Source organism: Lactuca serriola, chromosome 5 (genome assembly GCF_051521515.1).
Source record: "Lactuca serriola cultivar US96UC23 chromosome 5, Lser_US96UC23_V15, whole genome shotgun sequence".
NCBI lineage: Eukaryota > Viridiplantae > Streptophyta > Magnoliopsida > Asterales > Asteraceae > Lactuca > Lactuca serriola.
In genome coordinates, this window is record NC_136412.1 from 1,003,792 (window position 1) to 1,075,880 (window position 72,089).

Genomic DNA, 72,089 nt, shown 5'->3' on the forward strand with positions numbered 1-72,089 from the left:
ATTTGTCAAGTCTATAAATTTCCTAAGTTCAACTCTCCCTAGTCAAGTCCATTTAAAAAAATTTCGTGCCTACCGACGTATCAAACCAGAGCATAGACCCTTTAACTTCGGGTACGTTACACAGACTCAGGTTGCCTGTTATCACTTTATCATATCACTTCCCAAAACATCTCCCTCAAGCAGCACATTTCATAACCAACATTTTATTTTAATATCTGATTTTCTAATGTTTTTGGATTTTTAAAATTTTCTAATTTTTGTTTTGTTTTTATTTCTCCCCCTAAATTTGTGCATAAGAGAGAAACGAAAGTAAATGCGCAAATTTAAACTATCCTAAAATAAAAATTAGTCTTTAAAGCGAATCAGGTTAAGAAAAACTCAGGAGTATAGAGAAGAAAACGCAAACTGTAAGTCACCGATTGAATTTGCATCCAGAAGGTCTGAGAACAGCATGCGTAAACTCAGAACAGATCCGAAAATTCTTCATGTCGTTAAGCACAAACCCCATTTGTGATCTCTTCCTTTCTTCCTTTCCCGCCAAGGACACATACTCTCAAATAATGTTCTGAGTACTATACAGTTGAGAGCTGTCTCCTATCATGTGCCTGGAACAGCTACTACCAACAAACCGAAGTCTGATGATATGCCTCCATAGCTGCTCCAACACAGAGCAGGATTAGTTGGTCTTTGGAACCCAGTCCATTTTGAAACTGGGTCGACCTTTGTCATCGACACACGATACTTTCTCCCATGACATGTCCATTTTATCACAAACAGAAGACATAGAAATATTAGAATCGTTAGTTGATTTGGGAGATTGAGCCTTTGGAACCCATTTGTAGTTAGGTTTAACCCATTTCTTTTTCGATCCGATGGGTGGCTCAGTACTTGCGTTTGAACTTGATGTCGGCCATTGAGATGATTTTGATTTTGGCTTCACGGGAGCATCTCTTGGATTGGGCTTCTTAGCCGACATTCCCTTCTTGCCCTTGGGATTTGAATTCTTGGCCTTCTTGGCATTCCAGTCGCCATTGTTTGAACGTGACTTGGAGGGGTTTCTTTTTAAGTATCTCCCTCTTGGCGTGTTCTGCCACCCTTGTGCATAGTAGGGAATGTATGCGCGGTTAGGAAAATTTCTGGCAATGTGTCCAGGTGTTCCACAGTGAAAAAATGTCTTTTTCTTCACTGTGAAGTTGTTTCTTCCTGCCCCTGGTGGCATATCCTTGCCTCGTTTTTGATTGTTCCCACAAGCACACTTGCAGCAAGTCGACTGTTTCACTTGATTTGGTGGCATGTACTTCTCAATAGCAGGATGATCAGAAGCAACTGAGTTCGAAGAAACAGATTCAGAGTTCAAGGAGTCATTGGTTTGTTCAATAGTTTTCTCCTTGTTCTCATCCTCTACTACTTTACTTGCACAAGAAGTATAATCATTATTATTGTTCAGCTCAACACCCTCAGTTGGCCCTGATTGTTCAGTCTTAACTGAATCTGGAGCAGGGGTTTGGCCATACTGAGCAGGCATTTCTTCCTCATTAGTCTCAAAGGGTGCGTTATAATTGTGATTAAAAGGAGGTGGCACACTATGATACCCTAGACCCTTAGTTTGATTATCTTTAAAACTCAATTGATTTTCTACTAAGGACTCGACTGTCTTACTTGATGCAGTATAATTTTTGAAACTAACATCTGTTTTTCCACACTTTATTTTCAAAGCATCAAGTTCTTCAGTTACAACAGCAAGTTTGCATTTAATGTGATCATAATTTTTACACTTGTTACTGTAATCTTCTTGTAATTTCCTAAAGTCCTTAGTCTTGGCCTCTAATTGTGCTTTTAAAGGTTTCTGACCTTTCCTTAGAGTATAGCCTTTAAGGTCCTCATTTTCCCTTTTTAGCAAATCAATTTGTTCACGAAGAAATTTAATCGTAGCTTTACAAGATGGAGTACATGAAACTTCATTTACCAGAATTGATGTGGAACTCATTTTCTTTTTTTTTTTTTATTTTTTTTAATTTTTTTAATTTCCCTTTGACTTAAAAAACAGGGAAAGTCAACCTTAAAAGTCAAATTAAAAAAATCAAACCCAAAAGTCAAACTTGAAAATCCAAACCTAAAAAGTCAAACCGAAAAGCTAAATTTGAAAAATTAAAAGTCAAACGAGAAAGTCAAAGTTGAAAGTCAAAGGTCAAACTTGACAGTCAAAGTCAAAATTTGAAAGTCAAAAGTCAAAAATAAACGTTAAAATTTAAAAACTAAAATTTTAGGTTGAAAAAAGAATTTAAAATTAAAGGAAAATCAATTTTGGGCTGAAAATGACAAAAATGCGAAAGTTGGAATCGAAGACCAGCTTATGTTTTAAAAGACCGAAGGATTGTCACAAAAGAATGGTTGGATGAGTTGGCAAGGCGCAGAGACTTGAATCTAGATGTTTCGGGTTCGATCCCCGGCACCTTCAAACTCGTTACCCTTTTTTTTATACGAAGGCTGCTTAGCGAGGACGAGAGCTGCGAAGCGAGGAGAGGCAAATGCGAGCCGAACATGCTGTTGAGCTGTGAACCAGAGGCGAAACCGAGCCATTTACCGAGGCCGCACACCGAGACCGCACACGTCTTAGTCGCACACACTGAGCCGCACACCGAGGCTGCTGAGCCGCACACACCGAGCCGCACTCCTTCAACCAGCAGCACACCTTCAACCGGGCCGCACACCTTCAACAGATTCGCGAAAAAAAAACGATGTTTTTCAGCCCTTTTTGCTCCAAAACTCGATCAAAAACTCGTTTTTATGAAAAATGCAAAGAAGTAACCCCCCTTATTTTTGCGAGATCTATCCAAAAAACGCTATTCTCTTTTCAAAATAAGATCAAATAAGCTCCAGATCTGAAAAAATTGATTGATACAACCAAGCTCTGATACCAATTGTAAGTCCCCAAAATTGCTTGTGTATCAATCAGATCTAATTGATGGTGCGGAATCCCAATCAACATTACATAAAAATATATTTTCCTAGAAAAGCAAAGTATAAACCATATTTTTTACCCAACAGGTATCCCTTTTCTAATATGTAAATAATGTTGTTGGGTCCTAGCCCTAAATTTCCATTTTGGGTGTTAATTAGGGACTTAACTCTAATCAAACTTTGTTCCCTTCTATTTGTAGATGTCTAATGCAAACAATACTGCTACTAGCTCATTCACGCTAATGAGCCTTTGTCAAAAAGTGACTTTCGATGGATCGAACTTTGCGGATGGATAAGATACATTTGCACGATTGCTCGTTACAAGGACAAGGAGTATGTTCTCGATGAGAAGCTCAAAAAGATCAATCTAGAAACTGCTACTCCTGAAGAAATGGTTGTGTTTGAAACACATGAGTGTGATGCAACGAAAGTCCATTGCATCATGATAGCCACTATGAACTCCGAATTCCAAAAGTCCTATGAGGACATGTATCCTTATGAGATGCATCTAGACTTGATGGAGCGATACCACCAATGCGCGAGGCAAGAGTGCTATGAGATCATAACGAATATGATCACTGCTAAAATGGGAGGTGGAGAATCTCTTACCGTGCACTTGCAAAAGATGCAAAGGTATGTCGATCGTCTTCGCAAGTTGAATGTCAACTTTGGGGTTGATTTGGATATCGACATTGTTCTTCACTCCTTGCCCTCATGCTACAATCAATTTAGGATGACCTACCACATGAACAAGGAAGAGGTCACCCTAAGCAAACTCCAAGGTCTCCTAAGGACTGCTGAGAGCAACCTAAAGGACAAGTCTGTTGCACCAACTCCCAATCCATCTGCTGCTCCTGTTTTGGCTATTGGGCAGGGAAGGGGCAAGAAGAGGAAGGCTTCTTCGAAGAACCACCGCAAGGGAAAGTCCCAAGATGGTTCCTCTTCTAGTGGGACCAAGGTTGATCCTGCTAAGCCCAACCCTAACCCAAAAGACGCAGAGTGCCATCATTGCCACAAAATAGGGCATTGGAAGAGAAGTTGCCCGGAGTATCTGCAAGCCATCAAGGATGGAAAGATCAAGCCATCTTTTGCAGGTATATACACAATTAAATCTAATGATTCATCCCATGCTATTTCTTGGGTTCTTGATACAGGGTGTGGTTACCACATTTGTTCTGATTTGCAGGGACTAGGAAGAAATAGGGATGTGGAGCTTGGAAGAATAAATCTAATTATGGGTAACAGAAGATCGTCGCCTGTTACCAAGATTGGAGTGTATTCTTTAGTGCTTAGTAATGGATTGAATTTAGATTTAAATAATTGTTGCTACTCGCCAGATATGGCAAGAAACATCATTTCTATTCATGGTTTGTTTAAACAAGGATTTAGATATTCATTTAATAATGAGAATGGTTCGATTTATGCTTATCTAAATGGTGTTTTATATTTCGAAGCAATGCCTTGTAATGGAATTTATGAAACTGTTATGATTGTAGATAACCTAGGAAATGATGTGTTGTGTATGGAGTCTTCCAATAGTATGGATAGAGCATCCTTGTGGCATTATCGTCTTGGACATGTCAACAAGAAGCGCATAGCCAAACTCCAAAAGGATGGAGTGTTGGAGTCATTCGACCTTGGGGAAGATGACACGTGCAAATCTTGTTTACTTGGAAAGATGACCAAATCACCCTTCACTGGCCCTTGTGAGAGGGGTGAGGGTTTATTAGATCTCATACACACCGACGTGTGTGGACCCTTTAGATCTACCACAAAGGATGGGAACCGCTTCTATGTGACTTCACCGATGATTATAGTAGATATGGGTATATCTACTTAATCAAACACAAGTCAGAAACGTTTGAAAAGTTCAAAGAATTCAAACATGAAGTGGAGAATCAATTGGGTAGTAAAATCAAGATGCTTCGATCCGATCAAGGAGGAGAGTACCTAAGTCTTGAATTCCACGACTATCTCAAGGAATGCGGAATAGTTTCGCAATTGACGCCACCTAGGACACCGCAGTTGAATGGTGTGGCAGAAAGGTGTAATCAAACCCTATTAGACATGGTTCGTTCTATGATGAGTCGTGCTTCACTACCTATCTCATTCGGGGGGTATGCCTTAGAGACTGCCGCCCATATCCTTAACCGAGTCCCTACAAAGAAGGTTGGCAAAACTCCTCACGAGACGTGGACATGGAAAGCTCCCTCGTTGGCACATATCAAGGTTTGGGGTTGTGAGGTTTTCGTAAGACGAGAGACTCACGACAAGCTCGAACCTTGAAGTGAGCGATGTATTTTCATCGGCTACCCGTAGAAATCCTTTGGATATCTCTTTTATAGACCGAGTGACAATGTTGTCTTCGTTACGAGGAGAGGGGTTTTCCGAGAGCGAGAACTCATAAGCCAAGGAGACAGTGCGAAGCAAATCGATCTTGAAGATATTCAAGAGTCTAGAAATGAAGGAACCTCTAACGCTGGTGCTCAACCCGAGGAGGAAACTCCGGTTGAACCAATTGACGAGTCCTTACCTCTTAGACATTCCGAAAGAGTTAGAGTTCAACCCCAGTTTTATGGTTTTCATATTACTACCGAAGGGGATACGTATATTAGTGATGGTACACTAATAAATCTAGATGAACCTAATAGCTATAAGGAAGCCATGGCAGGCCCAGAGTCTGTAAAATGGAAAGAGGCAATGGACAGCGAGATTCAGTCCATGTATGACAACCAAGTTTGGAATTTGGTTGACAATGTCCCCGAACGTAAGACGGTTCGGTGCAAATGGATCTTCAAAAAGAAGACCGACATGGATGGGAAAGTGCACGTGTATAAGGCACGACTAGTGGCGAAGGGCTTTACTCAAACTCCCATAGTTGACTATGATGAGACCTTCTCACCAGTTGCTAAAATAAAATCTATTAGGGTGATGCTAGCCATTCCTGCATTTCATGATTATGAGATATGGCAGATGGATGTCAAGAACGCTTTCCTTAATGGGAAGTTGGCTGAGGATGTTTACATGGTTCAGCCAGAGGGTTTCGTCGATCCGAAGCATCCTAATAGAGTGTGCAAGCTTGAGAAGTCCATTTATGGACTTAAGCAAGCGTCTCGCAGATGGAATCTTTGCTTCGATGAGAAAGTCAAAGAGTTTGGATTTGTACGAAGTGAAGATGAATCATGTGTATATGTCAAGGCCAGTGGGAGTATAGTTAGCATCCTCATTTTGTATGTTGATGACATACTGCTCATAGGAAACGACGTCCCGACTTTGCAGGAGGTAAGTCCTGGCTCGGGAAGTGCTTCGCTATGAAGGACCTTGGAGAGGCTTCCTCTATTTTGGGAATAAGGATAGTGAGAGAAAGAAGTAAGAGACTAATAGGACTTAGTCAGAATACTTACTTAGATAAGGTACTAAAACGTTTTAGTATGGAAAACTCAAAGAAGGGAGAACTACCGATACCAAGTAATGTCAAATTGAGTAAGAATCAAAGTCTGAGTACCGAAGCTGAGATAGCTGAGACGAGTCGAGTACCCTATGCTTCTGCAGTTGGCTCAATCATGTACGCTATGACTTGTACTCGCCCTAATGTGGCCTTTGCTTTGAGCATGGTCAGTAGATATCAAGGGAACCCTGACAAAGCTCATTGGATCGCGGTCAAGAATATACTTAAGTACCTTCGAAGGACCAACGAATGGTTCTTAGTCCTTGGAGGGAGTGATGACTTAAAGGTGCGAGGGTATAGTGATGCCAGCTTCCAGACCGACAGGGACAACTATCTTTCGCAGTCGGGCTGGGTCTTTACCCTTAATGGAGGAGCAGTGACTTGGAAAAGTTCCAAACAAGAAATCATAGCTAATTCAACGTGCGAATCAGAGTACATTGCAGCGAGCGAAGCGTCAAAGGAGGCGATGTGGTTGAAGAACTTCATTGATGATCTTGGAGTTGTGCCTGCCATAAAGGAGCCTATGGAAATTTTCTGTGATAATGAAAGAGTGGTTGCCTTGACCAAGGAACCAAGGGATCATGGTAGATCTCGGCATATCGACAAAAAATATCACTTTATTAGACATCGAGTATAAGAAGGACACCTCGTAGTGAAGAGGGTATCGTCAGAGGATAACCCAGCAGATCCGCTTACAAAGGGACTGAGTAGGGTTAAGCATTTGCACCACGCTAGGAGCATTGGGCTGAAAGACGATATTAGTTTAGATTAGATAATTTGGAAACATGTAATAGATAAATGTAATTGACATTTGATGATTAAATAAAAGAGTATTATTTTTTAGTAATGCTACCGTCTTATGTTAATAGTTTAACTATTGTTTCACTTTGCATGTTTTGACTTCCTGAATAATTAAGTTATTAAGAATAGTTGAATTATTCGAATGGTCCACAATCATTCATATGTTCGAAGTAGGTATGAATGAATATTGTCATGAATTGGTGTGTAGATTGTCTAAAAGAGTACTAGACATAACAAAGGATTGCTACAACGTTCATGAGTGCTTATGAACAAGTTTTGAGCATTGGAATAAACCCGCACTTGCTGGAATCACTTTATGGAATGTGACACAAGTGATCGCAAGACGATAATATCATATGGTCTTAAAACCAAGATATATGGTTTGTTGTTTATTAATTGGCTGTGCATTGATAATGCGAAACCACATCAGTAAATTGATGTTATAAAACACATTGTTGTGTATAGCTGATTAGTAGATAGTAAATGCATATAAGTCGAAGTTTATATGTTACTTTTATCCTAAGAGAATAAAAGCGATATCACGGTCGCTCGATGATTTGATTTGACTTATATGTCGGGCCCGGTCAGGACTGAATTGATGTGTTCAATTAAGTTCTATGTCAAATGAATCTGATATCGAGAAACCAAAATGCTGGACAATAAGTTCCATAAGATCATTCACATAATATCTAAACAGAGGACTGTACAATCCCTTATCTAAAGGACAGGAGATTGATAAGATCAGAGTTCACAGCGTCTTTGAGAGCTACGATTGCTAATCGGATTGTGTTTGCATATATAGTTACTACACTTATCCAAGTGGGAGATTGTTGGATTAGTGTCTAAGGCTGTAACTATATTTGGTAAGTACTTGACCCGGTTGTGCATGGTCCTTTTGGGTTGCCTTCACCATAGCAACTTGACAGGATGATTTGTTAAGAGAGAAGAGATATTATTGTTTATATATTATGAGAATAATATATTAAAGGAATAATATTGTTATTTGATTAATATAAGTCATATATTAATTAATAATTAATTTGGTGACTTAAAGAGGTTAATTGAATAAAGAGGCATAAACTGTCAAATGTGTGATAGTTGTGTTTTTGGCTATGTATCCTTATGGATATGAGGGTGGACGAAATTTAGGGTTTGGGAACCTTAAATTCGTCCAAGCCTAGTATCTAGGAGGATCTTGGATTGCTTAGGGCCTAAGTTATTCAATTAGGGTTAAAGGAGAAACCCTAGTACCTCATAGTATAAATAGGACCCTAGGGTGAGGGAAATCGGGACTCATGCAAGGCAAGGAACCCTAGGGCCGATTTCTCACCCTCCTCTCTCTCTCTCAAGATCATCTTCTTGCTAGTTAGTGTTTGTAAGCCATTAGAAGAGTGACAATTGTGACTCTAAGCTCCAAGAAGAAGAAGTATCAAGCAAGTTATCCAAGGTATTGTTCCAGATCCAATTTCATATGATTAGAATCACTTGTTTACATTAGATATAGTATTGTAAGTCTTGGATTCAATGCATGTTCAATTAGAGAAACCTAGATCCAAGCAATAAGGGTTTGCATGTGCACATAGGAAAGTTCTTGTTGCTCAAACCCATCAATCATAACCTTGGAAATCAACTTTGCATGAGAATTAGACAAACATAGATCGAAGGTTATTAGGGTTGCATGTACACTTAGGAAGTGTTAGAATGCTCAAAACACATCAAGGACATCACATAATCAAAGGGGAAAACCCAAACCCCAATTCCTTCCATGAAGGCCCAAATATCCTTTCTATGTTAATGGGCCCAAAATCCATGTCCAAAAATCATTAATGGGCCTCTTGGCTCAATAAAGCCCTACCATATCATCAATGGCCCAAATGGATAAAATGGCCCGCTATTACCAAAATGTAACAAGGTCCAATAACCAAATGAGGCCCAACAGCTTAATGCTCAAAACAGATTCAAGCCCATTTTCGACACACTGGTACGCGCAGCGTACTCGAGCTTAAGGGCTTACACGCAGCACACACTGGGTTACGCCCAGCGTGCTAACAGATTAAGCACTTATTCCATTAAGTGCTTAATACTTGATTCTTTTACGTCCAAAAATTCATATCTACACTTATTAAGACGACCCAAGGCATAAAGTTGGAATCTTTATGACTTTACATGCCTCGTATGCTACCAACACCCTCATTAAGACCGTTCTGAGGCTCTTAACCCATGCATGAGGTTAAAATACCCACCAAGACTCCATTTTTATGTTGCAAAAGGACCAAAGGGCCTCAGATCTGTCATTTCCATCCTCTGGAGTTGCTTAACTCACAAGAGGAGGTCCAAAATCAACCAAAGGGACAAAACTAGAAAACCCTAGCTAGATCTAGTGATTTAAGTGGAAAGGTGCAAGCTTTATACCTCTAGAAGCTCCTCAAGGTCGACAATATGCAAATTCTTGAAGCCAAATGACACTCCAAGATTCCTTGACAACTTTTTCTTCTTGGATAAACACTGAAAGGACCACAAATGCACTCTTAAAGCTCAAAGTGCACTCACAAATGATATTAGGTTTTTCAGAGGTGTTTAGAGATGACGAAGGTTGTTAAGGGTGAGGCTCATAAGAGTTAAGGGTGTTTATATATGTCTCAAGTCCGGATTTTAGGGTTTGAACATTCGGCATGTACGCCCAACTTACGTGTTGCCCTCTGCGATCCTCCATTCCAAGTACGCTAAGCGCACTCATAAGTACGCCCAGCGTACTTAAGGGTCTCATATGATATATTGAAATACTTCAAGGGCTACATGGTCATACATGTTTTGGAGTGTTACAACTCTCCCCCACTTGAACTAGACTTCGTCCTCGAAGTCCATAGCTGCGAATAGATCAGAATAATGCTCTCGCATCTCCTCCTTCGGCTCCCAAGCCCATTCGGAGCCCCTACGGTGTTGCCATTGCACCTTCACCAGCTTCACTTCCTTATTCCAAAGATTCTTCGTCTTACTATCTAAGATGGCAACCGGACTCTCAATGTAGTTCAGTCTCCATCCACCTGAATATCTTCCAACGAAAGGATTATAGACTCGTCAGTGACACACTTCTGAAGTTGAGACACGTGGAAGGTATTGTGAATCAGGCTAAGCTCCTCTGGCAGATCCAAGCGATATGCAACCTTGCCCACCCGGGCCGTGATCCTGAACATGCCTATATACCTAGGCACCAACTTGACCCTCTTCCAAAATTTGATAATCCCCTTCCAGGGTGACACTTTCAGCAACACAAAATCCCCCACCTGAAACTCGAGATCTGATCGTCGTCAGTTAGCATAAATTTTCTGACGGCTCTGCGCGACCCGCAGCTGGTCGCAAATTTGCTTAATTAGTCTGGTAGTCTTGAGCACTACCTCGGTGCTCCCCATGACCTGGTGCCCTACCTCGTCCCAACACACTGTGGTCTTGCACCTCCGACCATACAACATCTCGAATGGAGCTTGTTCGATGCTGGCATGATAACTGTTATTGTATGAAAACTCTGCCAGTGGAAGGTACGTGTCCCAACTACCTCCAAAATCCAGCATGCATGCTCGGAGCATGTCCTCCAGAGTCTGGATCGTCCTCTCACTCTGGCCATCGGTCTGGGGGTTATACGCCATACTAAAATGCAGTTGAGTACCCAGTTCCTCGTGGAACTTCTTCTAGAACCTGGATGTAAACCGAACGTCCCTGTCAGAGACTACCGACACTGGCACCCCATGTCTAGCCAGCACCTCTCGTACATAGATGTCCGCCAACTTCTTCGTGGATATACTCTCAGAAATCGGTATATAGTGGGCACTCTTCGTCAGTCTGTCCACGATCACACATATAGCTTCTACACCCATTGTCGTCCTTGGCAAATTCGTGATGAAGTCCATAGTGATCTCTTCCCATTTCCACATGGGAATGGATGGCGGCTGAACCTTGTCATGAGGCCGTTGATGCTCGGCCTTGACCTTCGTATAGGTCATGCACCGCTCCACAAACCAGACGATCTCCTGCTTCATGCAGAGCCACCAATAACTCAGTCTCGAGTCTCTATACATTTTTGTATCCCATGGATGAATAGAGAACTTGGACTTGTGTGCTTCCTCTAATATCCTCTATCTCACTCCTCTAGTCATCGGTACCCACACCCGGCCACACTATGTCAAAAGGCCACAGCTATCCTTAACAAACAAAGGATATTGACATCAGATTCTCTCGATCTTCTAATTCTCTTTCTTCACTCCCTCGACCCGGGCCTCCTTGATTAAATACAACAAAGGAGAAATCACCGTCATCCTCATACAAATATTCCCAATTAGGGACCTCGCCGTCTTGCGACTCAACGCATCGGCCACCACGTTGGCCTTCTGTGGATGGTATAGGATCTCGCAATCATAATCCTTTAGCACATCCAGCCACCTCCTCTGTCATGGGCTCCCCACATAGTCTTACACCTAAGTGTCATGGTCTCTCCCATGGTCTTTGATAAGAAAGCCATAGGCTCTCCTCATGGTCTTACATCCAAGTGTCATGGGCTCTCCCATGGTATTCCATACAAACATACCACACATACTATTATCATACTTCCTAGCTCATACCAACTATCATGCCAAATAATACAATTTCATCTAGGACACTACATATCAAGAAATGGGTCGGCCTTGGTGCCTTAGACCCATTGGTATGGTGAGGAGACTCACCTCTATCCGAAGAATTCGAAACTGCTCTCCTAACTGTCTATAACCACCCGTGCTGATTAATAATATTAACCCATTTCAGGACATCACATAACCAAAGGGGAAAACCCAAACCCTAAGTCCTTCCATGAAGGCCCAAATATCCTTTATTTGTTAATGGGCCCCAAGTCCATGTCCAAAAACTATTAATGGGCCTCTTGGCCCAATAAGGCCCTACCATGTCATCCATGGCCCAAACAGATAAAATGGATCACTATTCCTAAAATGCAACAAGGTCCAATAACCAATGAGGCCCAACAGCTCAAGTCCCAAAACAGATCTGTGATGCGTATGCTTAGCATACCACCTTAGTACGCGTAGCGTATAGGGGCTCAGGGACTTACACGCAGCGTACACTGGGTTACGCCCAGCGTACTAACAGATTAAGCACGTTTTCCATTAAGTTTTTAATACTCGATTCTTTGACGTCCAAAAGTCAGATCCACGCTTATTAAGACGACCTAGGACATAAAGTTGGCAACTTTATGCCTTTGCATGCCTCATATGCTCCCAACACCCTAATTAAGACCTTTCTAAGGTTCTTAACCAATGCATGAGGTCAAAATACCCACCATGACTCCATTTTTATGTTGCAAAAGGACCAAAGGGCCACAGATCTGTCATTTCCATCCTCTGGAGTTGCTTAACTCACAAAAGGAGGTCCAAAATCAACCAAAGGGACAAAACTAGAAAACCCAAGCTAGATCTAGTGATTTAAGTGGAAAGGTCAAAGCTTTATACCTCCGGAAGCTCCTTAAGTTCGACAATATGCAAATTCTTGAAGCCAAATGACACTCCAAGATTCGTTGACAACTTCTTCTTCTTGGATGAGCACTAAAAGGACCACAAATGCACTCTTAAAGCTCAAAATGCACTCACAAATGCTATTAGGGTTTTTCAGAGGCGTCTAGAGGTGAAGGAGGTTGTTAAGGGTGAGGCTCATAAGAGTTAAGGGTGTTTATATAGGTCTCAGGTCCGGATTTTAGGGTTTGAACATCCGGCACGTATGCCCAACATACTCCTCGTACGCCCAGCATACGTGTTGCCCCTCCGCGATCATCTTTTCCATGTACGCTAAGCGTACTCATAAGTACGCCCAACATACTTAAGGGTCTCATATGATATATTAAAATACTTCAAGGGCTACAAGGTCATACCTGATTTGTAGTGTTACATCATATCTCATGCATGGGATGGTTTTGACATCCAAGAATCCATTTTTATGAATCTACTCCATTAAAAACACTCAAAGGGACATATATTAGGCTCTGAAGTTTAACACCTCATATAGCTTCAAGCTTTGGGACCAAAAACCTAAAATGGACCATATTATCCACAAATCAAAAAGGATAGGAAAGCTTCGAGCTTTATACCTTCAACTGATGCTCCAACCATAGAAAAGCTCATATCCAAAGCATGTACTCCAAATATATTCTCTTCAATTCTCCTTCTTCACTCCAAGGATACCACAAGAACACTAAGAAGCTTACAAATGGACACTCAAGCTCAAGGGACGAAAATTAGGGTTTTGAGAGGGTTGAGGGCTGGAAATGGTGGCCAGAAATGAGGCTATCATGTTCCTTAAATAAGGACACACCCCTCAATTAAGGTTTTCACTCTGAGCCTAGTACGCCCAGCGTACTAGGTGGCTTCCGCGTCCAAATAAAGCACATGAGTACGTTAAGCATACACACGCATACGCCTCGCGTACTCAGCTACCACATTTTCTCAAATGAAGGGCCAAACTTGTCAATTACAATAAAACAAGGGCTTATAAGATATACCTGGTCTTAGGATGTTACACTTCAGCAAATGGTAGAGTCAATGATGTTTTTGATTGTGAGACTGATTATGATGAAATTGATTCTGATTATGATACCGAAAAAGACACTGAAGGATATAAGGAATATTCTTATCAGAATAGTTTAAATAGAAATGTTTATTCCAATGTAATGTGTATTTGTAATAGAAATTGTATTTATATATCTTATAATTTTTTCAGGAAATGATGTCGATATGGCTTTTGTTTGTGTACACGGTGGCTGCTGTTATGGGTCGTCGACATGGGGGTAATGGAGCTGAGGACCCACCTTTCTCAGTTGGTAGAGGTGATGGTCATCATGAGGAGGACCATAAGTATTATTATGAATATTTATTTACTATTTTTATTCAGTTATTATAAATTAAATACCATTTCTAATACTTCTTAATTATATTTGTAGTTGAGCAACGTAGGAAAGCCTGAGGAAAAGCCAAAAATATTAAGCTTGAAAGAGCGCTCTTACAGAATAAGGGCAACCCGATTTACATGGATTATGATAGGGATATGACATATGATCCCGTAGGAGAGCTGAAAGATACATTTTCATGAGAAATTGGGAAAATAATTTGGCGGATGGTCCCTTTTGATAAATGGATTGGAAAAAAGTTTCCCATGCAATAAAGGATACAATATAACAACATTTAGGGGTAAATTATTTATATAAAAATATTTTATAGGGTCAATTATGATTGGTTTTTAATTAGTTAGCTTTTTTTGTAGACAAAGTTTGATTTGGATCAGATGTATTGGGATCCAGACGTTGCTATATTGTTAGAGAGTTTTGAAGCAGCTTTGTCAAAAGGTTATCAAGAGTGTAAAGCTAATGCAAAAGAATTTTGTTTTGGAAGTCAAAGGGTGTGAGGATATCCCAAGAGCATTAGCCACCGCCCATATGATATGGATGTTGATAACTGGAAGAAAACAATTGAGTATTTCCAAACGGACGAACATAAAGTTGCTTCAAAAAGGAACAAAAAGGTCCGTCAAATGCAAACAACCATGAATTGTGGGTGGTTGAGCATGTATAGCAGTACTTGGTATAAAAAGGTAACATACAATACATGTAATTACTTATTAAAAATATAATCTAGTTTTAAATGTTAAACAGAACCTTAAGAGACTATAAACATTTCGCAACGCTCATACCAACAGGGATGGTGTATTTGTTAGTGTCAAGGCGGAACAACAATAAATAAGTATTTAATTATAGTTTTATCATATAATTAAGTGTTTATTTATACTTAATTGTTAATCACTTTTGGGAAATACATAATCAGTTAGTGGAAGAGCTCTTAGAACAAACGTAGGGGCCAGAAGGTAAAAGAGAGTTAACACCCGCTTAAGAAAGAGCTACTTTCGAGAAAGTATTAGGAGAACGACGTAGCCATATTAGAGGCATCGGCCGGAAACCTTCTGTTATCCCTCCGATTTCACAGCCATCATAGGTAAAACAAGATTATTTAATTTCAATAAATACATATTGATTTGGTAATTTTTGTTTGTGGTGATTATTTTCTAAAAGCTTTAGTAATTGGTTTTTTGTCCCAAGTGCAACAAATAACAATGTACTTTGGTTTTTTGTCTTAGTTTGAAAGTAGCGATGTACTTTGGCATCAATAAATACGTGCTAATTTGGTAATTGCGCTTTTGTCCCAAGTGCAAGATATAACAATGTATTTTTGGTATTTTTTTTATTTTAAGTGAAAGAAATAGCAATGTAATTTGGTATTTCTTGTATTTAAGGTTCTTTAGCACAAATAGAGTAAACTTGCATATTTTCAAGTGTTTATATTTAAAGTGCAACAAATAGAAATGTACTTTGGTTTTTTGTCTGTAGTTTAAAAATGGCAATGTACTTTGGTATCATAAAATGCGTGTTGATTTGGCAATTTTGGTTTGTGGTGATTATTTGCCAAAAGCTTTGGTAACTGGGTTTTGTCCCAAGTGAGAGAAATAGCAATGTACTTTGGTTTTTTGTCTTAGTTAAAAAATAGCAATGTACTTTGGCATCGATAAATGCATGTTGATTTGGCAATTGTGTTTTTATCCTAGGTGCAAGAAATAGCAATGTACTTTTGGTATATCTTGTATTTAAGTGCAAGAAATAGTAATGTACTTTGGTAGTTTTGTTTAGGTTTGATAATGTAACTTATAAGTTTATATATGTTGTTATTTATTATGTAGTTGGAAAATCTTCGGGCAATGCTCAACGACCCGACATGTTGGGAGGAGTTTTATGTGTTTTTTTCAATTGGAAAAAGATCAAGGAGGAAATGATGGAAACAAAGATGATGGTTCGTCGGATAATTAATTTGTGTTTTGTATGTTACACTTGTCGTTACACAAAGCAACTTGTTAGAATTGTAAAACTTTGGTTGTTTATTTTGGTATGAAATAAATTACAAAGTATTTGGTATCAAATCGGATGTTGTTATGTAATTTTTTTATGCATTTAGTGTCGTTATGTATCGGTTTTTATATACCCAAAATAGTTGAATAAAAAAATGAAAAAATGTTATTATCGGAAACACTATTATCGGCGACATGAAGTATTACCGTCGACATAAACATTAGCGGCGACTTTTTACCAGCGACGTCATTACAAGAATAAACATCTATAGGGACGAAACTTATAGGGACGAAAAAAGTCATCGCTATAGATGAACCTATAGGGACGATATATTGTCGCTATAGGGTTGACCAAATATTTTTGATTTTATAAGCTAAAGTGATGACAAATCACCTCCACTATTAAAGCGGGAATGAAAAAAATATTGGCGGGATTCCAAAAACCTATAGGGATGAAAAATTATCCCAAAAGGAAATTAAATTATATACATATACATATATATATATATATATATATATATATATATATATATATATATTTTAAATTTGTTTAATCAGAAATTAGGGGCAACGTTGTTTTGCTTGAGGATATAGGGAAGAAAAGTCGTCCCTATAGGGTTGTATGCTCTCTGAAATTGGAAGAAGTATCCCTTTCTCATTAATTGATCGTTGCTCTTCTTTTGGCCCTCACTCTCTCAAGCGGTGATTTGCTTTTCGCCGGCCACCACAGTGGCAACCATGTAACCGTCAACCTCCACTGTGACCACCATCTTCGTTATGACGTTGGTCAGACGATTCCTTCTCTCCTTTAACCTTTCTTTCTCTTTCGATCACAGGTTATCTTCTTGCCAAATACCTTAGAGAAGACCAGTTTCACCGTCGGCCTCTTCTCCTTTGTTTCCGGCGACCTCCTGATTCCTTCTACTGCTTTCGGCGGCCTCATTCTCCTGAGATTGGAGTTCTCTCTCCAACTCCAATTTTCTTCAACAGGTTTTGTCTCCTGATTTTGTGATATATAATTGTGTGATTTTGTTAATATTTTGTCTGGATATGTTTGAAACTTTATGGAACAGTATGAATCTGTTTAGGGTTATGTTTAAGATTACTGATTTGTGATGTGAACGCTTGGTTTTGTAAGATTTTGTTAAAAAATAATGCTTTTAGATTTTTGGAACAAATGAATACTATGAAAGACTCATCAGGTTATCATTAGTACATATATATGTCAATGAAGATTTTGTTGGTATGGCTTTGTGTTTGATATATATATATATATATATATATATATATATATATATATATATATATATATATATATATTAAAAAATTTAAAAGTATTGAAATGATGCTTGATTATATGTATTTGCAGGTACTGCTCATGGAACACATAAAGTTACAAACTTCACATTGGAAATGATATCAGATTACACAGAGGTATATTTTTCATCAAACATTGTTAATTTTTAATATTAAATTATTTATTTACAGTTATTGTTATGTATATCTCTAAATGAGGTTAAATTAATTGACCAAGTTTGGATTGCTTTGGGAGAAGCAGAGGTCAAGTCATGTAACATTGAGCTAGTACTCATATCTTCGTACTCTAACCTTAATGGGTTACCCTTAATCCTATTTCCGTGAAATAAAAAATTTGCTATGCGTTCTTTTACTAATTTTGTTGTTGATTTGTATTTCATGTATGATATTTGACTCGCCTAGTAGAACCAAGTAGATTGCACTAAACCTTGTTTCAATGGGGAAAGGTGAAGTTTTGATCAATAGCCAAAGTATCAGAAGATATTGGGTCTCGTTTAAGACACCTACGGGCTCTCCTTCACAGACATGGTTTGAAACCTACATTGATCAGTGACTGTTTGATTATATTTTTTATAACTAGCAATTGTGATTTTTGACATCGGGTTTATGTTTGACAGGTACAAGTACCTCGATCTTTCCTTAAACCAACAGGGAAGCTACTGGTTTTGTTCAATGAAAAATATGGAAACCCGTTTACCTTTTCATTAGATATAGTTTCGATTATCAACTCTAGTTTGTTTTGTATGAACATCTAAATGATCTTAAATTATGTTGTTTGTTTTTAGTAAACCGATGGTGTAATATATTATAAAACTTTGGATTGTAGATATTTGAAATGTTTTATATTTAAATTTACTGTTTTTTTATATATAAAAAATATTTATTGTAAATAAAAATCCTAGGAATTAAACAAATCATATGGGCATGGCTAAAATCTGAAAAATTTGTGCAGAACCTATAGGGACGACTTATCGTCTCTACAGGGATATGTATGGCGACAAGAAGTTGTTGCAATAGGTTTACCTACAACGACATTAAGTGGTCGCTATAGGGTTGGCTATCGCGACAACAATAGGATCTAAAGCGACAGACCTATGGTGATGAGGCTTATAATGGGGCCGACATATCGTCTCCAAGGTCTATAGCGGCCACTTTGCACTCTATGGCGATGACTTTTGTCATCTCCATAAGTCTTTAATCTTGTAGTGTGTGTCGCCCGTTATTACTTCTACCGGCGACTTTTTTATTTTTTACCGGCAGCTTTTGTCGCCACTAATTACCTTTTTTCTTGTAGTGATTCTTAAAAACTTAGAATGTTGTATTCAAAATTGTCTGATTTTTTCTTTACATTTATATACTTATACTATATAATATATTATTCAAACATCATTAAAATAATATATATATATATATATATATATATATATATATATATATATATATATATATATATATATATATATATATATATATATATATATATATATAGTTGTGGAGATTGTGTGCGAGAGTGTAGATGGTGTGATAATTGGAAGGCAGTGGGGTGATGTGTGTGACTGTGTGACTTTGCGTGCGGGATCTCACATTTACTAGTAACCATCTTGTCAATTGTCAGCAGTTACAACTCAATATATCTGTCCACACTCAATCATACTCCAATATTCAAATATCTTTTTCACTCACTCACATTCAGACACATAATCACACACACATATACACACAGAGATAGAGAGAGAGAATGTATGTTTTTTTTTCGGGGGAGAGGTTAGTAAAGTAAGCATGTAGCAGGCTATATGGAAATTAAGTTTGAAGCATTTAGAGGTTATATATACGTCTTGGGGTTTCTGAAGGGTTATATAAGTGATGAAATTAGGGTTTTGAAAGTACAAAATAATAATAATAATAATAAATAATAAATATGTAATTAAAATAATGGAACTTTGGGAAGAACAAGCAACACAAGACACGAGGGAGATACCGGCTTGCTAAGTAAAGGAAGAATGGGGAGCAAAGAGTCCTCATTTTCATACTCTTGTAGTTTACCAGACAAAATATGCTTACTTCTAGGGTTTTCAAGTTTCGGTTCCATTTGCCAACGACAACCCCCTCTTCCTCTCTTACCTCCATTAATTTCAAATATCCTCTACTATACCCTACGATTAATATATGTACCCACTCCAAATTAAGGATTAAGGAATTCATATATATAAAAAAGAACGAGAAAATGATATGTTATGTTTGTGTGTGACTAAAATAGCGACGACAAAATATGGTAGCCATAGTCCGTTTACATCGACGATATTTGACCGCAATTGGTAGCAACGACCGGTTGGACTCGTTGTATTGACCTATAGCAACAGACTATCTGACTTTTGACGACTACTTTTGTCTACTCAATTGGTATTACTACTTGTAGTGGCATAATAGAGTTTCTTAACTTAATTTCCTTCCTCGTAACCCAAATACATGTTTCTAAGGAAAATTAAAACAATATCATCATCAATCTTAGTAGCAGTTTTCACAAATATATATATATATATATATATATATATATATATATATATATATATATATATATATATATATATATATATATATTAAAAGTTGGTAATAGCGAATAAAATAACTTAAAGTAAGTGATGCCCATGTATGATGGGTCAATAAGCATTATAATAATATAAAAAGACAATTTAGGATAATATTTAGGGTTTACCTACTAAACCACTACTAGGAAAAGAAAAAAAAAATTGACAACTAATATCCCTCTAAAGCAAGACGCTGGGAGGTGGATAACATATAAATTTAGATCAAAATATTCTGCAACATCAACAAATCATATCATATCATTATGTAAATAGTGATCGTCACATTTCTACTGATAATCAATTCTCGTTGCCTTGTTAAAAAATGGACAAATTCTTTTAAGTGGATTAGGTTTACAAAATCTATCCAGTATACAGCACATCAGCTAATATTTAAGCTCCCTAGCTCGCGTCCTCAGAAAAGTAAGAAGGTAGAGCGCTTGTTCATCTGAGATGTTTTGATGTTTCAAACAATCACTTCGTCACCATGCAGTGGCTATGATTATAGGGTAATTTCATCTTGGGTTAGGGTTTCTAGTTTCATGCAGCTAAACATTTTGAAGAGAAGAAGAGCCTATGTATCCGTACGTACGTATATATTATTATATATGATGTTTATTAATATACGTTAACTCTGATAAGGATTAATACCAAGAAGAAACAGAGAAAAGAGGCTGATTTTGCCAACCTAAGAAGAAAGAGTTATTGATGGCCTCAAGATTATAACCTTCAGAAGGATAATGGAGTCTCAACAGCAGCTTGGCCTGTGAAAGCGCATAAGCGCTGAGCGCAACGTTTCGGAATCCAGCACTCCTCATCATCACCTCCCAGGATCGGTATCGCTCATGTCTTTCTTTCCTGTTTTCACCCTCCGCCGCCACTATATCTGCGATCTCTCTCCCGAACCACACTTGCTCCACCTCAATTCTCTCCCTGCTGTTTGGCGGTAGCGTTGCCTCTAGCGACTCGAAAACAGCTGTGTAATAGCTCATAGCCTCCGTAAACCTCGACAGGAATATTGGATGGTTGTGGTTGGCTTCTCTCTCTGCCAATGTAACTACTCTAGGGTTCATGGACTTGATCTTTCTGAGCAATAAGCAGAGTTTGTCTCGGTTTCTCAAGAGGCGGTGGAGGTAGAGGACGCAATTGACGGCTAGCATTTCGTTAGGCAGAAGGAGGACGGCGGAGAGGTGATCGATGAGGTGGTCGACGCTTTCGTTGTTTGTGTGTGGGAGTAGAAGTGGGTAGAAACGGAACCTGAGTCCGAGGGAATGTGCGAACTTAGAGAGCCGGTCACCTGTCCGTCGAAGGATATTGAGGTTTGTGCCGGTGGCGGTAATACGGAGGGTTGGAGGAGGATATCTGTCTGCGATGGCTTGCATTAGAGGCGGCCACTGAACACCGTGCATGATGTCGAAATCAAGTATGTGAATATTTTGAGGATCCGGAATGATGGAAGATTGACGTTGATGCTGTTGCTGATGTTGATGAGACTGATCAATGGCTTCTAAGATGGCTTGATTAGCGGTGAGCTGACTAAACCTAATGAATGGAGTTATTTGATTGAGGGATAAATACGAGGATTGGAGAATTGTATCACCATAATGATCAATGTAATTGAAAGAACTATTACAACGTTGAGTCATCATAAAATTGCTACTACTATTAACGGTAGTATTGATGATTGGTAGTGGTGGGTTGATCATATTGGGGAAGGTGGGAGGTGGCGGAGGGTGAAGACGAATGCGGAGGGATAGCGCTTTGGTGAAAGAGTGGACTAATCGGTCTGAGGAGTCGCCGTAAGGGGAAGAGTTGGTGGATAGGATGGTGATGAGGCGGTGCGCGGCGGAAAGATCAGAGCGGGAGATGTGTTGGGCGCAGCTCAGGAGGAGTTGGCGCATGTTGATGGAGGGTACATTCTGACTGTTGTTAATCTGAGGCTCTCGATGGTTATGTTGTTGGATCTGCGGGTGGAAATGGAAGGACGTCGTCGATGAGTGCAGCTGATGTAACTGTGGCGGCGGCAGCGGCAGCGGTGGGGGTGGTGGTGGAGGCAGATCTAGTTGTAAATCTTGATTTTCGTCTTGATGAGGAGAATGAGACGACGAACCCAACATTTGTATCCTGTTGGTGGTTTGATGGTTTCTTGAGCAGTAAATTACAGGTAGGTTGGTAGCCGTTTTTAGACCAAAATCCACCCTACGCAGGCGCTGCACAGTGATCCGCCATAGAAGAAGGTTATATGTGAGAGATGCTTTTTTGCTTGCACCAAAACACCTGATGAGAGAGAGAGAGAGGGGAGTTATCCCACATATATGTACAATGTACCATCTATTCAAATACATACACGTATATGTATATATAACTACCCAAAAAAATTAATAAATTCCGATATATATATTGGTCAAAAAAAATAATAATAAACAATCAATAATCAACCAAATCGAATAAGAGGTTGTGATGTTCAAGGTAGAATGAATACGAAATGATGATGAAAGTAAAACAAGTGATTTAGCGGCGACACTTATCTTTAGCGGCGACAAATTCAATAGTCGCCAGTAAAGATCACCGTCGTCGCTGTTAGTGTCGCCGCTAAAGGATGAATGACATCGATGCATTCTTTGACGTTCTGGTAAACACGAACCGTCCGATCATGGTTCTAATCCAACGGCTAGGGTTCTTATGGAACGCATACACTACAAGAAATATACTCTTTAGCGGCGACACTATTACCGGCGACAAGACGCTTTACTGGCGACTTTATCAAAAGTCGCCGGTAAAGCCCCTTGTCGCCGGTAACAGTGTCGCCGCTAAAGGGTTGTCACCCGAATCCGCAATTTCCCCCTCTATTGCATCTCAACCGTTCGATGAGATATCCAATCCAACGGGTGGGGTGTCTTATCCTGTCAAACCTAATACCGGCGACACAGATGTCGCCGCTAAAAGGTTAAAAAAGTCGCCGCTAATAGTCCGCTAAAAATGACGCGGTACCCTTCCCTCCAGTTTGTCGCCACTATTACTCATTGTCGTCGGTAAATCCCCTGGTGTCGCCGCTAAAGGTGTCGCTGCAATTGCCGTCCGCAGATAAAAAAAACGCACGTAGATAACCTCCCATCTTCATTTTCCTTTCTGTTTGCTTCCAATTTCCTTCACCATCTGGCCGATTTCCTCTTCAATCTACTTCTTCCAAGCAAATTTCTCCCAACATTGTTCCAAGCAAGTGTCTCTAGGAGTGGTTAAAGCTTTGGGATCAATTTCTACCTCAATTTCTTGAAGAAAGGTAAGTTTTTTTTGATGATTTCATTTTTATTTTGTATGAATTTCAATTTCTAGCTTTATGTAGTGATTGAATGATAATAAATTGTTCATATTCTTGTTTTTGGTGGTGTTGTTTTGGATTACAAGCAAGTTATTCAATTTTTTGTTTGTGGTTATTGAATTGCAATTAGTTGTATAGCTTCAAGTTGTATTTATATGTGAAATTATGTGAAAATTGTCATATGTGAAAATTAAATTGTATATTCCGTATTTGTTTGAATATATGTGAATTTTGTATATATATTCCAATGTATGTGTGTTTGATGTATATGTGGTATATTAGTATTTGGTAGAAATTATATGTATTTGTTATAAGTAGAATGTTATTGTGTGTATATGAATGTATGTATGTTTGTTGTAAATGTGATATATGATTGTGAAACTTTTGTATTTGGTATAAATAGGATGTTATTATGTATATATGTGAAATTATGTGTATTTGGTTTAAGTAGGATGTTATTTTGTGTGTATTTGTATTTGGTGTATATGTGGTATATGTATGTAAAAGTATGTGAATTTCACCTTCTTATTTATTATGTAAAACTATGTGGTTTTGGTATAAGTAGGATGTTATAATTGAAAAAAAAAAATAAAAATACATTATTTTTATAATTTGAAAAAAAAAACACAAAAAAAACTATAAAATTGTTTAAAAACTTATATACAAAAACTAGAAAGCTTCTAGTTTTTACCCAAGCTAACTCCAAACTAATTAACCAATAAGTTATATAGTTAACTTATAATTGGAAAAAAAACACAAAAAAAAATTATAAAATTGTTTTAAAACTTATATATATTTTCATCTCGACGGTAAAAAAAACAACACAACAACATAATATGTATGTAAAAGTATGTGAATTTCATGTTCTTATATATTATGTAAAATTATGTGGTTTTCTTATAAGTAGGATGCTATAATTGAAAAAAAAAATACATTATTTTTATAATTTGAAAAAAAAAACACAAAAAAAACTATAAAATTGTTTAAAAACTTATATACAAAAACTAGAAAGCTTCTAGTTTTTACCCAAGCTAACTCCAAACTAATTAACCAATAAGTTATATAGTTAACTTATAATTAGAAAAAAACACAAAAAAATTATAAAATTGTTTAAAAACTTATATATATTTTAATCTCGGCGGTAAAAAAACAACACAACAACATAATATGTATGTAAAAGTATATGAATTTCATGTTCTTATGTATTATGTAAAATTATGTGGTTTTCTTATAATTGAAAAGATAAATAAATAAATAAATTATTGTTATAATTGGAAAAAAAAACACAAAAAAAATTATAAAATTGTTTAAAAACTTATATATATATATATATATATATATATATATATATATATATATATATATATATATATATATATATATATATATATATATATTTTAATTTCGACGGTAAAAAAAACAACACAACAACATAATATGTATGTAAAAGTATGTGAATTTCATGTTCTTATGTATTATGTAAAATTATGTGGTTTTCTTATAATTGAAAAAATAAATAAATAAATAAATTATTGTTATAATTGGAAAAAAAACACAAAAAAATTATAAAATTGTTTAAAGACTTATATATATTTTGATCTCGACGGTAAAAAAGAACAACACAACAACATAATGTCTATTATAAAATTGTTTAAAAACTTACAAGTAATTTTAATTAAAATAAATTAAAAAAATGCATAAATAAAAATTTTTAATTTATTTTTTTCATTTCTTTATTACTTAATTTTTGTATTATTTTAGATGTAAAAAAAATGTGGATTGGAAAAAAAAAAAAACAATGCTAATTCTGTATACTAAACTCTAAACCCAAAATTATGTTTCAGCAACATCATGTCTATTGATAAAAGCTGGACTACTAATCCATATCGAAATCATCCCGAGTTCCAAGCAGGACTCAAAGCTTTTATTGAGAAATCCAAGTCGCACCTTGATAGTAATGGTAAAATCAGATGTGCGTGTGAAAAATGTGATAACCGTTACTTCAAGTACCCGACTGCAGTTGAACGCCATATATTTATAAATGGTTTCAGTAAGGCGTACAAAATTTGGATCTATCATGGTGAATCTTTTATTCCTCCAGTCGTCTTGCCAAGTAACGAAATGGCTGATTTAATCGACGATGTGATGTGGGAGTCGAGAGAAAATGATACCAACCTCGATGAAGGAACCTCGAATACAAGGGGTAGCGGTGTGGATGATGATTTTGCACAGTTGTTGGAAGAAATGGAAACTCAATTGTATACTGGTTGCATCTTTTCTTCCCTTGAGTTTCTAGCAAAGTTAATGCATATCAAGGTGAACAACAAATGGACTGATAGTTCATTTGATCAACTCCTTGAGCTCTTGCAATTAGCATTTCCCAAAGGCAACAAGGTTCCCCTTTCACATTATCTAGCCAAAAAGAAACTAAAGTCTATTGGCCTGGGGTATGAGTCGATACATGTGTGCAAAAACGATTGTTGTCTCTTTTGGAAAGAAGATGATTCATTGCAAGTTTGTCCCGTTTGTAAAGAGAGTCGATGGATCGATAAAAACACCAAGGGTAAGAAAGTACCTCATAAGGTGTTACGGTACTTTCCTGTGACCCCTAGACTACGACGTTTATATTGTTCGAGGCACACTGCCAAAAATATGATTTGGCATAGTACCAGACGTTCAGAAGATGGTGTGATGATTCATCCTGTTGATGGGGAACATTGGCAAGATTTTGATAAAAAATACCCCGACTTCTCGAGTGAACCCCGTAACGTACGCCTAGGTCTTTCAGCTGACGGTTTCAATCCATTTGGAAACATGTGTAATCCACATAGCACATGGCCGGTCATACTCACCACATACAATCTGCCACCCTGGCTTTCTATGAAAGAGTCATCATTCATGTTGACTTTGTTGATTCTAGGACCGAAAGCTCCAGGTAAGGATATGGATGTTTTCCTTAGACCGTTGGTGGAAGAGCTTAAACATTTGTGGAACTCAGGCGTACGTATTAAAGATGCGGCGACAAACACATTCTTCACGATGAGAGCTATGTTGTTGTGGACAATAAACGATTGGCCAGCTCGTAGTAGTTTATCAGGTTGGAGTGGGCAAGGGTATAGAGCATGTGCTACTTGCAATGAAGACACTCCTTCGTACCATGCAACAAACAAATTCGTATATATCGGTCATCGTCGTTTCCTGGATGCTAATGATCCGTTAAGAAAGAGGTTGGACTTTAACGGGATGGAAGAGACAAGACCCGCTCCGAGACACTTTAGTAATATTGACATACAAGAGCAACTAGGTCGTCTACTAACTCGTAAACCGGGTAAACATCCTGAGCATGGAGGCGAGGAGCCAAAGCGGCAAGATTATGAGTTGAACTGGTCGAAACGAAGCATTTTCTTCGAACTCGAGTATTGGTCTTCTCTACAGTTGAAACACAACATAGATGTCATGCATGTCTAGAAAAATGTGGACGAGAGTTTGTTAGGTACTCTCCTAATGAACGATAAAAGACAAGACACATCAAATGCACGAGAGGACTTGAGAATTCTAATCATTCAGAGAAATGAATGGTTGCAAAAAAATGGTGACAAGTTTCATAGACCCCAGGCAAGATACTCTTTCACGAAATCTAGTCGACAACTCTTTTGTCAATTTATAAAAGAGGTTAAACTGCCGGATGGGTTTGATTCTAACATTAGTAAGAAAGTGAACAATACCAATACTAACATTATTGGGTTGAAATCGCATGACCACCACATTCTTATGCAATGTTTGATACCGATTGGAGTAAGAGGGTTGTTGTACAAAGATACTTATACACCTATTATAGACCTTTGTACGTTTTTCAAGCAACTTTGTTCCAGAACATTGAAGGTGGAGGATATGAGGAAAGCAAAAGTAGACATTATTGCAATCTTGTGCAAGTTAGAATTGATTTATCCTCCGGTGTTTTTTGACATTATGGTTCATTTACTTTTGCATTTACCTGATGAAGCAATTGTTGGAGGCCCGGTTTGTATGAGATGGATGTTTCCATTCGAGAGATATATGAAAAAACTAAAATACTATGTCAGAAACAAGGCGAAGCCAGAAGGTTCTATAGCTGAGGGTTATGTTGCTGAAGAAGCTTTATCATTTTGTTCAATGTACCTTCGAGATGTAAAGAATCGTCCGGAAAGAAATGCAGATGTTGTCATTGAAAAAACAAAGTTTTGGATGTTTGAGTCTAAATGTCGACCGACCAGCACAACTCAAATCAAAACTCTTAATTTAACGGAAATGCATAACATGGAATGGTTTGTATTGAATAGCTGTGAAGAAGTCAGACAGTATATCAAGTAATTAATCTTATCTCTAACTTTCATCCTTAATTTTTTATTTTATCTTTTTAAATCTATATGGTCATCAACATAGGAAATTCAAATCTGAGCATCCCCAAAGTGATGAAAAGAGAGAATTTCGTAATTGGTTTCGTGAAAAGGTAATATAAATTAATAAACAAATTTGGTTCATTGATCTAACGAATACATAATACATATTAATTTATAATTGTTAGGTTCATCAAATGAAAATAGAAAAATCTCCAGAATTCCACAAAGAGTTGTCGGTTCTTGCAATGGGCCCGCAAATGAATGCATATTCTTACACCGCATGCATAGTCAATGGTTTTAGGTTTATGGTACTTAGTCTTAACACACAACGTACAACACAAAACTCTGGGGTTTTAGCGGTGGGTGAGAAAGGAGAGAAATATTATGACCAGTTAGAAGAGATTATAGAGTTGAGGTATACACATGATTATTCAACTGTACTATTTCGTTGCAAGTGGTTTGATACTCGAACAAGAGTTATTTCTAGTGATAGTTTCACCAGTATCGACACACGACGCGAAGCATACAAAGATGATCAACTCATATATGCGTCACAAGCCAAACAAGTGTTCTACATCAGAGAGCCAAACAATAACCATCGGTGTGTTGTCGAGCATGTTAATCATCGAAGTATTTGGGATCTACCATCGAACGATGACCTTGTTCAAAATGTTGACAATGTCTCACACGAAAATGTAGACAATGTCGATGTACTTCAAAATATCTCTTCATCCGATGCTCCACCTTTTATCGATTTCAACATGTACTTTCAAAACATTCCTAGAGTCATTGTTGATGTAGAAAGTGCATTTGAAGTTCCTCCGCCAACTGGTAGAGTCAATGATGTTTCTGATTGCGAGACTGATTACGATGACACCGATTCTGACTATGATACCGAAGAAGACACTGAAGGATATGCGGAAGATTCTGATTAGAATAGTTCTTATGTAATGTGTATTTGTAATATGTGTTTGTAATATGAACTTTATTTGGATTTCTAGTTTAAATAGAAATGTTTATTCCTATCTAAATGTTTATTTCTATGTAATGTATATCTATAATAAAAATTGTATTTGTATATCTTATAATTTTTCAGGAAATGATGAGAGTGTGGCTGTTGTTTATGTTTACCATGGCTGCTGTCATGGGTCGTGGACATGGGGGAGCCGGAGCTGAGGACCCACCTTTCCCAGGTGGTAGAGGTCCTGGCCAGCACGAGCAAGACGGTAAGTCTTATCATGAATTTTTATTTACTATTTTGTTCAATTATCATAAATCAAATGTCGTTTCTAATAATTTTTAATTACATTTGTAGTTGAGGGACGTGCCCGAAGGAAAGTTCGAGGAAAAGCAAAAAATATAAAGCTTGAAAAAGCAATCTTGCAGAACCAGGGGAAACCAATAGGCATGCAATATGATAGGGATATCACATTTAATCCCGTAGGAGAGGCGGGAGACATGTTTTCCCGAGAAGTTAGGAAAACAATGTGGCAGATGGTCCCTTTCGACAAATGAAGTTGGAAAAGAGTTTCCCCTGATATAAAGGACACTGTATTACAACATTTAGCATTAATTATTTATTTAAATATATTTTATAGGTTTAACTATAATTGTTTTTTACTTGGTTAACTTTTTTTTTATATTGTAGACAAAGTTTGATCTCAATCAAATGTACCAGGATGCACAAGCTACTCTATTGACAGATAGTTTTCAAGCAGCCTTGTTAAAAGGTTTTCGAGAGCGTAAAGCCGACGCAAAAGAATATTTAAAGATGGTCGGAGGGTATGAAGATATCCTAAGAGCATTGGCAAATCCTCCGGATGGTATGCTTGTTGATAACTGGGAGAAGACAGTTGAGTATTTTCAAACTAATGAACACAAAATTGCTTTAGAAAGGAACAAAAAAATCCATGAAAAGCAAACAACTGTGAATCGTGGGGGTTCGAGCTCATATAGCAGTACTTGCTATAAGAAGGTACCGTACGATACATGTAATTATTTTTTTAAAATATAATCTAATTTTTAAACTTAAACAGAACCTTAAGAGAGTGGAAACATTTCGCAAAGCTCATACCGATAAGAATGGTGTATTTGTTACTGCTGAATCAGAACAACAATATGTAAGTATTTAATTATAATTTTATCATATATTTAAATGTTTATTTATACTTAATTGTTAGTCACTTTTGGGAGTTACAGAATCGGTTAGTTGAAGAGCTGCTAGAACAAACTCAAGGTGAAAGTGAGTTAACGCCAACTCAAGAAAGAGCTACGTTCGAGAAAGTATTAGGAGAGCGACGTGGCCACATTAGAGGAATTGGCCGCAAACCTTCTGGTCTCCCGACGATTCCACATCCTTCGCAACCATCACAACCACCATCACAACCATCACAGTACTTTAGCATCGTAAAATGCATGTTGATTTGGTAGTTTTCTATCTTACTTTAAAAATAACAATGTATTTTGATAGTTTTTGTTTATGTTTGACGATCTAACTTATAAGTTTATATATATTGTTATTAATTATGTAGTTGGAAAATCTTCGTACAATGCTCGTCGACCCGGCATGTAGGGATGAGCTTTATTCGTTTTTTCAATCCCAAAATAATCAAGGAAACGATGGGAACGGCGATGAGGGTATGTGAGAATGGGTTTTATTTGCATATGTGTCTCGTTTTGCTACTTGGTAGATTGTAAAAGTTTTGTTGTTTTGCTACTCGGATATTATGACTTTTGATATTTAATTGTATTTTGGATGTTTGTTTGTAATTTGCATTGACACTATTATGTTTGATATTTAATATGATGTTTGTTTTGTAATTAGCGTCGACACTATTGGTTTTGATATTTAATCGAATATTGTTATTACTGGCGACACTTTTACCTGCGATATTATCACCGGCAACGAAAATCATTATTTAAAAAAAATTGAAAAAAAATTACCGGCGACGCTTTTACCGGCGACAGAACTCATTACCGGCGACACTTTTGCCGGCAACTCTTTTACCGGCGACATACGTCATTACCGGCGACCGGCTTATTAGCGGTGACAATGATCATTAGTGGTCACATACCAATAGCGGCGACTATTATCATTAGCGGCGACAAACTGATCAATAGCGACGAGGCAGTAACGGCGACTCAGTACCGGCGACACGTCGCCACTATTAGTATTACCAGCGACTTTTGGGACTTTTACCGGCGACTTTTGTCGCCGGTAATGGCCTTTTTCCTTGTAGTGATAATGGAAATACCGACGACTTTCGTCACCACTGAAGACTGAAAATAGTCGTCGCTAAAGATAGAAAAATGGCGCGGTAATAATTCCCTTCTGACAGTCGCCGCTATTGATAGTTGTCGCCGGTAAAGCCCAAAAAGTCGTCGGTAAAGACGTCGCTGCTAAAAGTTGACGCAGTTAAACCCAAAATACTCGATATTTTCCCTTTTTCTCTTCTGTTTCAGTCCTAAGCCCGCTTCTTTCTCTCGTCTTCATCTCTTGCTTCGTCGTTTCGTGTGGAATACGTGACAATTATCAATTTTGGGTGAAGATACCACTAGTGGAGAGGGATTTTCCGGTGAGGACCAAGGTTTTTCCGGCGACACCAAACTTTTTCGGCGACAGAGAATCGTTTTTCCAGGTCAATTTATGGTCCTTTTCTCTTGTAACATCGATTTTAAGCTTATTGGAGTGGTTAATTGCAAAAAAATTGTTAATTTCAGTTTTGTTAATTGTGTTCCCAACCAACACCCGCGACTACTGCCACCACTGGATCATTTTCATTGATTTCCGCCATCACAAGTTCTATTTACTTCTACTTATTGTGAAATTTTAGTTTAATTGTTAAATATGGGTAGGTGTATCAATTATTTGAAAATTGTCATATGTATGTAAATTTGATATTTGTATGTCACTCTATGTAAATTTGGTGTATATATATCAATGTATATGTGTTTGATGTATATGTGGTATATGAGTATTTGGTAGAAGTATGATGTTATTATCTATATATGTGAAATTATGTGTATTTGGCATAAGTAGGATGTTATTATGTATGTATGTGAATGTATGTGTGTTTGTTGTATATGTGGTATATGAATGTGAAATTTGTGTATTTGGTATAAGTAGGATGTTATTATGTATGTATGTGAATGTATGTGTGCTTATTGTTATGCTTAATTTTTTTTTTATTTCTACATTATATTATTATTATTAAAAAGTAAGTTTCATATTATTAAAAAGTAAGTCACTTGTGATTTGTCACTTCTACTATTATTAAAAAGTAAGTTTTATTGTAACACCCATAAAAATCAAGCCAATTTTAAACTTTCAAAATGCATTCCAAATTCAATAGTTATTACAAAACATGTTTTCAAATGTATTTTATCATAGTATCCCAGAAACAGAATTATCAAAACGAGGAGCAGTACGATCACGCATTCGCCTTGCTACGATCCCCTGATGTACCTGAAACAAGAAACTGAAACTATAAGCCCGAAAGCTTAGTGAGTTCCCCCAAAATACCAATACACATACAATCCACGTGACCATGTCAGCAATAACATAACATAACAAATTGAATAGCATGTAATGGGTCCACAGCTTTACAGACTGGATTACCCCCTAGGCCCACAATGTGAGTCTGGATTGCCTTATGGGCCCACAACTCACATCTGGCTTGCCATCGAGCCCACAGTACGAGTCTCCTTTATCCCATAACTGGAATGCTCCCAGGTTTGTTGGTTACTACACGAAGTAGTCATACCTCAACCCATCCCACATAACATATCAACATATAGCATAACCACTGAGCATGCAGATAATCATATAACAACACAGGTAGTCCTACAGATCTACCTAACTGGCATAACCACTAGCATGCAAAATTAAATTCATACTCAACATACTAGCCCATCTTCATATGACTCGCTGAGTCGACCATGCGACTCGCTGACTCCCTTCAGTCCTTTAACCATACAAACACTTTTTAAGCCATGCCAAGGCTCCAAATTGCAGATCCAACTTCCTTAGGCATGCTTATCACGTAAATTTGCAAACTTTACGTGCATGCAAGGCTTTTAAGACCCTGTAATGGCAAAACTAAGCTTGCAATGAAGTCACACACTTGAGGGAAGGCTCATACTATGCAAAGCTGATGACTTTATTGTAACACCGTAAAATTTTGAACAATTTTTCACTTTTGAAAAACCATAAAATATCATTCACAATCATTTTAAAAACATTGTATCAACATTGTATCAACATTGTATCAGTACAAAACCCCAAGATCAGAATATATCTAAACTCCAATGTGTGTGTGTGTGTGTACGAATCATGTCGGCACCTTCCAGCACTCATCACTGGTACCTGAAACACATAACACAACAACCATAAGCGTAAATGCTTAGTGGGTTCCCCAAAATACCGCATACAACACATACGCCACTCGAGGCTATAATACGACCCTCCTGTCGATGTGTCTAAGCGGGACCCACCAGTCCCGTAGCTCGTTGGACCCTCTGGTCCGATCATAGCTCGTTGGGCTCTCCTACCCAGTCGGTATCGTTGGACCCTTCGGTCCGGTCTATAACATCATACAATATACATATAACACATAGCACATAATCTCATACATAACACATAAGACCCTCTGGTCCACACATAATACCACTCTAGGTAACGTTAGTGAGAAGACTCACCTCGGGTGTCTCGGTAAGTCTCTGACTCGGTAGAAATGTGATCTAGCCTCCGCCTAATCACACAAAGTAAATACTCCCATAAATACCACTATACTCAACCCTAAAAGTCAACAAAAGTCAATGGTCAACTTTGACCCGACTCGTCGAGTGCACTAGGGTGACTCGGCGAGTCTACACGTGTCCACTGAATCTCTTAGTCCTTCTCTTGGCACGTCGAGTACTTCCCCTGACTCGACGAGTCACACCTGGCATGAATCGCGGGACCACCCCGACTCAACTCGCCAAGTCTCAAGAACAACTCGGCGAGTTCCGCCTTGAACTCCAGTCCCCCTAACTCTCCCTGACTCACCAAGTTATTCCCCAACTCGGCAAGTCTACTCACTGAGTGATTTACGGGAAACCCTCATACTACTCGCCGAGTCTATTCTTCGGACTCGGCGAGTTCATGCCATGCACAAACTCCATAGGCCTCCTGAGGTCAGATCTGTTCCATACATTCATAGATCTGGCCCTCCCAAGCATGATAATCACGTAAAGTTCAGACCTTCACACTCATATAACATCTAAATGGTCTAACTTGGTGATTTAGCCCCAAAAATGACATCCCAAGCTCATGGCTCCCAAAATGACTCATAAAGATCCAAGCGTTAAGGTCTCTGGACCTCTTTGGGTCCAAATCCAGAACATAGACTCAAGAAGGGACCTAATGCTCCACTTATTCAACCTCTAAAAGGGTTAGAAAACCCTAACACCAAGAATCAACACCAAAACTGAAGAAGGTCCGAGCAAAATACCTCAATATGATCTCTAGGAACTCAGAAATCACCAAAATCGCACCTCCTTCAGCCTCCACTTGCCCTGGTCACCTCCTTGTTGCAAAAAACACCCACAAAAGGATCAAGAATGGCCTCTCCTTCCTCACAAACGCTCTAGATCTCTTAGGGTTTCTCTCTGGGGGTTGGTGGCCGCAAATGACGACCCTAAGGGCCTTTAAATAGGTCTCAAACCCTGGAAATTAGTGTTTAATTAAACAGCATGGACTCGCCGAGTCCACTCATGAACTCGCCGAGTCCAGCTGTGAACTCGCACACGAATCCGCGACCATACTCAGCGAGTTTAGACACCAACTCGCCGAGTCTCCTAACAACTTCCAAAAACAAAAGAATAAAATATAATACCTGGGAATCAGGGTGTTACAATTCTCCCCCACTAGAATCAGACTTCGCCCTCGAAGTCTCACTCTGCAAACAACTCTGGATGCTGCTCCCGCATCTCATGCTCTGGTTCCCAAGTCAACTCTAACCCTTTCTGATGCTTCCACTGGACCTGAACCAGAGGCACCTCCTTGTTCCTCAAAACCTTAACCTTCCGATCCCTAATCGCCACTGGTCTCTCAACATAATTCAGGCTCGCATCCACCTGAATATCTTCTAATGGCACCACTACCGACTCGTCGGCTATACACTTTCGCAGCTGCGACATGTGGAAAGTGTCATGAATCTGACCCAACTCTACTGGTAACTCCAAATGGTAGGCTACCCTACCTACCCTCGCGATCACCCTGAAGGGACCAATATATATGGGCCCCAACTTGCCCCTCTTCCTGAAGTGAATCACTCCTTTCCAAGGAGAGACCTTCAGGAGCACGAAGTCGCCGACCTGAAACTCGAGCTCGGACCGGCGTCTGTCCGCATAACTCTTCTGACGACTCTGAGCGGTCAACAACCTCTGTCTGACCTGCTGGATCTGCTCTGTCATCTGAAGCACAATCTCGGTACTACCCATCACACGCTGCCCTACTTCTCCCCAACAAATAGGGGTCCAACAGCTCCTCCCATACAACAGCTCAAAGGGCGGCATGCCAATGCTCGAATGGTGGCTGTTGTTGTAAGAAAACTCTGCCAAGGGCAAATACGTGTCTCAACTCCCACCAAAATCCATCACACATGCTTGGAGCATGTCCTCGAGCGTCTGAATCGTCCGCTCAATCTGCCCGTCAGTCTGTGGGTGGTATGCGGTACTAAAATGCAGTTTCGTACACAATTCCTCAAGAAACTTCTTCCAGAACCTGGAAGTGAAACGTACATCTCGATCTGAGACAATCAAGATCGGCACTCCATGCCGCGATACCACCTTTCTCACGTATAACTCTTCCAACCTCTCCGCGGAAGAGCTCTCACTGATGGCCAGGAAGTGAGCACTCTTCATCAACCTGTCCACAATCATCCAAATTGCATTGACACCCCTCGCAGTCCTTGGCAATTTGGTAATGAAATCCATGGTAATTTGTTCCCGTTTCCACTCGGGAATCTCTAATGGCTGCAGCTTACCATGTGGATGCTGGTGCTCGGCCTTAACCCTGCGACAGGTCAAGCATCTCTCTACAAGCCATGCGACATCCCTCTTCATACAGTGCCACCAATATTCATTTTTCAGGTCCAAATACATCTTAGTGGGCCCGGGATGGATTGAGAATTTCGATCAATGAGCCTCTTCAATCAAAATGGTACACGTTCCGCCCACGAACGGTACCCATATCCGACCATGAAATGTCATAAGCCCCCGGCTATCGGTAACGAATTCCGATACTAGCCTGACAACTCGCTCTCTCTTCTGGCTTTTTGGCCTCACAGCCTCAGCCTGGGCCCCACGGATAGCATCCAACACCGGGGTCATCACTGTCAATCTCAAACAAACATCTCGCATTGGGGCCCCCTCCGCCCTACGGCTCAGTGTATCGGCTACAACATTAGCCTTGCCCGGGTGGTACAGGATCTCACAATCAAAATCATTGACCACGTCCAACCACCTCCTCTGGCGCATATTCAGGTTGGGCTGATTCATCAAATACTTCAAGCTCTTGTGGTCTGTGTATATCATACACCGAACCCCGTACAGATAATGTCCCCAGATCTTGAGGGCGAACACTACCGCTCCCAGTTCCAAATCATGAGTGGGATACCTCGACTCATGAGGCTTAAGCTACCTCGATGCATATGTTATCACATGCCCCCTCTGCATAAGCACCGCTCCCAATCTAGATATCGATGCATCACAATATACCACAAAATCCTCCATCCCTTCCGGAAGGGCTAATATTGGGGCTTCGCATAATTTCTGGCGAAGTGTCTCGAACGAGGTCTACTGCTCCGGACCCCAAGAAAACGCAGCACCCTTCCGGGTCAACTTGGTGAGTGGCACGGCGATCTTGGAGAAATCCTTAATAAATCTCCGATAATAGCCGGCCAAACCCAGAAAGCTCCTGATGTCGGTGGGTGATCTCGGCACCTCCCACCTCATAGCCGCCTCAATCTTGGTCGGATCAACCAATATCCCATTCTGGTTAACGAGATGCCCCAAAAATTGAACCTCTCATAGCTAGAACTCACATTTGGAGAACTTGGCATAAAGCCTCTTCGATCTCAGAACTCCGAGGATCTCCCTCAAATTCTTCTCATGCTGCTCTCTGGATCTCGAATACACCAATATGCCGTCGATGAACACGATCACTGAGCGATCCAACATCGGTCTGTACACTCTGTTCATGAGATCCATGAACACTGTCGGTGCGTTGGTGAGTCCGAAAGGCATCACCACGAACTCATAATGCCTATAACGAGTCCGGAATGCTGTCTCTTGGACGTCCTCCTCCCGCACCCTCACCTGATGATACCTAGACCTCAAATCGATCTTGGAGAACCAAGATGCTCCCTGCAACTGATCAAAAAAATCATCGATCCTCGGCAACAGGTAACGGTTCTTGACCGTTAGCTTGTTCAACTCACGATAATCAATGCACATTCGATGCAAACCATCCTTCTTCTTGACAAAAAGAATATGCGCCCCCCATGGCGAACTGCTCGGCCTGATAAACCCCTTCCCAAGCAGCTCCTGGAGCTGAGAGGATATCCCCTGCATCTCTGGAGGCGTGAGGCGATAGGCGCAGCTCCCGGAACCAATTCAATACCGAACTCTACTTGCCTCTCCGGAGGCACACCCGACAACTCCTCTGGAAACACATCCGGAAACTCACGCACTATCGGGACCTCATCCACTGACTTCGGTCTCTCTGAATCAACCCTCGCATCCATCACATATGCCACAAATCCCATACAGCCCTGCTGTAGACTCTGTCTCGCTCTGGCGGCCGAGCAAAATGCTGATCCCGCACGTGTACCCTCGCCGTACACCGTAAGAACTCCCCCACTAAGGTCTCGAATCGTCACCAATTGACGCTCATAGTCTATCACAGCTCCATATCGTCTCAACCAATCCATACCCACTATAACACACACGTCCCCCATCGCGATCGGAACCAGATCTATCAGAAACTCCACACCGAAGATCTCAAGGACACATCCTTGAATCACATATGTATCATACACTGCTTGCTCATCAGCTATGGAAACTCGCAGAGGCCGATCTAATGCCTCTCGATGGATGCTAATGTGATGACTAAATGCTATGGAAACAAACGACCGACTCGCACCCGAGTCAAATAATACCAAAGAAGGCACAAAACTCACAAGAAAAGTATCAGCCACAACATTGGGCACCGCACGCACCTCCTCCGCAGTCAACTGATATGCTCTCCCACGAGCCTTCGGGGCCTCGGCCTTCACCGGCCGAACCTCGGTAGCCCTAGTAGCAGGCGTAGATCCCTGCGATGACCCCTGAAGAAGCTGAGGACACTCAGCCTTCCGATGGCCGGTCTGGTTGCAATGAAAGCAAACTGAAAATCGCTTGGGCAATCCCTCACGATATGCCCCTCCTTCCCGCACTTGTAGCATACTCCAGCCCTGCACGACCCCTCGTGACTCTTACCGCACTTCCCACAAGTGCGGCACTTCACGCCTACAGATCTCGAATCAGCGGGTCTAGCTCGCTTGGCTGCCGGCTGAGACAGATCCGGTCGCCGATCCGCCCTCTGTGACTCGGCCTCCTCCCTGGCCAGAGTCTCCAACTCAATCTCCCTCTTCCGAGCATTTTCCTGGAGCTCAGCAAATGTCCGGTAAGTCGAGTTCACCATGAACTCCCGAATGTCTCTCCTCATAACACTCAGATAACGGCGCATACGAGCCTGCTCAGAAGACACCTGCTCAGGGCAAAACATCGCCCTCTCATGAAACTTCCTGGTGATCACTGCCACAGAATCAGTACCCTGCTTAAGGGTCAAGAACTCCTAAATCAACCGTTCCCTATCCACCGGGGGAACATACTCCTCTCTGAACATAGTGGTGAACCTCTCCCAGGTCACCTCTGAAATCTCAGCCAAAGTGAAATTCGCCGTCACGAACTTCCACCAATCCTTCGCTCCCAAGCGGAGCTGGTTCAGGGCGAACCGAACCCTCAAGTGCTCTGGACAAGAACACGTATAGAAACATCCCTCGATGTCAAAGATCCATCTCATAGCGGCAATTGGGTCCTGCGTCCCGTCGAACTCTGGTGGCTTCGTGTTGCTGAACTCCCGAAACAACAACGAGTCACCTCCCTAAGGTTTGGCAGCAGCAATAGCAGCAGTAGTTGTAGCTGCAGCAGCCTTAGTCAGCGTTGCATACCGCTCATCAAAAGTCTCAATCAATGTGGTCTTGATGTCCCCAAACATCTCAGGAATCTCAGCCCGGATGGCAGCAGCCACCTCCTCGTGAATCAATCGACGAATCTCCTCGTCGCTGACACCACTGCTCTCAGGTGTGTGTCGAGTCCCAACCATGATGCCTCTTAAATACAACAATAATTATTAGAGACTCGATCGAGCATACTCATACTCAATGACGCAACCCTACTCTTCCTCCGTTGTCCAAAAGATTCTTACTTGGAGTGCCCACTGATCCGGTGTCTTCAGTAGTACGGGCCCAATACTACTGACCACACCGCATCAGCATTCACTCCAAGTCCTCCTCCTTGGATCCTGGATTACGAGTACTCTACTCTCATGATCTCCTAACTGCTATCTACTCGCTCTCAAAGCATCTCAGCAGCAGAAATCTCCTAGGCTAAGGCATCACAAATCAGGCCACTCTAGTCCTAATATGTATACCTAGCCTACTGTAGCATGCATAATGTAACATAACATATCTCATAACACATAATTTAAGGGTACTTTTGGGGATTCACCGTTCGGGCGCTAGCTGATCGTACACATGGCTCTACTCTATTTGTCTCAAAACTCTCTTTTTACTCTTTTCAAAAATTTTACTTCATTATCAAAATTTTCCTCAAATCCTCAGTTTGAGTTCAGATACGCCCGAAGATGCATCCGAATCCCTCAAACCAAGGCTTTGATACCAACTTGTAACACCGTAAAAATTTGAACAATTTTTCACTTTTGAAAAACCATAAAATATCATTCACAATCATTTTAAAAACATTGTATCAACATTGTATCAGTACAAAACCCCAAGATCAGAATATATATAAACTCCAATGTGTGTGTGTACGAATCATGCCGACGCCTTCCCGCGCTCATCACTGGTACCTGAAACACATAACACAACAACCGTAAGCGTAAATGCTTAGTGAGCTCCCCAAAATACCGCATACAACACATACGCCACTCGAGGCTATAATACTAACCTCCGGTCGATGTGTCTCAGTGGGACCCACCAGTCCCGTAGCTCGTTGGACCCTCTGGTCCGGTCATAGCTCGTTGGGCCCTCCGGCCCGGTCTGTATCGTTGGACCCTTCGGTCTGGTCTATAACATCATACAACATACATATAACACTTCCTTTATAAGATTCGTTTTTGTATCAGTTCTAATGGGGAAGAAGAAAACATACGAGACCTGCACTTGGTGATGGGGACGAAGACACTGTCTTTCTAATTTTGTCACAAACGGTCCCTGTTATTTGGCACACTAACTAACTCCACCCTAATTTCATATTGTAACAGCCCGAAATTTCAAGTATTGTAATAATTATGTTTCTGGGGTGTTTTAAGAGGGGACTCGGCGAGTTGGAGCCTAGACTCGCCGAGTAGGATCGCAGACCGGGTCGCGGGTTCGCGACTGGACTCGACGAGTCCAGATATGGACTCGGCGAGTCTGCGCTGTTTAGCGAAAACCCTAACTGTTCAGGTTTGGGACGTATAAGAGGCACTTATTGGCCGTCATTGTTCATTTTAGCCTTCTGAGAAGAACCCTAAATCGATTGGGTGCATCTGGAGCAAAGTTTAAGGGCCATTGTTGATCTTGGAAGAGTTGTTGTGCAAGGAAGAGAAGGGCTTCGCTAAAGGAACAGCAAGGGAGTCACGTTCTGAGGATTTGGGGAAACAGAGGGCACATTATTCAGGTAAGAATTCGAGTTATGCTCTGCTATTTTGATGTGATTATGGAATTAGGGTTTATGGAACCCTTTTTGTGATTAGATTGAATGCTACCCTAGTCCCCCAAACGATTGTGACTCTGTATTGGGACCTTTGGAGGTCCAGAATGTCCCATGCCTGTACATTTCGGGAATTGATGAAGGTTTTGGATTGGAATCCTTATGCCTTAGGTCAATATGTATGTTATGAATCATGGGGTGTATCATGAGCACCAAAATGAGGACCTTACGTGATGGACCAGTCTAGGAAGGCCAGGCCTATGAATGGTCGGAGCAGTTCTGCCATTAGAAAGCAGTTTGAGCGGTTGCATGGCATGGACTCGCCGAGTCCGATGAACAGACTCGGCGAGTAGCTTGAAGATTTACTGGGACTCGTCGAGTTGTTCTTCAGACTCGGCGAGTTGAGTCGGGGTGGCCCCGCGATTCTTCCAGGAGGAACTCGTCGAGTAAAAAGGGGATACTCGACGTGTAGAAAGGGTGTCTTAAGGAATCGGTGAGTTAAGGGCGAGTGGACTCAGAGTCGTTGAACTCGGCGAGTCTTGGGGTGACTCGGCGAGTTAGATCGCGGGTTGAGTGAAGTTCTGAGTATGGGGACTCGGCGAGTCATAGGGTTGACTCAGCGAGTAGGGTTAGTCAGGGGTTGACTTTGACCTTGTCTTTGACCAAGGATTTACCAGTGGTTCCAGGGGTATTTTGGTAATTGTGTTATTGTTTGAGTTCAGTGCATTGGTGACTGTCCAGAGGTGGAGATCGCATCAGTGATCGGAGCAGCTTGAGCTATCTGTTCAGTCGGCAGTTTCGAGGTGAGTTATCCTCACTATATCGCTAGGGTTTATGGCACCAATGCCAACCCTTTTATTGGATAGAAATCCTGGTAGCTGTCAGTTGTTATATGTTATGGGCCGGAAGGCAATACATGTTATGGGCCGGAAGGCATTACTATGTGGACCGGAAGGTCATGGCCTGGAAAGGCATATGTATGCATTTAGTATGTTGACTGATTCATAGGGTAATGTTATGATAGTGACCGGCTAGACCGGTATCTTGTTAGAGTAATGCTATGATATGTAATATGTTGATCGATTGTTGTCTATGAACTGCTATATGATTATTCGTTATGTTGTATATGCATTTTATGCTTATGGGCCGGAAGGCAATATATGTTATGGGCCGGAAGGCAATATGTTATGGGCCGGAAGGCAATATGTTATGGGCCGGAAGGCGATTATGTTGTGTGATGGACCGGAAGATCGGCGTGGGTAGGACCGGAAGGTTTACCCAGCAGGGACGGAAGTCCCCTGAGACACATGGACCGGAAGGTCAGGGCCTGGAAAGGCGTATATGTGGTTGGTATTCTGGGGGTATCTCACTAAGCTTTCGGGCTTACAGTTGTGGTTTTATGTTTCAGGTTCTCAAGAGTCTGTGGCAAGGCAAAGGCATGATCGTACCGTTCCACGCGTTGGTGTTTTATGATATGAACCTGGGAAATTACTCTGTTTAATAATGTATTGAAAACCTTTTTGCAACCATGTTAATAAAATGGGTGATTTTGAAAAGTTTTAATTGTTTTGAAATTTTGGATGTTACACATATATTGTGACTAAATTAGTTTCAGGAAATTGCAAATCTGCCCCTAGACTAATATGCATTCATTTAAGATGAGAAGATTTAATTAAATGAATAATCCCACAGTTACTTTAATTTTATTTTCATTTATTTATTTATATTTATTATGTTTATTTAGTTTTTTTTTATTAAATCAATTAAAGGGGTACTTGGAGAACAATAGTTTTAAGTTCAACGGTTTCAAAGGAAATCTAAACAGACTAATTTTTCGATTTGTAGAACTCTTGGGAATCCGTGTTTGAAGTTTCATGTCTAATTGGTCTGGAACGTCTGATTTTTCTGACTTTTACAAATATTTTACTATAATATGTATTAAAATTCGATCAATTGAGATACGAAAAGGTTCGCAGTGACCTGACCATTTATAGATTCAACCCTAACTTTTCGGGATGTCACATTACCTCCCGGTTAAAGGAATTTCATCCCGAAATTATCTCGTTGCTACAGCTATTTCGTTCCACTAGTGGAGGTATCACCGTTGAACAGTCGTGGATACTTGTGTTTCATTTGGTTTTCGCGTTCCCAACTAACTCCGGCCCTCTACGAGGGATCTATTGGACTTTTACTATAGGTGTGTGGCTTTTAACCTTTCCTTGATCTGAACGATCTTTTGTGTGATTTCCTGAGTGACCTCGAGGCCAATACATAAAGTATCTCCAACATGCTTTATAGCCAGTTGGATATCTCCAACTTTTGACTAGCATGTTGGAAAGCGACATATGCATCCATACAAGGCCTTGAATGAGGGAGCATGTATGATAGTATGGTATCTATTGTTGTACGAAAACTCGACTAGCGATAAATAAATATCCTACGCATTACCATAGTAATTCACACAGGCATGGAGCATGACTTCCATAGCTTGTATCATCCTTTCACTTTGTCCATCTATTTGAGGATGATATGCAGTACTCACGTCTGGTTTTGTTCCAATAGATCTCTGCAATGTTTTCCAAAATCTAAAAGTGAATCTGCTATCTCAGTCTGAGATAATATATATCGCTAGCCCCTGCAGTCTGACTACTTAGTTGATGTAGGCCTTAGTGAGTTTCTCCATCTTGTCAGTATCTTTAGTGGCTCATAAATGAGCAGACTTTTTTACACCGCCGACCACTACCAAGGTAGTTTCATAACCGCTTGAGTCCTCAACAACTTAGTTATGAAGTCAATGGCTATCTCTTCCCATTTCCATTCTAGATTTGATGGTTGTCATAGTAGTTCTGATGACTTCTAGTACTCTTCTTTGACTGTGGCACAAGTCAAGCATATACCGACATACGTGGCAATCTCTGCCTTCATGTTGGGACACCAATATTGCCTCTTAGGATCGAGGTGCATCGTGTCTGATCCAGGATGCATCGAATATCTCGACTTATAAGTTTTGTTTAAAACTAGGTTCCTGACTTCATCAACCCTCGGGGTCCAAATTCTGCTCATCAAATAATGTGTTCCGTTTTTCTTGGTTTCGAACTGTTTGTCCATTCCTCGCAGGTTCTTTCACACGATGTTTTCGGGTGTGAGGGCTTCCAGTTGGACGGCTCAAATTTGGGTGGTGAGAGTAGAGCGTATTTTTAGGGTTAGAGCCTTTACACGAAGTGGTTTTGCTCGTTCTTTCTTGTTCAAAGCATCTGCTACAACATTTGCTTTTCCAGGATGACGACGAATTTAACATTCGTAATCATTTGGCAATTCTACCCACTTTCGTTGACTCTTAGTGAGCTCCTTCTTATTGAAGATGTGTTGTAGGCCTTTGTGTTCGGTGAGCACGGTATTATTCGTCCCATATAGGTAGTGCCTTCAAATCTTTAAGGCAGACACTACAGCTCCCAATTCCAAGTTATGGATAGAGTAGTTTGTCTCATTTCGATTAAGTTGTCTGGATGCGTATACAATGGCTTCATTCCTTTGCATCATCATGCATCATAATCCTTGGCAAGAGGCATCACAGAGTACTACCAAGTCTTCCATTCCCTCTAGGGAAAGGCGGGATCGGTGCATGGCACAACGTTTGTTTCAATCTCTGGAAGGCATACCCTTGACTGTCTCCCCAATCGGATTTCTTTTCTTTATGGGTTAGAGAAGTTGGAAGCTTGGCTATTTTAGAGAAATTCTCGATGAATCTCTGGTAATAGCCCATAAGCCTTAATAACTAGCGTACTTCGGTTGATGTCATTGGTTCTTTCCAATCTGTATTTGCTTTAATCTTTACAGGGTCGTCATGAATTCCTTCGCTATTGACCACATGATCGAGGAAACGCACCTCATTGATTTCAAAATTCGCATTCTGAGAACCTTGCATATAGTTTCTCCTTCCTTGTAGTTCCATAATTAAACGCAAGTTCTGGTCATATTATACCTTGGTTTGTGGATATATTAGAATATCATCGGTAAAGACGATCACAAACTTGTACAAATGGGGTTTTCACACTCGGTTCATAAGATTCGTGAATATTTTCGGTGCATGGGTCAACCAAAAGGGCATAACCAGGAACTTGTAGTGACCATACCATGTCCTAAATGTCATATTAGGAGTGCCTTCTTTTGAACTATGAGTTGATGAATATCGGATGTTAGGTCGATCTTCGATTGGTAGTGGGGTCCTTGCAACTGGTCGAACATGTCATCGATCCTCGGGAGTAGGTATTGGTTCAACTCTTGATAGTCGATGCATATCCTAAACGATCCATGCTTCTCTTTGACAAGCAACACCCAAGGTGAAAAGCTTGGCCAGATAAAGCCTTTGATGGTGAAAAGCTTGGCCAGATAAAGCCTTTGTCAATTAGTTCTTGGAGTTGATCGGATAGTTCTTGCATTTTTGATGGTGCCAGGTGATAAAGAGATCTTGCCACTAGCACTACACCCTGGTTTAAGTCGATTTGGAATTCCACCTACTTGAATGGAGGTAGTCCATGTAGATCCTCTGAGAATACGTCCGGGCAATCTCACACTTGTGGAATATCTTTGATTTCCTTACCCTTGCCTTGCATATCCATCACGTGGGCCAAGAAAGTGAAGCAAATTTTTTGTAAGCGCTTCAGTCCCTTCACGCAAGAAATGGCTCTTAGGTTCTTCCCTAATTTATCTCCATAAATTACAAGAGTTTCTTTGTTGGGTATGGGCAATCGGATGACTTTCGCATAGCATATAACTTCGGCTCAAAGAGGTGATAACCAATCCATTTCGATAATCTCATCGAAACTTCCAATGGTCATGGGTATTAGGTTGACTTGAGAGACATGGTTATTCAAGGTGAGGGGGAAATTGGTAAGTATCTCTAAGATGACTTCTACTTGGCCGTTGAAGGATTTATGGCTTAGCATGCTTCTAAACTTATAACATCCATAAATTTTACGCCAAATTTAAACTTTTTCAATCATAAATAAAAACCAAATAGTATTGTTTACAAAATGTTTTCCAATCATTTCCCATCAGAGTGTCCCAAAACTCATAACATAAGGATGAGGAGTGTTTTCCAATCATTTCAATCACAAAGCAGGACCACCTCAACCCAACCACCAACAAATAACCATGTGTGCATACTATCACATACAGCCACATACAAACATCAAACATATCTGTCACACTAATCATTATAGAATTCTCTTGTAGCTAGAGTACTGACCTAATAGGTCACTAACATACCAATCCCTACGGATCACAACTGCATAACATATTGTCTACCCCGATTCCGATCTAACAGATCATAACCACATGTAGCATACCATAACAATAACAACTAAAGGGTCGGCCTTGGTTCCGTAGACCCTATCGATATAGTGAGGATAACTCACCTCGTAGATGTCGACACGAAAGGTAAACTCCAAATCTCGGATCACTTGACACAGGTTCCACCACCTATCATCATAGTACAACATACTCATAAGTCCTTAACCTTATAAGGTACTCCACAACCCACTAGTCAACCCCTGGTCAAAGTCAAAGTCCTCAGTCAAGGTCAACAGTCCATGTTGACCTTAACTCGCCGAGTACCCTTGGCTACTCGTCGAGTTCCCTGAAGTACATTCCAACTCGCCGAGTCATCGGAGTGACTCGTCGAGTTCCTTTGATTCTCGATTAAACTTAAGGTCACCCATCGAGTTCCCTCCTTGCAACTCGATGGATACACACTCATACATATCCTAGAGGAAACTCATTTGACTCGCCGAGTTGTTCTTCAACTTGTCGAGTCTTATGGAGATCTTCATCGGACTCGCCGAGTTGTTCATCCCACTCGTCGAGTTCACGACCATCTTCATGTGACTCGCCGAGTTCATTCAGTCCTTTTCCTCCACACAGACATATTTTGAGCCATGCAATGGCTCCAACTCATAGATCCAAGCTTCTAGGTCATGCTTATCACGTAAACTTGCAAACTTTACGTGCATGCATGACCATAAAGGCTCTAAATGTCTATTCTAAGTTCTTAATGGAACTTCATGCTCAAGAGGGACCTTAATCACAACCAAGATTGTGAATTTATGCTTCTAGAATCCAAGGAGGGTCCAGATATGAAGTTACAACTTCAGATCTAGCCCATAGCTCATCATACCAACATAAAACCCATAAAAATCCCTAGAAACTCAACAAAAGGGAAAAGGGAAGTAAGAATGGCATTTTGATACCTCCAAAGGATGCTATCTGAGGTAAATTCTGCTTCCCACTCCTTCCTTACTTCAGTTTCCTTTGTACTCTTAGCTTTCTTCCTCTAAGATCCTCTTTTCCAAGCTTCAAACACCACACCAAGGCACACACACACGATTTAGGGTTTTAAGGGGCTCTCAATGACTGTAAAGTGGCCAAAGGAGGCTAAGGCTCGTTTAAATAGAGGTGCAAACCCCGAAATTTAGGGTTTCCACTGCCAGCTCCTACTCGCCGAGTCCAACATGGACTCGTCGAGTAGGTCACTTAACATGCGATCCCACCTCGCTGCTACTCGATGAGTAGGTCAACCAACTCATCGAGTAGATCCTAACTCAATCAATCTTATTTAAGAAATACCTGAGAATTGGGGCATTACAACTATCATCCACTTGAACTAGACTTCGTCCTCGAAGTCCCCTGGAGTAAACAATGCCAGGTAATGCTCGCGCATCTCCGCCTCCGGCTCCCATGTCCACTCAGATCCCTTCTGATGTTCCCACTGTACCCTTACTAAAGGTATTTCCTTGTTCTGCAGAATCTTCTTCTTCCTCTCCAAAATAGCCACAGGCCTCTCCACATAGTTCAGGCGCTCATCGACCTGAATGTCATCCAATGATACCACTGCCTCCTAGTCCATAATGCATTTTCGCAATTTCGAAACATGAAATGTGCTGTGGATCTGGCTAAGCTCCTCCGGAAGCTCTAGCCTATAAGCCACCTTTCCAACCCTGACAATAATCCTGAACGGCCCAATATAACGGGGACCCAATTTTCCCCTCTTCCTAAAGCGGATCACACCCTTCCAGGGTGAGACCTTCAGGAGGACCATGTCACCCACTTGAAATTCCAACTCATATCGGCGTCGGTCGGCATAACTTTTCTGCCGACTCTGAGCGGTCTGCAGTCGCTGTCTAATTTGTTGTATCATCTAGGTAGTTTGCAAAACTACCTCTGTCCGACCCATCACTCTATGCCCAATCTCGCCCCAGCAAACTGGGGTTCTACACTTCTGCCCATACAACAACTCGAAATGCGGGGCACCAATACTGGAATGATAGTTGTTGTTGTAGGCGAACTCTGCAAGCGGTAGGTGGGAATCCCAACTCCTACCGAAATCAATAACGCACGCCCTCAACATATCCTCGAGGGTATGAATGGTCCGCTCACTCTGCCCATCAGTCTGCGGATGGAACGCCGTACTAAAATGCAGTTGTGTACCCAGTTCCTCATGGAATTTCTGCCAAAAACGGGAAGTAAACCTGACATCTCGATCGGAAATGATAGAAATCGGAACCCCATGACGAGAGATAACCTCTCTGACGTACAGGTCAGCCAACTTCTCTGCCAACGAACTCTCCCATATGGCTAGGAAATGGGCACTCTTGTCCAATCGATCCATGATGACCCATATAGCATCAAACCCCCTTGTCATCTTCGGCAACTTCGTGATGAAATCCATCGCGATCCATTCCCATTTCCACATGGGAATCTCCAGAGGTTGCAACTTACCATTCGGTCTCTGATGCTCGGCCTTGACCATCCTACAGGTCAAGCACCTCTCAACAAACCAAGCGATATCTCGCTTCATGCCAGGCCACCAATAACTCGAACTCAAATCACGGTACATCTTGGTGGCTCCCGGGTGAATCAAAAAACGAGACTTATGAGCCTCCTCCATCACTGTCTGTCGGACCCCTCCGGACATCGGAACCCAAACCTGACCATAACGGGTCAACAATTCGCGACTATCCTGAACAAACCGGGCGCTTGCTCCCTTAATCCTCTCCAACTTCCAGTTCTCTGGTCTCATGCCCTCAATCTGAGCATCCCTAATCAAACCTACCAGTGGGGAATCCACCACTATCCTCATACACCTAACTGGGGTTGAGGGCCTAGCTGACTTGCAGCTCAGAGCATCCGCAACCACATTCGCTTTACCATGATGGTAAAGGATCTCACAATCCTAGTCCTTAACCACATCCCACCACCTGCGCCTCTTCATGTTCAGGTTTGGCTGATCCATGATGTGTGTCAAACTCTTGTGATCCGTGTATATAGTGCAACGGACCCCGTATAGATAGTGCCTCCAAATCTTGAGAGCGAAAACCACTACACCCAACTCAAGATCGTGCGTGGGGTACCTCGTCTCATGGGGCTTCAGCTGCCGCAATGCGTAGGCTACCACCCGTCCTCTCTGCATGAGGACTTCCCCCAAGCCAGTGATGGATGCATCGCAAAATACAACAAAATCCCCCACTCCCTCGGGGAGTGTCAAAACCGGCGCCTCGCATAAACACTGTCGGCGAGTCTCAAACACCCTCTGCTACTCGGGGCCCCACCGTGAATCCACCCCTTCCTCATTAGACGAGTGAGGGGTACGGAAATCTTGGAGAAATCACTAATGAATCTCCGATAATACCCTACTAAACCCAAGAAACTCCTTATGTCAGAGGGAGATTTCAGGGTCTCCCACTGCATAACCACCTCCACCTTGGCCCGATCGAGCAGAATCCCCTCCTGGTTAATGAGGTGTCCGAGGAACTGGACCTCCTGTAACCAAAACTCGCATTTCGAGAACTTGGCATACAACCGTTCTCGCCTTAGAACTTCCAGCAGCTCCCTGAGATGCTCCTCATGCTGCTCTCGAGTCTTGGAGTACGCCAAGATATCATCTATAAACACAATGACCTAGTGATCAAGCATCGGTCTGCATACACGGTTCATCAGATCCATGAACACTGTTGGCGCATTGGTGAGTCCAAACGGCATCACCGCGAACTTGTAATGACCATAACAAGTCCGAAACACGGTCTTCTTCACATCTTCCTCCCTCACCCTGACCTGGTGATATCCTGATCTCAAATCAATCTTGGAAAACCAAGATGCACCTTGCAGCTGATCGAAAAGATTGTCTATCCTCGGAAGCGGATAACGGTTCTTCACCGTTAAATTGTTCAGCTCCCTATAGTCAATGCACATCCTGTGCGAACCATCCTTCTTCCTGACGAAAAGGATCGGTGCTCCCCAGGGTGAACTACTCGGACGAATAAACTGCTTACCCACCAGTTCCTGGAAGTGAGATGACAAATCCTGCATCTCCGGCGGTGCCAGTTGGTATGGCGCCTTGGTGATAGGGGCCGCACCTAGCACTAGGTCAATCCTAAACTAAAACTGCCTCTCCGGAGGCACTCCGGGTAACTCCTCTGGAAACACATCAGCAAACTCCCTCACCACCGGGACCTCAGAAACTGAAAGTTGCTCTCTAACCCGCGTATCTACAACATACGCCAAATAACCGACACACCCGTGCTGAATATACTGTCGAGCCCTGGCTGCCGAACAAAACCCTGATACCAACCTGGTGCCCTCACCATATACTACAAGTTCTCCCCCACTTGGGGTTCAAAGCACCACCCGCTGCCCCTCACAGTCAATCATGGCGACAAAGCGGCTAAGCCAATCCATCCCTATAATCACGCATACGTCCCTCACGGGAATAGGAATCAAATCTATCGGGAAGGATACCCCGAAAATCTCCAACTCGCATCCCCGGAAGACCGAAGAAGCAGAGACCCAGGCTCGTTGGCGATCAAAAATCACAACGGACGCTCAAGATCATCTATCGGCACACTAAACCCTCTAGAGAAGGTCTGAGATACAAACGATCGACTCGTCCCGAGTCAAATAATACCAAAGTGGGCAAAGAATTCACTAAAAACGTACTTAATCACAGGTACAATCAATAAGCATAACACGAATACAATAAATGAGTCAGAGAATAGAAAACGTACCAGCAACCACATCCGGTGCTGACTTGGCCTCCTCGGCCATGAGCTGGACGGCGCGACCCTGAGCCTTCGGAGGCTCCACCTTGACTGGACTCCTATCTCCAATCCTCATAGCAGCTGGCACGGAACCCTGCGCCGGCTTGGCGGTGAGCTGCGGACAGTTGGTCTTCACATGACCAACCTGATGACAATGGTAACAAATCCTCATATCTGCTGGAGGGGCAGATTGACGGCAGTCCCTGGCATAGTGCCCCTCCTTGCCACATTTGTGGCACCCACCTCGTGCTCGACAAACCCCCGAATGAGCCTTGCCACACTTCCCACAAGTGCGGCTCTGATAACCCCCAGACCGTGTATCGACGGTCTTAGACCTCTTAGGCGCCGGCTGAGACTGTACCAGTGCCTGACGCTGCTCCTTCAGCTGCAACTCTTTCTCTAACTCACGCCGTCGCGTGGCTTCCTGAAGGTCCAAGTGGGTATCACATCGTTGTGTAGACACAAACTGTCGAATACCAGTCTTGAGCATACTCAGATAACGAGTCATCTGAGACTGATCTGAGGCAAACTCTAGACAAAACATAGCCCTCTCCATGAACATACGGGTAATCTCCATCACAGACTCCCCATCCTGTCTCGATGTCAAAAACACCTGCCCAAGCCGCTCCCGCTCAACGCGTGGAACGTAGCGGGTGCGGAACATATCTCTGAACGACTCCCAAGTAACAGTAGCCTGCTGATCATCAGTATACGACCCAGTTGTTAGCCTCCACCAGTCATTTTCCCCAAGCCTCAGGAGGTTTAGGGTACACCTGACCTTTTGGTCAGCAGCACATGAGCACGTGAAGAAACAACCCTCCATGCCAGATAACTACCTCATAGCCCTAATCGCATCCTGTGTACCATCAAACATCGGGGGCTTCGTACTATCGAAGTCCCGGTACTTGAAAGCCCTGCCGACTCCTCCTCCAACCCCTGCCGCAGTTATAGCCGAAGTGGCTGCAGCGGCAGCTGTGACAACCCGAAAAACTTCTCGCATGCACTCTTCAATTCTTTCCAATATTAGACTTATTTTACTATAATTTAGTACCCTTTAGAGTCTAATAAATCGTTTTAAATATGATATAATTAAGGTAGGAGTGTTGAAAAGGGTTAACTCAAAGTGTAGGGATCAAAACCGGGCCAAACACTCCAATACATGGAGTGTGCGGCCATACACTTGAGTGTGCGGCCACACACTCTTGTTTGCGGCCTCACACCTTCCCAACCACACACTCCCCACATATATACCACCCTTGAATAATTTTTACACACTTCCTTCATTTCTTCAAACATAGAACACGAAAATCCTCTCAAGTATCATCCATTATCCTTGAAGATCTTCATAAAAGGTACCAAGAACACACAGAACACCAAGATCTTCATCTGGCAGCACACATGGCAGCACACACCACCTGACAGCACACATGGCCACACACAGGGCCGCACACATGTGCTGGCAGCACTCTAGGCCGCACACCTGGCCGCACACACACATATAGTGTGTATTTTGGCCATACACCCTCTTGTATAGACTTATAAACCCTTATACAATCATATGTGATTATAACACTTCATTATAAGTGTTTACTAGTCCTTAAGGTGGTCCCAGAATCATCAATTAGTCGTTCATAACACTAATTAAATCCATATATGTGCCAATATATGCTAAATAGGATTCGCGCGTGTACTCAAGTCACCACTTGACACCTAGCACCAAATCCAACATTGTCATCAGAACCACTCACTACAGGTGAGTTTATACCCCTTTAATTAACCTTTGAAATACTTTTAAATTTTTTAAATGCTTTTATGGGGGGGAATACAAGTTGAATACTTACAGTTATTACATCAATCACATGTGATTAATAACTAGAAAACCAATGATTTCATCACTGTTCAAACTATTTACCAAACTGTTTTACTTCAAAATGTTTTACAAACCCTTTTACTTATCAAATACTTTTATTTAAACTTTATTATACTTATTATAAATTGCATGTCCATATATACATTACATTACTATGAGAATATATGAGTCAGTTCATTCATGAGTCATAAACATTACATTACTATGAGAATATATACATTACATTACTATGAGAACATATACAACTATACTAGAGAAGAACATATACAACTATACTAGAGAAGAACATATACAACTATACTAGGAAGAGAACACATACAACGATACTAGAACAAGTAACAATACAATACATATACCTGAATACGTTTACAATTGTGATCCACTGTATCGGAGCATGCCTTAAATGTCATGACCCGAGTTGTTACCAGAATTCTCTTGGAGGGAGAGCGTGAGTTTGCATATAGATCTATAATGGATTGACTATCCTACACCTTGCTGCTAGCTACAGCCGGACCTTCAGGTCTGCGGGTGCCAAACATCAATCCGTGTTACGACCATTCATTATGTCGTTCTTACCAGTCGATAGTATGGTACAATTAAATAACATAATACCTTAATATAAATCCGTTTTAAGGTAGTTAGTACAGCAGTAGTTCCTATAATACAACACTACAGTACTACAATAATTTACCCATTACATATATTTAGTGATTATTTCACTTAAACATTAATGTACAAACTATATTTTGTTAAATGATAGTTACACTTGGGAAATTACACATTTTTTTTTACTAAAAACGAACATACAAAACAGTTAAGCTTTGGTAGAAGGCTACTTTAATGGAAAATATAGGTTTTTCTAAGAGATTCAAACTTTTACAAACACTTACAAACATTCACACATATTTTACAAACTTACACTTGAGATAGGTTCAAACGTTTTGATAACAAACACCGACACTAAAATACTTATGAACTCACCAGCTTAATGCTGATAAACTCTTTCAAAATAACTTGTATTCTCAGGTCATCAGTAGACAGGTACCTAGACCAGCTTTTGAGAAGGTGGAGCGCATACAGGACTCATCTCTTTATTTTGACTTACATTATTTTTGGTGTCTATAACTGTACAGAACACACTTGTATTAAAATTATATATTTAATGCAATGGATGATGTTGTTTGCTTGTTTACTTTTACTGTGTTGTGATACTTTACATGACGTCCTCCGCCCCAGAACGTTTCCGTCGTTCTTGGTTTTGGGGTGTGACAGCAACTGTCTCTGCTAGAGCTGCATATCGCTCATCAAAATACTCAACCATTGCGGTCTTAATCGACCCAAACATCTTTGGCAACTGCGCTCAGAATGCAGCAGCAATCTCGTCGTGCCTGATCTCCCTGATCCTTGCATCCAACTCCTTGGTCCCTTTCTAGACAACGGGCTCAGGTGCGACCGGCACCTCCAACCCTCCGTCTCCCGACCCCGATCCTGATCCTGATCCTGATCCGTATCCCGAAGCAGCACGTCGCGTCACCACCATACTGGAATATATATACAAGTCATAAGATAAATAACATAATGTCAGGAGTCCAAAACCCCAAAAACCCCAGGGTTGTGATTTCCTTGTTACGTATATGGGTCCTGTGCTTTCAGTAGTACGGGCCCATACTACCTTCCACACCTACCCATATTTGTCTCAAGCATCACCACAACGCCCTAACAATATAATCAACATAGAAATGCGCCCAAGCCTCACTTCTAGGGTAATACCAAATATCTCGCATCTAGTCTCACCACTTATCACAACTCACACATCCATGAAACTTCCATCATCTCCTGCAGCGACGGTGCACGCTAGTTGCACGTAACGCTGGACCCCATAGACTTCCGAATATCTAATCCTACACTAAGGTCGAATTAGACATTCGCAGGCTATAAGATCTTGATTATACACAGCCGTGATGCATACACCAAACATCTACAGTTATGATGTCAATTACATATACAAGAAACCCTAGGCAAATAGACATCATATAATCAGGCAAGTCTATCATGTGATTCCTGAAGATCCCTAGCCTAGCACTAGCATGCTGTTCTAACATATCAGAATATCAAATAACTGTATGGTATTTTGGGGTTCACTTACAGGCTCCGACTGATCGTACCCTCTGCATCCTCCATCCTTATTTTGAAAACCATTTTAAAACTTATGTTCCGAAAATCTCCTTGATTTGAGACTGGATTCACACGAGTGTTCCTCCCATTCACTCAAACCAAGGCTTTGATACCAACTTATAACATCCATAAATTTTACGCTAAATTTAAACTTTTTCAATCATAAATAAAAACCAAATAGTATTGTTTACAAAATGTTTTCAAATCATTTCCCATCAGAGTGTCCGAAAAATCATAACATAAGGATGAGGAGCGGTACAGTCATGCCTTCGCCTTCCCATGATCTCCTGAAGTACCTGAAACAATAAACTGAAACTGTAAGCCCGAGGGCTTAGTGAGCTACCCCCAAAATACCAATACCACACTAACAATACTATACCAATAATAATCAATCAATCAACATGCATATTGGGCCATCGGCTTGACTGGACCGCCCTACCGGGCCTACACTCTGTCTGAACCTATCCCAAGCCTTCGGCATGACTGGTCCGCCATGTGGGCCTACCGTCTCCCCGGACCGCTCATAGGGTATATTGGCCTTCAGCACAAAGCAGGACCGCCTCAAACCAGCCACTAGAAAATAACCATGTGCGCATACTATCACATACAGGCACATACAAACATCAAACATATATGTCACACTGATCATCATAGAATTCTCCTATATCTAGAGTACTGACCTAACAGGTCACTAACATACCAATCCCTACGGATCATAAGTGCATAACATACTGTCTACCCCGATTCCGATCTAACAGATCATAACCACATGTAGCATACCATAACGATAACAACTAAAGGGTCGGCCTTGGTGCCGTAGACCCTATCGATATAGTGAGGATAACTCACCTCATAGATGTCGACACGAAAGGTAAACTCCAACTCTCGGATCACTTGACACAGGTTCCACCACCTATCATCATAGTACAACATACTCATAAGTCCTTAACCTTATAAGGTACTCCACAACCCACTAGTCAACCCCTGGTCAAAGTCAAAGTCCTCAGTCAAGGTCAACAGTCCATGTTGACCTTAACTCGCCGAGTACCCTTGGCTACTTGTCAAGTTCCCTGAAGTACATTCCAACTCGCCGAGTCACCGGAGTGACTCGTCGAGTTCCTTTGATTCTCGATCAAACTTAAGGTCACCCGTCAAGTTCCCTCCTTGAAACTCGACGGATACACACTCATACATATCCCAGAGGAAACTCATCCGACTCGCCGAGTTGTTCTTCAACTCGTCGAGTCATATGGCGATCTTCATCGGACTCGCCGAGTTGTTCATCCCACTCGTCGAGTTCACGGCCATCTTAATGTGACTCGCCGAGTCACTTTGTGACTCGCTGAGTCCATTCAGTCCTTTTCCTCCATACAGACATATTTTGAGCCATGCAGCGGCTCCAACTCATAGATCCAAGCTTCTAGGGCATGCTTATCACGTAAAGTTGCAAACTTTACGTTCCTGCATGACCATAAAGGCTCTAAATGTGTATTCTAAGTTCTTAATGGAACTTCATGCTCAAGAGGGACCTTACTCACAACCTAGACTATGACTTTATGCTTCTAGAATCCAAGGAGGGTCGAGATCTGAAGTTACAACTTCAGATCTAGCCCATAGCTCATCATACTAACTTAAAACCCATAAAAAGCCCTAGAAACTCAACAAAAGGGAAAAAGGGAAGTAAGAATGGCACTTTGATACCTCCAAAGGATGCTAGCTGAGGTAAATTCTGCTTCCCACTCCTTCCTTGCATTAGTTTCCTTTGTACTCTTAGCTTTCTTCCTCCAAGATCCTCTTTTCCAAGCTTCAAACACCACACCAAGGCACACACATACCAATTAGGGTTTTAAGGGGATCTCAAGGACTGTAAAGAGGCCAAAGGAGGCTAAGGCTCCTTTAAATAGAGGTGCAAACCCCGGGATTTAAGGTTTCCACTTCCAGCTTCTACTCACCGAGTCCAACATGGACTCGTCGAGTAGGTCACTTAACACGCGATCCCACCTCGCTGCTACTTGACGAGTAGGTCAACCAACTCGTCGAGTATATCCTAACTCAATGAATCTTATTTAAGCAATACCCGAGAATCGGGGCGTTACAAAACTTATGGTCAATGAAGCTTCTATCGATACCATAATAAAATAGCACAAATGAATGAAGTTTGATGACTGGAAATGTACCGATAACAATTTAGTTATAAACGAGCATGTATAAGTCGTATTGTATGACGGTGTTTTAGTGTGACTTGTTCCTCAAATCCTACAGATTTCAAAATGATAGAGAGAGTGATCGATTTCTAAAATTCTACATGTTTCCAAATGTCAGAGGGAGAGTTGAAATCCTGCCAATTTAAATGATAAAGAGAGAATTGAAATCCTACCGATTCCAAACGATAGAGAAATAGGGATCGATTCTAGAAACCCCATAGATTTCCAAATTATAGAGCGAGGAGTGATAATATTTATGACCTTTGAAACACTCGATTGCATAAACACTTTCATTTTAGTTACACCTTGTTACACCAGTTTATAAACATGGGCAGGGTTAGTAACGAAAAAGCTTCATTCATTGAGAGACACAGAAGGGATAAATGCTTGTATATAATCTCTTTTCCCATGATTCCTGACCTTAACCTAAGGGTACTATTCGCACTAGGTAAACTTGTTAGATATTTAAAAGTTCCAATTAGTAGGTTGGCTAGCTACTCGAGCTGATTATGAGTTTCACACACCCTTTAATTTGTTAGAATCGTTTGATTCCTAGTCTGCTTTAGGTCAGTTGGACTCTATACTCCAGTATATATTTTGTGACCGTGGGTAATGACCTTTCTTTGATATGATGGAATAGTATACGGGCAATCCAATTTTCATCATATTGTTATTTCTTGAGTTCTCCGACTCTCTGGATTAGAGTGTGAGTGGCGTATTCTACATACTCATGCTGTCTATCATAGATTCAATTTGTTGGCTTAATTCGAACACTTCGTTCAATTGGGAGAAGCACAACTTTATTGATAGACTTTTCGATAGGTGAGAACGGACTTGGGGAATGATGACTTGTCATATTCTTGTTCCTTGAGACTATTAGTTCTCTCTCAGAGTATTTGTGAGTCATTCTGACTCTTGTGATGACATTTGCTTCCTTTAGGCATAAGTATCACATTGGGGATGAGGTGGAATCCTCTCCTTAGTAGTGTCCATATAGAGCGTCCAGCTGAAATTAATCAGTAGAGGTAGTACATTGGTGGCTTTTTAATGGTGAACTCTTCATTTGTTAGTCCCTTTCCTTTCAGGTTTTCTTCAACTGGTTTCTCATCTTCAATCGTTCCCTTCTCTTCTTTTGTTTCCTCCCCTTTACAAGGGTTCTTTAAGTGGTTCGTCTTCGAAAGAATCTTCGCCATCTTTGGGAGATAGGGGAGATAGATGTTTGGAGGCTACCGAACGATCTACTAGGAACTATGGGCTTTTCTTTTTATGAAGTTATTGGTTGTTCATTCTTCTTCGAATTTAGGTATATCAGGAAATTTTGACGTCATCCCAGATATTTAAGTATTTTTATGATTTTTTTATGTATATGTTGTCTGGGAGTTGATACAAGGAGTTTAGGCATTAGGTATCTCTATCGAGTCTTGAGAACATCCTTCAATCTCTAAAACTGTCAACCATTGTAGTCTGTCAAACTCGTCGCTCAAGGTTGGTTGTTCACCAGCCTGACCATAAATAACATAGGCGCGCGTTCCTAGTTTATTTATGGTATGACCTATGTACGCTACCAACCTTAGTTGTGGCTTTTGACCTAAAGGGTTGAGTTAGTAGCTTTAGTTGAAGGTAGTCGGAAGTTTTATTAAGTGTTCTCATCGCGGACCAAAGTATATATAACTCTTATAAATTATTGTTGGTTAGGTTTGTAGTATTATTAAATTTTGGTTTGTACTCCAAGACTACAAATCACAGACGAGGGCCATATATGAAACACCGGGGGCCATAACCATTGTGGCGATTAAGCCGTTTTGAAATCCAACAACCCCAGCGGACCTTCAAACCAGTTGCCTCTCTCGTGAGCAGTCGACAAGTAGTATATTTATTAATAATACTTTTATTAGGAGCCTGTAGCTATATTTGTATTTCCTCTTTCGAGGATACGAGTTCTCTGTAGCCAATTTAGCTCTGATACCAATCTGTCACACCCCGGCCGAGGCGGCGGAATACGCCGGGCTGTGCGACTTAGTTCATGGATCACAAGCAAATTGAATATACATCACAAGTTACAACAATAACAACATAGCAATTACATTAATCTTTAAGGTTTGAATACGAAGTTCATAATAAGAAATTCATAAAGTTGCCTTAACAGAGAGGCCGATTTAACAAAAGCTAGATAAATCTAGGTCGCCTGAAATCCGTGACTGATCTTCTGACTGAAAGCTCGTTTGGTGATACCCTAAGAATACATGAAATTTTGAGGGTAAACACAAGGTTAGTGAGAGTTTATAGGTTTTCTGCTAACCGCAGTAATGATACTTTAAAATATTAAAAAGTATTCCATTTATAGTTTAACCCATGTTTGAAAATGTTTGATAAAACAAAAAATTATAATTAAATCCATGCCCAAAATGTTTAGTAATCAGAGAAATCGTGAGTAATTCCATACTCAAAATGTTTGGTACTCAAAGAATCGTGAATAAATCCATACTCAAAATTTTTAGTAATCAAAGAAACCGTGAGTAATTCCATACTCAAAATGTTTGGTACTCAAAGAAAACCGTGAGTAAATCCATACTCAAAATGTTTGATAATCAGAGAAACCGGATACGTGGTTTCTAGATTATGAGATCTAGTTAATGCGTATAGTGAGTCCTATAACCGAGCTATGTGACTGTACCTACCCCTACAACGCTTCATTGGACGTCGTAAAACTGTTTTAGATATTTATCACCCGCTTCGATTGATCGGTCGAGTTTGTAGCTAGCAACCACGGGTGGGGATGTCTACCCGTATAGATCTATATATACTTATCTCAACACCGAAGATTAACGGTTATAGTGGTGTGGGTCTTCTATGTGTTTGTTTTCACTTAGGGTAATGAATAATGTCTCACTCATAAGGCCCTTAACTAGAGTTCTTCATGAAAAACCGGTTATACTTGATAAGAAAATCCATAAAAATGTGTAATGCTCGTTCAAACAAGTGGTAAATCTCATGGTAGTGTACACAGTACATAAATGATTTCAAGATAAGAGTTTGATAACTCGTATATGTATGTTTGGTATGCACATGAAATACTATAGATGCGGTAACTTTCTAAAACATAAGTTTTATAACATATTTTGTCATAAAATCATAATATTTTGTATGCAGAAATCATTTGTTATCTGTACTAGTTGTTTTTAGAAAAAAAAACAACTGTAACATATTTATATAAAACATATTTATCACTAGCTTATTTGTAAATGAAATATTATTTAACAAAATAATATCTATAAACTAGTTTTGAATTTGGTAAGTGTTTGTCAAGATCAATAAATATATATAGCACATGTATTCTCCCCCAAAGCGTAAAAATATTAAAAAGGAGCCGTAAACACTCACCCTTGAAGCGTGGACGAATCTCGAGGGTGAAACCTGTCGTGAAAGTCATTTCGTGACACTCCTTGCTCTTAAAACGAATCACCGGTTGTATTTAAATTACCTAAAAAATCCAAAAGGGTAGTTTGAGTATTAACTATTAAGTATAGTGTGGTCTTTGATAAAGTAAATAAACTCTAGGGGTTGATTTTGCCAAAATCATACTCCAGGGACTAATTTTTCAAAATATTCTCAAACCAGGGGCTAAATGTGCATATTTCAACCTGATTTGAGTTTTATGACTTAATTTGTTAGGGTTTATGGTGGAGGGACTAAATCTGGATAAATCCGAAGGAACTTTGGGCTTAATGACTGATTTATTTCATTGGGGGGGGTCAAAAGTGGATATTTTCTCGATCTCTAGGGTTACATTTACATAAAATGTGTGGGAGTTTGAACAGTACCCGTCTCTTGCAATTGACGAGTTGTAGATGCCGTTAAGAAGGAAATCGGGTTTCTCGTTGGGTCTCTTGGCCTTGTCTGGCATCATCGATGATGGAAATTAAATTGCGGAGGCGGCGATGGCGGTCGAATGCAGAAACAGTGGTGGAGTCGTCGGTGGTGGTGACTTCAGAAGTAAATGTCAGCGGCGGTGATGGGTAATTGTTGTCTCCGACAGCAGTTGCGAGGGCTGCTCCGGTCTGCTTCGTCCTTACTTACACTTGTTGGGAAATGACACGAGGGAAGAAGGAGGAGTTGGTGGTGATCACAAAACAGTCGAGTTCGTGAATGAAAAGCAGCATGGGCAATGGCTCTGGTGGTGGCGGTGGTAGATGGTCGTGGGTGGCAGCCCTTAGCGGTTCTTGTACCCTTCTTCGTTTTATGAACAACAGGTCGTCGAGAGGGAGGGAATAGGAGGTAGGATGAGGTTGGATGGTGTCTAGTGGTGCAACACGATGGTTCAAGACCATCGGTGCTGGTCAGGGGCGGAACACGGCCATTAATGTTAGGGGGGCCGAAACTGAAACTAAAATTTGATTGGTAGCTATAACATATCAATAATTCTAATACTTTTGGTTTATGAGTCCATTTTTTTTACATTTATTTACTAAAATCTAAACTAACTATCAATTAACGAGTATGTGTGATCTAAAGGTACGCATGATTTTTTGTCATACTTTTCCAAACATAATTTTAACAACATACCTATTTATCTTCTCAAAACCTTTATACAACTAAGGTAAGTAGAATTACAAAATTTAAAAGAATATGACATCTCTTTAAGTTCTAGCACAAAGACGCATTAAAATAACTAGCAAAAAAATTGTCTCCTAATAACAAATTAATAACAAATTTATAAGAAATTATTTTTATATGGTACTATTATTTAGGCAAAAAAAAAAGTCAAAAGCTAGTTTGTAGTCTGCAACATAGTGTACTATCTTTGATAAAAAAAGCAATAAACACACTGACCACCATAATTCATGATATCATATTGTCATGTACTCTTCTTTATGATACTATAATATACAAAAAATAGGTAGTTTGGACTTATAAATAACAAGAAGATGTTCATACTTGAGAAGGATGCAGAAGATGTTTATACCGCAGAAGAAACCCAGTGATGGAGAGAACGAGAAAAAGGGTGTTAAGCACGATGGTTAAGGGCAATGTTTTCAAATTCATGTTGAAGGCTTTTTAGTTCTTTTTCTTCTTCATCATGTTATTAAAATAGTTAAAAATTTAAACATTTATTCTTTGTGGATAAGGTTTCCTCCGAATTAGGAACATTAGGTACTAAGAATTTTTATTGGAATATCAGTTTTTCTTCAAAATAGGAATTTTAGGTTTTGTAAAAAGTTCTTTTGTATTTTCGTTGTGCCCTAGCCCCTTTAAAGTGATTCTCTACTAATTAGGCAATCTAAATATATGAACATGTTTATAAACAAGTATTAGAAACTTGAAAAGCAGGGGGGTCATGGCCTCCCCTGGCCCCTAAAGGGATCCGCCCCTGGTGCTAGTTCTTGTTTGAGATGAAGATGGTTCTCGGCCACCCTTAGTGGTGGTGGTATCTTGTTTTTTTTCATTGACAATGAAACCAAAACGAAGACGGTAGGGGTGATTGGAGGGTGGGTTTGATTGAACACTAGATGGGTGGCTGGGTTGTGGTGGTGGAGGGAGGAGCTCCTGCAGTGGTAGTGGGGTGGGGATGGCGGTTTCTAGCAAGGAGAAAGGGGTGGGACTCGACTGAACAGTGAGGGTAGTGTGGTGGTTCCTTGTGGTGAAGTTCCAGTGCCAACAATTTCCTTTTAATAGCCTTAAATCCGGGATTTCCAGTCAAAAGGATTTGAAAGAGACTCATCAATTTAGTGAAAGGCTCACCTTTGAGGAATTTGGACCACTTCCTTTACAAGATTCGTTTTGATATCAGTTCTAATGGGGAAGCAGAGAACAAACGAGACCTGCACCTGGTGATGGGGAAGAAGACATGGTCTTTCTAATTTTGGCACAAATGGTCCCTATTATTTGGCACACTAACTAACTCCACCCTAATTTCATATAGTGTGACTAAATTAGTTTCAGGAAATTGCAAATCTGCCCCTAGACTAATATGCATTCATTTAAGATGAGTAGATTTAATTAAATGAATAATCCCACTGTTACTTAATTTTATTTTCATTTATTTATTTATATTTGGTTATGTTTATTTAGTTTTTTTATTAAATCAATTAAAGGAGTACTTGGCGAACAATAGTTTTAAGTTCAACGGTTTCAAAGGAAATTTAAACAGATTAATTTTTCGATTTGTAGAACTCTTGGGAATCCGTGTTTGAAGTTTCACGTATAATTGGTCCGAAACTTCTGATTTTTCAGACTTTTACAAATATTTTTACTATAATATGTATTAAAATTTGATCGATTGAGATACGAAAAGGTTCGCGGTGACCTGACCGTTTACAGATTCAACCCTAAATTTCCAGGATGTCACACTACCTCCCCGTTAAAGGAATTTCGTCCCAAAATTATCTCGTTCCTACAAATATTTCGTTCCACTAGTGGAGGTATCACCATTGAACAGTCGTGGATACTTGTGTTTCATTTGGTTTTCGCGTTCCCAACTAACTTCGGCCCTCTACGAGACTTCCATTGGACTTTTACTATAGGTGTGTGGCTTTTAACCTTTCCTTGATCTGAACAATCTTTTGCATGATTTCCTGAGTGACCTCGAGGCCAATACATAAAGTATCTCCAACATGCTTTCTAGCCAGTTGGATATCTCCAACTTTTTACTAGCATATTGGAAAGCAACATTTGCATCCATACAAGGCCTTGAATGAGGGAGCATGTATGCTAGTATGATATCTATTGTTGTACGAAAACTCGACTAGCGATAAATAAATATCCTACGCATTATCGTAGTAATTCACACAGGCATGCAGCATGACTTCCATAGCTTGTATCATCCTTTCACTTTGTCCATCTATTTGAGGAAGATATGCAGTACTCACGTCTGGTTTGGTTCCAAGAGATCTCTACAATGTTTGCCAAAATCTAAAAGTGAATTTGCTATCTCAGTCTGAGATAATAGATATCGCTACCCCTACAGTCTGACTACTTACTTGATGTAGGCCTTAGTGAGTTTCTCCATCTTGTTAGTTTCTTTAATGGCTAGTAAATGAGCAGACTTTTTTACACGGTCGACCACTACCAAGATAGTGTCATAACCACTTGAAGTCTTCAACAACTTAGTTATGAAGTCCATGGCTATCTCTTCCCATTTCCATTCTGGTTCGGATGGTTGTCATAGTAGTTTTGATGACTTCTAGTACTCTTCTTTGACTATGGCACAAGTCAAGCATTTACCGACATACGTGGCAATCTCTACCTTCATGTTGGGCCACCAATAATGCCTCTTAAGATCGAGGTGCATCATGTCTGATCCAGGATGCATCGAATATCTCGACTATAAGTCCAGAAAGTTCAATCCATATGAGTTTGGATTTGTCGCAAACTTGGTTTTGGCAAATTCACATGGATATGAACTCATACACCATAAAATCTTAGTTTCATAAGATTCCCTCCTCCACGAAAATGAATTTGAGGACATGCTTTCACTAAGAGAGATTTTAAGAAGATAGCAATTGTAAAACTTGTATTCTCAAATTTGATTATGGTTACGGCATCCCTTTCCATAGTTCGAATTGTGAGATCTGGCAATTAGTGTAACATTTGGGACTTATTGATATAAGTTTTGCATTGTTTAGACACACATATGAGCTATCTAAGGCAAAGGTGTATATGTTTAAGAAGCTTAGATAAAGGCTTATCGAAGCATCTGGTATAAGAAATATGAACTTCATAAATTCAATAGGCATTGTTTTCTAGAAGTTCAAGTGTTTTCTGAATATATGTCAAAGCTAGTGGGAGCATAAGTGTTATGCTTATATGGTAATAATCATCATGATAGTGGGAGCATAAGTGTTATGCTTGTATGATTATTATGGCAAGTATTGCAAGTTAGCAATATTAATTATATAAAAACAAAGATTCAATTTGCAAAGTTGCATGGGTTGAAGAGTTGTTTTGCTATAATTAAGGGAGAGAATATTATACTTCATTTCAAAATCTAAAGCTTAGATTGAGAAATTTTAATAAACATAGTCAAAGGATACATAGTGTGTTCTCAAATTTCGATTATGGTTACGGCATCCCTTTTCATAGTTCGAATTGTGAGAATGTGACACATAAAATATTATGGCAGAAGATTGATAAAGTATCATATTTTTATGTAAGACATTATGCATCGTGTCCCATATGCTTTAGGTATAGGATCGATTGCAAATGCTATAATATTTGACCATTCTAGAATTTTCCAAATGTCTAGCGCATTAAGAGGGAAAAAGAACTAGAATTGGTTTTGACTAAAATAATTAAACAACTATCAAAGGACGGTCTAAAGTTCGCTGAGGATTGGTCGCTTGTGAGTAGTTGGAAGTATGGTATTGGATGGACAATATCGACATTATTATGAATAGATAAGATTCTATTAAGAATGAGTTGCCATATGGAAAATATGGAAATGTTTCCATATTGGGAGTTGGATATTAAGAGTCTATGTCTAGATTAGAAAATTTTATGCAAGAAGGATGTTCAGAGGAATGTACTCTGAATGTGAGACTTCGCGTATATGGAATTGTCTTATAACAATTTTTTATAGAGTACTTTGTAATTTCATTGACTAGGTCTTGGTGACTTTTGTGCTATGACTTTGCGAAAGGATCGTTGCATAAAATGTTAGAATCTAGCATATTCTAGTAGTGGCAAGAACCTTGTGTTCTAACACTAATGATAAGGATTGAGAATTGTGAAATGAGAATCATTGAAAAGGTTTTTCAATTGATCTATTTCACAAAGTAAGGACCATAGGAAACAAAGTGTGCATGCTTGGAGCATGAGACAATTGTTGTTATAATTCAAGTAATGAGTTGATTATTCGAAACATCAAATGATAAATAATGAGTAACCAATATGGTGGTTAAATAGAAGTGTTTTATTTACTCTCACAAGTTTTGGGCCATATAGGATTAAGTATTATTGTTGTGTTTCAGTTTGCATGTTTTGACTTCCAGAATAACTGGGTTATTCGAACCTCCACAGTCGGTATTTGCTGGTCAGTTGCGCATTGATAATAAGTAACCGCACCAATAACTTGGTGTTATAAAACTTATTGTTATGTGTGATTCGATGAGTGACTACAAGCGAGCATTTGAGTCAAAGTTTATCCATTTCTTGAGAATGGAGGAATATATGACCCCTTGTCTAAAGGACACGCTATCTGATAAGATCAGAGTTGACAGCGGCTTTTGAAAGCTACGATTGTTGATCAGGTTCTGAAGTCATACGGAAAATGGTTATTAGACTTATCCAAGTGGGAGACTGTTGGATTAGTGTCTAAGTTCATAACTATTTTGGTATGTACTTGACCCGATTATGAGCATGGTCCTTTTGGGTTGCCTTCACCATAGCAATATGTAGGTTGAATTAAGAAGAGAAAGGTTTAATTATGATTTATTAATATATTATGAGAATAATATATTAAAGGAGAAATCATATTGTTTAATTAATGTTAGTCAATAATTAATTGATAATTAATTTTGTGGCTAAAAGAGATTAATTAAACTTAAGGGACTGGAATTGTAACTATAAAATAATTGCAAGAGTGGGCTAATGGACTCCACAGAGTGGAGTGGATGGAATTTATGGGGAAGCCCATAAGATTTCATCCATGACTCTAAAGAAAGGGATCGATGGGCTGCTTAGGGCCTAAGCAGTCAGATTAGGATTTCCAAGTTGAAAACCCTAATAGCCTACATGTGTATATAGATCCCTAAGGCCCCAAAAACGTGGTAAGGAGTTCCTCTAGGGTTTCTAGACGTTTTCGATAGCCTCTTCTCTTATCCTCTTCATCCAAGCTGCTTAGTGGTGTTTGTGACTCCATTAGAGGTGCAGCACTTGAGGCACTATGATTTTGAAGCCAATGAAAGCAAGGAATTGATTGTTATAGCAATATAACAATCAAAGGTAATTTTGTAAACCCTAATTCAGTTTATTATATGTTAGATCTAGGGTTTATAGCTTTGGATATTCAATTGCATGTTCATTAGACAAACTAGATCCAAAAGCTATTAGGGTTTGCATGTACACCATAGGATTGATGTTTTGCTTAAAACCCAACAGTGGTATCAGAGCCTAGGGCTGTTTGTTTGATGTATTTGATGCTATTATGGTTTATTCTTGCTTAAAAATCGAAAATTAGGGTTTCTGGGGGCTGGACTCGCCGAGTCCATAGCTGAACTCGACGAGTCAACTGGTCAGATAGAGGTAATTTCAGGATTTTGTGCTTCTTTGGCTGTGGGATAGTTACCAAAACGTTTTTATTGATATAAATCAGATTTTTATGATATTGGGTGATTATCTTTGCCAAAACGAAAGATAACTTTATATTAATTAAATAATTACTTCCTTATATGATTAGATTTAATTATTTGAATTATTTGGTGAATTATCTTGCAAGAGATTGGACTAGGTCAAATTAGATAACCACCAATTAGTTGTTAATAGCCTTATTTGAATTTTGTGATCTAGAATATTCTTGATAAAGTTTGAAAAAGTTTCAAATTACTCCCTTTAGGTTTTATAGTTTAAATTTGAACTTAAAAGTTTTGTTTTTGAAATTTAAATAAGTTAAACCCTAATGTTTTGAAAAGTTTCAAAACTTTCCCTCAAGTTTTGGATTTTAAAATTAATTAAAAGTCTTAATTTGAAATTTTAAATTCTAAAACCCTAGTAATTTGAAAAAGTTCACATCACACCCTTATAGTTTTATTAATTAATTAAAGTGTATAATTAAAGGAGATTTAGAGACCCATAAAGTTTTGGTTTACATTTAAATAAATTGAAAGTATAATTTGCTAAATTAGAGCACCTAGTATTTTAAAAGTGTAAAATACACCCTATACTATATATAACATTAAAAGTATAATATTATATATATATATATATATATATATATATATATATATATATATATATATATATGTATGAGTAAACAGTCAGTCTTACCGTTAGTAGGCCTCATTCACGAAGCTGGTCTATAAGGGGTGTTTAAGGAAATTGCCTATAAAATGGAGATTGAATGGGTATTCACTCTTATCCACCGCACTCTTGACTAGTGGAGTGTCATTAGCCGAACGGGTAGGATAGGACAGAAACCTTCCATTATAAGTATAATGAAGTACAAAGTAACTAAATGCTTATACAAATTCCCAAATCATAGTTACTTTAGGCAAAATGTGAAATTGTATGCTAATCCATGGGATTACACTTCGTACCCTTGTCAAACGTTAATGGGACATGTGTGTTTAACTGACACTCTAATTTGGGGATGACATTAGTAGCGAAGGGTGGCTCGATGCTTGTCATAGATCAATGGAGCGTGTGTGGCTAACCGGCACATTGATTAGGTGATAGTGGCATTGGGTGCACCACATGATTTGTCTGGTTATTCACACCTTATTTGTGATCCTTGGCATCCCAGTCACAAATAGAAGGGCATAATTCAGATTAAACATGCCATTGAAAAGTTTAATAAATCTCAAAAGATCTAGGAGTTTCAATTCATTTAAAACTTAAACTTCCTTTTCGTTTTTCATGATGGATATTGGTAAATCGTCATTTACCTACCTTCAAATATTCTGTGACTAGATTACGGCATCCCTCTTCTAGGTTGTAGAGTATTGTGTTGGATCCTAGCCTCGATGTTTCATTTGGGTGTTACATAATGGATTCTTATCCACCACCTTGAATTTTCTCCCGTTTTTGTAGATGTCTAGTTCTGACAATCATGGTCTTCCCAAATTCCATGGAACAAGCTTTCCAAATGAAAATGATGTTCCACGATATGATCGAGGAACAAGAGATCATGCTTCACTTCCTCCACCTCCTCCAATTGTTCTCCCTAACCCACAAGTTCGAAGGCTTGAAAAGTTCAAGCTCACTCAAGCCCTATTGGAAATTAAGAATAAAGATGGAAAGTCTGTGTGTGCACACGTCTTAGAGATGAAGTCACACATTGATAGGTTAAGGATGTTGGGTGTCGATATCTCAGAGATATTGGCTGTTGACTGGGTTCTTCAATCACTTCATGAATCATATAGTGAGTTCGTTAGAGAGTATTATATGATGGACCATGACGTGACCCTCATTGATCTCACATATTTGCTTATAACTGCTGAATCAGCAATGATTTGGCGTGCTGGCCAAGCAAATTTGTCTGGTGAATCAAACTCCCAAACTTCAATGGACACTGGTAACATTAGAAGTCCAGAAAGAACTAAGTCTGTGATTGTCTGATGTGTTGTGCCAAAGGAGTCCATTTGCTTTTATTGCGAAGAGAAGGGGCATTAGAGACGAAGCTGCCCAAACTGTTGGATTAATGTCTAAGTCCATAACTATAATTGGTAAGACTTGACCCGACCCGGCATGGTCCATTTGGGTTGCATGGCATCATGCACTTGGATAGACTTTAATGAGAGAAATAAGACACTTATGGTTATTAATATATTATAAGTTCTAGTATATTAATAATAAGAATAATAAGATTATTTAATTAGTATTGATCAAGAATTAATCTAGGATTAATTAAGTGATCAAAAGAAGACTAATTAAATATATGGGTTGATTATGTAAATCATCCATACTTGTATAGTGGGCTAATGCTCCATGGATAATCAAGTTGGGCTAAAACCCATAGGATGGTCCATGGATGCTCCATGGTGTATTTGTACCCATGGATCATGGAAATGAAAGGCCATGTCAATTAGGGTTTACATGGTGTAACCCTAACTATATAAGCATCTTATTCTTGACCAAAATCGGCCACTAGTGTGTGAGTAATGAAGGGCTAGCCGATTTTCATGAGTGTAGAATTCTCTCAAGTTATTCCAAGAGTATTTGGTGTTGTGTGAACCATTTGAGGTGTCACACTTGGGGCACTAGGCACTCAAGCTTCATGAAGACTTTCTACACCAAAGAGGTATGTATTCTATCTTGCTATAGTCATTGTTTTGTATGCTAGATTAGGATAATACCTTGGATGTTCATATTTGTATGTATAATAGAGAAAACATAGATCCAAGGTATTTAGGGTTGCATGTACACTTAGGAGTGTTAGAATGCTCAAAACCCAACAGTGGTATCAGAGCCTAGGCTTGTTTTCTTGTTATACTTGCAAAAGAAGCTGGAAAATCGAGTTTTGATGCTGTCTGCCCAGCAGACTCGCCGAGTCCATGAATGGACTCGCCGAGTCCAAGGCAAAAAGCATCCAACTCGCCGAGTTGGTTCGTGCACTCGACGAGTTGGACCCCCAAACAGCATAAACTCGACTTTTTTGGCTGGAATTGGACTAGGAACATTACCCAAAGATGTTTTTGAACTTATAAACTTGTTTTCTATGTGGTAATGTTCATGCTAATCCAATTTCAAAGATAATTGTCAATAGATTCATGTTTTGTATTAGTTTAAGGTTTAGACTAATTACATGAAAAAGTTTGATTTGAATTATCTTGTTTATATGAGTTGCTTAGATTAATAGAAGTTATGTGAAATTGTTGTTTTCAATCCAAATTAATCTAAGATTTGATTCTAAAATGTGTTTTTTTAACTTGTCCTAAAGTTATATGAAAAGTCACATTTAAGTTTCATAAAACTCATAAAAGTTGGCAATGGTTACAAAAGATGAAGAGTCTTGTCCTTAAGTTATGGAGGTTCAAGAGTCACTTCATTAATAAATAAATAAATAAAGTGTAACCTTAATTAATTTCATAAGTTATAAAATAAAGAAAAGTTAATTCTTTTATTAGTTTAAAGTCTTCCATAACTTGTCCTCAAGTTATGGAACTTGAAGAGTTTTTGGATTAAAAACTACTTTAAACACATAAGTTATGGAATTAATTAGTTTTGAATAGTCTCAAAAACTTGCCCTCAAGTTTTGGAATTTGAAAAGTTTTCACTTATGAATACTTTAATTCCAAGTTAGCCCTTAGAATTTTAAAAGTTAAAATTCAACCCTTATACTTTATAATATTATAAGTTAATAATATATATATGTATAAGAGTAAAGTCAGTCTTACCGCTAGTACGCCTCATTCACGAAGTCGGTCTATAAGGTGGGTATAAGGTTGTTGCCTATAAAATGGCAACTTAATGGGTGTCCACTCTCACCCACCGCTTGCTTGACTGGTGGAGGGTCGTTAGCCGAACGGGTTTGACAGGACTATAATTCTCCCTTCATTAAAAGTATTAATGATAAATACTAAGTAACTAAACTCTTAATAATACCCAATCTTAGTTACTTAGGAAAATGTGAATAAGGTGCTAATCCATGAAATTACACTTTGCACTTTGTTTAATTCGGTTAGTGGAGCGTGTGTGGTTAACCGGCACACTAACTCGTATTTCACAAGGTACGCAAAGGGTAACTTAATGTTTATCATAGTATCGATGGAGCGTGTGTGGTTAACCGGCACATCGATTGAGGGGTAAACACTTAAGGGTACCAAGTAATTTGCATGGTTACTTCACACCTTGTTTTGTGATCCCCGGCATCCCAGTCACAAAACCTGAAGGGCACACTTGAGATTGAAACATGCCATTGAACAGTTCAATGAATCTCAAAGATCTAGGAGTTTCAAAAACCAATTAAAACCTAATAATACATTTCGTTTATCTTGGTGGAAATTGGTGAATCGTCATTCACCTACCTTCAAATATTTTATAGCTTGGAGTACGGCATACCTCTTCTAAGTTATAAAATAGTTTGTTGGGTCCTAGCCTTAATATTTCATATTGGGTGTCATATTAAGGACTTAAGATCAACTATCTTGAATGTCTCCCAAAATATGTCTGGTTTAGACATTTATGATCTTCCCAAATCTCTTGAAACAAGCTTTCCTAAATGAAGATGATGTCCCATGGATATCATACTTCTTCACCTCTTCAAATTATTCTCCCTAACCCACAAGTTCTTGAAACATTTAAGGTCACTCAATCCCTATTGGCAAGGCAAGGTCTAGGTGTGGTCAC

General features: G+C 39.9%; 2 protein-coding genes across 2 annotated transcripts; one reads left to right on the forward strand and one right to left on the reverse strand.

Moving 5' to 3' along the window:
- Positions 1–20,230: 20,230 nt before the first annotated feature.
- LAS (GRAS family transcription factor) lies at positions 20,231–22,366 on the reverse strand. The gene has a single exon (XM_079004167.1). It carries the CDS (start codon positions 22,146–22,148, stop codon positions 20,676–20,678), a length of 1,473 nt encoding a protein of 490 aa, XP_078860293.1. The 5' UTR covers positions 22,149–22,366; the 3' UTR covers positions 20,231–20,675.
- Positions 22,367–22,684: 318 nt separating this feature from the next.
- Positions 22,685–26,818, forward strand: LOC145053838 (uncharacterized). Its single transcript, XM_079001947.1, has 2 exons — positions 22,685–22,977; positions 25,195–26,818. Exons 1-2 carry the CDS (start codon positions 22,685–22,687, stop codon positions 26,816–26,818), a joined length of 1,917 nt encoding a protein of 638 aa, XP_078858073.1.
- Positions 26,819–72,089: the final 45,271 nt, after the last annotated feature.

Bases quoted from the DNA above. Each gene is read 5' to 3' on its own strand.
- LOC145053838 (XM_079001947.1), top strand. From the start codon at position 22,685: ATGGTTCTAATCCAACGGCTAGGGTTCTTATGGAACGCATACACTACA. The intron at 22,978-25,194 runs GTTAAAAAAGTC...ATTATGTTTCAG, and splicing joins ACAGATGTCGCCGCTAAAAG to CAACATCATGTCTATTGATA.
- LAS (XM_079004167.1), bottom strand. From the start codon at position 22,148: ATGTTGGGTTCGTCGTCTCATTCTCCTCATCAAGACGAAAATCAAGAT.